This window comes from Polypterus senegalus, chromosome 5, assembly GCF_016835505.1.
Source record: "Polypterus senegalus isolate Bchr_013 chromosome 5, ASM1683550v1, whole genome shotgun sequence".
In the NCBI taxonomy this organism is placed as follows: Eukaryota; Metazoa; Chordata; class Cladistia; order Polypteriformes; family Polypteridae; genus Polypterus; species Polypterus senegalus.
In genome coordinates this window covers 5,879,529-5,940,476 of record NC_053158.1, presented here as the reverse complement: position 1 = coordinate 5,940,476, position 60,948 = coordinate 5,879,529, and the positions used below count along the sequence as shown (strand labels likewise).

Here is a 60,948-nt window from a genome sequence, read left to right as displayed (position 1 = left end):
TGGTATTTAAAGGTACAATAAATTGAGGGGGGTTTTATGTACTGACTTCCACAGATACATTTGGGAGACGGACATATGATATATTGAGGAAGGTTTTGTTTACCAACTTTCGCAAAATCAATTTCATTGGGTCGCAGGTACGATGAATAGAGAAGTGTATTGTTTACCGAATTCCACAGATAAATTTGGGAGACAGAGGTATGATAAATTGAGGAAGGTTTACAGATTAATTTTGTAGTTAGAAGTACAATGAATTTAGGAGATGTAGGTACAATGAATTGAGGAAGCTTTTGTTTACCGACTTCCACAGAAGAATTTTGTGGATCAGAGGTACAACAAATTGAAGAAGGTTTTGTATACCGACTTCCACAAAATCAAGTTCGTTGGGTCGCAGGTACAGTGAACTCCGTTGGGTCGGAGGTACGATGAATAGAGAAATGTATTGTTTACTGGATTCCACAGATAAATCTGGGAGACAGACATTTGATAAATTGAGGAAAGTTTTGTGTACCGACTTCCACGGACAAATTTGGTATTTAAAGGTACAATAAATTGAGGGGGTTTTATGTACCGACTTCCACATATACATTTGGGAGACGGGCATATGATATATTGAGGAAGGTTTTGTTTTTTTCATTGGGTCGCAGGTACGATGAATAGAGGAATGTATTGTTTACTGAATTCCACAGATAAATTTGCGAGACAGAGGTATATTAAATTGAGGAAGGTTTTGGGTACTAACTTCTACAGATTCACTTCAGTAGGTCGGAGGTATGATGCATAGAGGAAGGTTTTGTTTACTGAATTCCACTGATAAAATTTGGGAGATGATGGTATAATAAATTGAGAATTCCAACTTCCACAGATTAATTTTGCTGGGTTAGAAGTCTGGTGAATTTCTTTAGGCTGGAGGTACAATGAAGAGAGGAGCGTATTGTTTGCTGAATTCCACAGTAAAATTTAGGAGGCAGACATACGATAAATTGGGGAAGGTTTTGCTTACCGAGTTCACCAGATTACTTTTGTAGTCGGTGGTACAGTAATGGATTTGGGAGACGCAGGTACAATGAATTGAGGAAGGTTTTCTTTACCGATTTCCACAGATTCATTTTGTTGGGTCAGAGGTACGGTGAACAGAGGAACGTATTTGTATAATGAATTCCACACATAAATCTGGGAGACAGAGAGGTATGATAAATTGAGGAAGGTTTTGTGCGCCAATTTTCACAGCCCTGGTCTTCTCCTTTGTTTTTACGCACACATTTGGAAAGCAGACATGTGACATCAGAGACAAATGACAATTTAAATAGAAAAAAAAGCAAGAGTGCTTACTATAACTGCACTTAGCCTGACTGGAAGTGCAAATGCGGCCAACAGGACTCGGCACAGGCTGCTTTTTTGATAACAATCTTGTCTACCTTGACGCTTTTCTCTGAATTAACATCGTATCTTTTAAGATTTTTATATACGTATAGAATGTGGAATATTCAGTATTATATTACATAATACAGCAAAATTACTGCTAATAAACAAAAAGGGTAAAATGCATAAATAATTTAAAAGAAATCAACAGTTTACAATGATAAAACTACAAAATTGGAAAGCTCATGAAGTCTGGAATGAGGAAATCCTCTAATAGCCATGGTGTAGCCCCAACTTGAGCCTCCATAAGATAGAAACGTAATAAAGATAAATGATCAAAGACTACTAGACGGAGCAGAATGTCTAGAACAAGAGCTCCTCAGCCTTCGATACTGTGTGATCGGCTGTTGTAACTCAGATATTAAATCCACACAGCATAACCGGATATCATTTGAGAACAAAACCAAAGGGTATTTATTAAAGACCAACATCACAGCCACCAAATTTACAATAAACGTGTTTAATTTATTTGTGCAAATCTTTTAAATAATGCTCGATTATGGGATGTAGCCTCTGAAGCAGTCAAACGTTACAACCATGAGGTCATTAAGTTTGCAGATGACTGGCCGTTCGCACAGATCTTTAGAGACGCAGCAGTGCCGGCTGGCAGAACACGCACTGCGATTTCGTAGCTTTTAGCTGTAACAATCGGTCGATCCCATTCCCTTTTTATTTGGATTTTAACATTCCACTCGTTATTTTATTTGCCCTCAGATTTCTAAAACATTAGGTGGCTTCCCAGCACACCAGTTGCAGAGCACGGCTCTCAACATCGCCACGCAGCCCAAGCTAAAAATTACTGTGGGAAATGAGTTTACAAAAGACATTTACTGTTACAGTTAAAATCCCCAAAAAACAGAAAAATGAGTGTTTTTTCAAATTACAAACCCTACAAAAAAATCATTAATAAAGTTCGTAGACTTCTCTAATGTTGACATCTGGTAATCCAAAATGGGAAACTGTTCTTATGAAGCCCAGGCTGCAAGCTGCTCCATGTCTTCATCGACCTCCACTTTCTTTTTTGAAGCTGAGAAAGAAGAAAGGAGTTCATTTATTATTATATAAGTTTCATTGTAGTCCTGCAAACCATACAGTCAGAAAATCAGCATTCTCACGTAATAATTAGTGATGAGCAAAACTGACAAGATTCAATTCCCATACAGTATGGAGGGGACCGGACACCACTGTGGTGGCTCTGAGGCTAGGGGTCTGCACTGGTAATCGGAAGGTTGCCGGTCCGAATCCCGTAAATGCCAATTGGGACTCTGCTCTGTTGGGCCCTTAACCTGCAATTGCAGAGCGCTTTGAGTAGTGAGAAAATCATTAAATTTAAATTATTAAATCTCATTTTGCAGGCGATTCTGCACCGTGTGAAATGCGAAACTCACTAAAACGAGTTTTCTGGAGGTTTTAAAGGTTTCTTTTGGGGTGGAAAACAAAGAACGTGACTCCGTAAATCCTCTGTCACTTCCATGTTCTTGGGCGTTTTTTTTTTTTCCCCCACAGTTGCAGAATCTGTAGTACGCCGGTCAGATCAGTTTCATTTATTGCCCTCACTACCAACGTGAATTTACTGTCACGTAAAGGAGAATTTGGTGATGCCGTCAAAAACTCGCTTTCGAATTACGTTAGGATTCTGATGCAACGATGTTCGATCTGTCGAGACAATGTGAATTTAGCACAGCGTCTCTTTGTGCCTCTCTGGAAAATCTAAAATCGATTTTCCAATTTAAAAATTACAGTTTCCCTTGTGGAAAATGATGCGTTCGTTGTTTTTGCGTTGCGTAGCGCTTCTGGATGACAACGTCCCAGAAAAGATGGAACATTTTAGAGCAAGCAGTTTCCGAGGTATTGGAATAAGGGGTTTCCGTAGCATTTTTAGAAATCAGATCTTTGTGAGTTGACCGGGACATTGCAGTGCATGTAAACCCGCTAACTGCCATTTTGTGACTTTTATTGTGACGTGCCCCTCAATAATCCAGTTATATTATTCACAGAAGATCTGACTTCTAAATGCCATGTAAACCCTCATTCTGGTTAGAGATATCAGGTTATTGACCTCTGAGAATCCAGATTATCGGTGGTAGAATTCTCCACACACTGTATAACCCAATTATGTGGCCATATAAACCCTTAACCGGGTTACTGCTAAGGATTTTGTAGTTTGCACTTGTGCGTTTCTCATGCAGTTTCTTCAGACACCCTACCAGCAGCTGCAAGCAGAAGCGTCCACTGAATAAATTTCCAGAGGCAAATGTTTGAATAATTGCAATACGCTTTCTCCTGGATGAAATTATCTGTCTCAATATTTCAGAAATCATTAAACTTGTGTTGACAGGCTGACTGCATCGTGCTAAACTCAGTAACACAATCTTGAGAGCAGTAGGGTGACACGTTAAAAGAAACGTGCATCACACATACAGTAGTCCGATTAAAATATAAAATAACCCTAATGCAGCAGTTATGAAACTGTGGGGCACGCCGTCGAATAAATGAACAAGACATCAAAATTAATTTTTTACATTTTTATTTCAAATTTAAATTTGCAAGCATATAATCAGAATGAATGCATTATGACTCAAATTAAAATCAAACATTTCTAAGGCGTAGATCTAATGACTAATATGTGCCTGCTTTAAAGTACACAGCCTGTCCAGGTTTGGTTTGATATTCGAGATTTGACACTCTGACCTCCTTTTCTATTTGAAGTTTGTTTCTGTGACAAGTTGAAAATTACAGAACATTTAAAAAAAAATCTTAAATTCATACAGTATATTAAAAAAAATAGAAAAACAAACCACTTAAATCTATTTCTTAACCAACCTTTTTCTAAAACAAAGTACAGTGTTACAACTTTTTCATTAAGTCTACAACATGGAATCAACTATTTGGTGCACTGTATTAATCCCCGAGGAGAAGTTGTCTTTTATCATGACCTTTGAGGGGGTCAGAGCACAGGGTCAGCCACTGTATAGTTTTCTTTCAGGTTAAGGGTCTTGCTCCGGGACCCAAATGGAGCAGAATCCTCTTTGGCAGTAATGGGATTTGAACCTGTGATCTTCCAAATACCCGAGCAAATCCTTAGCCTCAGAGCAACCACTCCCAGGCTAAGTGACATAGACATGGACACAGACAGACAGACAGACTTTAGTACTAGGATAGTAGGCAGGATTAGACAGACAGACTTACTTTAATATTAGTATAGTAGGCAGGATTAGACAGACAGATAGATTTACTTTAATATTAGTATAGTAGGCAGGATTAGACAGACAGACAGACTTACTTTAATATTAGTATAGTAGGCAGGATTAGACAGACAGATAGATTTACTTTAATATTAGTATAGTAGGCAGGATTAGACAGACAGACAGACTTACTTTAATATTAGTATAGTAGGCAGGATTAGACAGACAGACTTACTTTAATATTAGTATAGTAGGCAGGATTAGACAGACAGATTTACTTTAATATTAGTATAGTAGGCAGGATTAGACAGATAGATAGACAGAATGACAGAACCCTAACCCCTTTGGCAGTAATGGGATTTGAACCTGCAATCTTCCAAATACCCAAGCAGATCCTTAGCCCCAGAGCAACCACTCCCAGGCTAAGTGACATAGACATGGACACACATGGCCAACATACGTTTAATATCCTCAGTCCTGAGACACAAGCGTGCTAAGAGACTCGGTGGAATGGGCACAGACAGGTACTTCAACACCACCCCTTACAGTTTTACTCAGACCCATTACACCCTCTGAGATGGCAGAGTCATGCCTGTACTTTCTTGTGAATCTTAAATAAAGACTCTGTGCCCTTTTGTCTTCTAAAGCTGATCTTACCAGGCCGAGACGGCAAAGATGACGATGGGACATTAGGCAATCCTCCAGCTGTGACCAAGTGCCGATCCAGGTCCTCCTGCTCAAGATCCTCAAGCTCAGCCAACAGCTCATCCTAGGTGAATATGGGAGAGCAAGAAATAAAAATTACTGAGGAGTGGCATTTTAACCAACTCTGTAATATTTGGGGTTTACTGTTTAGGTCCAGCAGTATAATTGATAGAAGAAAAAAAGACAAAGCTGAAAGTCTAATGCACACGTCTTTTTGTTAGTGCTGTGCTATGTAAAAGCTTATTTTGGCGTACTGAACACACGTAGACATGTCAAAGCTGAAACATTGTGTGACACACTCGGTGGTGGGCTGGCACCCTGCCTGGGATTTGTTCCTGCCTTGTGCCCTGTGTTGACTGGGATTGACTCCAGCAGACCCCCGTGACCCTGTGTTAGGATATAGCAGGTTGGATAATAAATGGATGGATGGATAAATGTATTTGGAAGTTAGAATTTACGGGTAATTATCAACTCGGACTGGAATTTTAAATCAAGTTACCAGGACAGCATTTTTTCACTTAAGGAATATAGGAAACGTTAGACCCCTTATAACTTTGCAAGATGGTGAAAAATTAGTTGACGCTTTTGTTCTTAGTCAACTAGATTACTGTAATGCACGCCTTTCAGGACCACGCAAAAAAGACATCAATCGATTACAACGAGTGCAGAATGGAGCTGCCAGAATCTTAACTAGGTAAAGAAAATATGAGCACATCACACCAGTCTAAGCGTCACTACACTGGTTATCGGTGCCATTTACAATTGACCTTAAAATACTGTTTATGGATCAGAAAGCCTTCAATAATCTACTCCATCCTGTATCTCAGAATGACTCTCACCTTACACCCCAAATCATAACCTTAGATCTTCAAATGAGTGTCTGCTTAGAATTCCAAGAGCTAAACTTAAAAAAAGTGGTGAGGTGGTCCTAAAATCTGTGTATATATATATATATATATATATATATATATATATATATATATATATATATATATATAGATATATATAGAGATATATAGAGATACATACAAACTGCTCACAAAAATTAAAGGAACACTTTAAAGAACCACATTAGATACATCAGATCTCAATATGAAGTTGGATATCTATACAAATAACGACAGGGCAATGTCTTAGGAACAAAAGGATGCCAAGTCTTTTAATGGAAATAAAAGTTTTCTGCCTACAGAGGGCTCAATTGTGTAGACACCCTAAAATCAGAGTGAAATGAAGATGTGGCAGGCTAGTCCATTTTTCAAAAACTTAATTTCTGCTACTCAAAATGCTTTTCAGTATCTTGTGTGGCCCCCACGAGCTTGTATGCATGCTTGACAATGTCGGGGCATGCTCCTAATGAGACGACGGATGGTGTCTTGTGGCATTTCCTCCCAGATCTGTATGAGGGCATCCCTGAGCTGTTGTACAGTCTGAGGAGCAACCTGCGGCCTAATGGACCGAAACATAATGTCCCACAGATGTTCTATTGGGTTTAAGTAAGGGATTGTGAAGGCCATTCAATTGTTTCAATTCCTTCATCCTCCAGGTACTGCCTGCATACTCTTGCCACATGAGGCCGGGCATTGTCGTGCATTAGGAGGAAACCAGGACCTACTGCACCAGCGTAGGGTCTGACAATGGGTCCAAGGATTTCATCCTGATACCTAATGGCAGTCAAGATGCCGTTGTCTAGCCTGTAGAGGTCTGTGAGTCGCTCCATGGATATGCCTCCAAGATCATCACTGACCCACCACCAAACCAGTCATGCTAAACGATGTTACAGGCAGCATAATATTCTCCACGGCTTCTCCTGACCCTTTAACGTCTTTCACATATACTCAGGGTGAACCTGCTCTCATCTGTGAAAAGCACAGGACGCCAGTGGTGGACCTGCCAATTCTGGTATTCTATGGCAAATGCCAATTGAGCTCCCTGCTGGGCAGTGAGCACAGGGCCCATTAGAGGACATGGGGCCCTCAGGTCACCCTCATGAAGTCTGTTTCTGATTGTTTGGTCAGAGACATTCACACCAGTGGCCTGCTGGAGGTCATTTTGTAGGGCTCTGGCAGTGCTCATCCTGTTCCTCCTTGCCCAAAGGAGCAGATACTGGTCCTGCTGATGGGTTATGGACCTTCTATGGCCCTCTCCAGCTCTCCTAGAGTAACTGCTTGTCTCCTAGAATCTCCTCCATGCCCTTGAGACTGTGCAGGGAGACACAGCAAACCTTCTGGCAGTGACACGTATTGATGTGCCATCCTGGAGAAGTTGGACTACCTGTGCAACCTCTGTAGGGTCCAGGTATCGCCTCATGCTACCAGTAGTGACACTGACTGTAGCCAAATGCAAAACTAGTGAAGAAACAGTCAGAAAAGATGAGGAGGGAAAAATGTCAGTGGCCTCCACCTGTTAAACCATTCCTGTTTTGGGGGTCATCTCATTGTTGCCCCTCTAGTGCATCTGTTGTTAATTTTATTAACACCACAGCAGCTGAAACTGATTAACAACCCCCTCTGCTACTTAACTGACCAGATTAATATCCCATAAGTTTCATTGACTTTATGCTATACTCTGATTAACAAGTGTTCCTTTAATTCTTTTGAGCAGTATATATATATATATATATATATATATATATATATATATATATATATATATATGTATATGTATATGTATATGTATATGTATATGTATATGTGTGTGTGTGTGTATATATCTGTGTATATATATATCTATATATATATATCTAGGGGGCAACAGCAGGCTCAATGATATTCTGTGTCTCTCAGCCAAAGCAAACAGAAAAGATATCGATGGGTGATGCAGCCGGACTGCTGTGTCTGTGTATAGCAGAGTGGCAGATCACGCTACAATAGATAACTGTGCCGTTCCAGTTTCAAGCTGAATAAAGCTGGTTTTGCTAAAGTACTGAGAGTCAGCCTCGTGTTTTGGGGTACAAGACAGGGACTTATAGTGCAACCCCAATCTTTTATGATTCGCTTCTGTGTCACTTCACTGCGGCGCTATGAGCCTGTTTTTGCCCTGCCCCAGCAACAGACAAACAATCTTCCACAGACGCTGCAATCGCACTTCGGGAAACTGTATTATCGCAAGGAAATGTTGACAAAAATTCTCGTCAGCATAACTTGTAGGCAGGAGGAGATTAAAATTAATGCGAAATAAGTTATTGAAATGATTGCGAACGCCTGGGCGCAAGTTAAAGAAAGCAATATAGTAACAAATACAGAATCTCATTATAACGAAATATTTTTTACGTCCCTGGGAGTTCATTGTATATATATATTGCAGAGTGCAACTTCATAAAGCAAATACTGAAATAAACACTAGAAATAAAGAAAAATTAACAATATGTGACCAGTGCTGCGAAACCCTGGGATGCTTGGGGTGTTTAGGGGGGTGAAACTGACCTAACCATTTCTGAGCCTGAGGGGAAAAATCTGTTGTTCTATCCATTTTTTTCGCTGTATATTAATCCATAACGCCTGCCTGATGGAAGAAGTTCCATCGGTATAGATTGGTAATGATTTTCTTGGACCGTTTCATTTCTCTGGAATAATCCATGGCTACTGAATAGTAAACTAAGGGTGGATTTTACTTTATGCCAAACATGAAACCAATTCAAGAGATAAAAGCAGAGAAGAAGAAGAAGAAAAAAAATGACCTCATCAAACTCTTCTCCAAATCCTGCAGGTCTGGAAATGGCGTCTGAAATTTCTTGTGCGATTTCCTGCTGCTCGGTGATGTCCTGCATTAGTGAATCGATTTTGTCCAAGTCCCTGGAATGATAAGATACTGGCTATGGCTTTTAAAAGAACGGGAAACAAAGGAGTGCTTACCAGCCTTACCCACAGTGCCATGTTGCCTACTTACATGTTTTCATGGGCAGATTTGATGGCTTTGGCAGCGTAGCTCATATTCTTCAAGACTTCTGTATTTGTATTGGCGTTCTCAAGAGCTTCCCTCTGGAACTCGATGGTCGATAAGGTCCCATCAATTTGGGACAGCTGCTGCTCAAATCTCTTCTTCCTCTTCAGTGCCTGAAGGGCAGCTAAGAAAACATTTCAAATTTTAGTAAAGCATCCTTATGAAATAAATTTCGAAAGACGACCCACTCATCCATACAAAAGGAACATTCAGTTTTTACAGACGTGGACAAAGTTGTTGATCCCCTTACAGCTCATTGAAAAAGTGCCGTCTGCTTCCTGAAAATTAATAAAATGAAAAGCCATCATCCCCTGTGTACCTGCCTGCCTCTGACATGTCATCGAGTAAAGCAAAGCAAGCGAGACAAGAGATCGAGATTTGCTTATTCTACAACTAGCCATCCCCTGGGGGCTCCACCCACATAGTAGTGAAACAGGACAGCGATGAGGACCCCGCCCGGCTCCTGACGTCACGCTTCCCCCTCCCATCAGTCCGGAACCTCTGTCTCGGATTAGTGCGAATATATCGCTCCTGCAAGCGAACTCTGATTCTTAGTGCGATGAGAGAAGTCTCAAAATGAAAGCAAATTATAGAAAAAAGAAAAACCCGATCTAAATCTGTTAAGTAGTTCACTCATGAAAAGTGAACAGACATACAGACAGACAAACATTGGATTTTTTTTTATTTTATATATATATACACACGTGGACAAAATTGTTGGTACCCTTCAGTCAATGAAAGAAAAACTCAAAATGGTCACAGAAATAACTTTAATCTGACAAAAGTAATAATAAATAAAAATTCTATGAAATTTAACCAATGAAAGTCAGACATTGATTTTCAACCATGCTTCAACAGAATTATTTTAAAAAATAAACTCATGAAACAGGCCTGGACAAAATGATGGTACCCCTAACTTAATACTTTGTTGCACAACCTTTTGAGGCAATCACTGCAATCAAACGATTCCTGTAACTGTCAATGAGACTTCTGCACTTCTCAGCAGGTATTTTGGCCCACTCCTCATGAGCAAACTGCTCCAGTTGTCTCAGGTTTGAAGGGTGCCTTTTCCAGACGGCATGTTTCAGCTCTTTCCAAAGATGCTCAATAGGATTGAGGTCAGGGCTCATAGAAGGCCACTTTAGAATAGTCCAATGTTTTCCTCTTAGCCATTCTTGGGTGTTTTTAGCTGTGTGTTTTGGGTCATTGTCCTGTTGCAAGACCCATGACCTGCGACTGAGACCAAGCTTTCTGACACTGGCCAGCACATTTCTCTCTAGAATCCCTTGATAGTCTTGAGATTTCATTGTACCCTGCACAGATTCAAGACACCCTGTGCCAGATGCAGCAAAGCAGCCCCAGAACATAACAGAGCCTCCTCCATGTTTCACAGAAGGGACAGTGTTCTTTTCTTGATATGCTTCATTTTTCCGTCTGTGAACATAGAGCTGATGTGCCTTGGCAAAAAGTTCAATTTTTGTCTCATCTGTCCATAGGACATTCTCCCAGAATCTTTGTGGCTTGTCCACATGTAGTTTGGCAAATTCCAGTCTGGCTTTTTTATGATTTGTTTTCAACAATGGTGTCCTCCTTGGTCGTCTCCCATGAAGTCCACTTTGGCTCAAACAACGATGGATGGTGCGATCTGACACTGATGTTCCTTGAGCTTGAAGTTCACCTTGGATCTCTTTAGAAGTTTTTCTGGGCTCTTTTGTTACCATTCGTATTATCCGTCTCTTTGATTTGTCATCAATTTTCCTCCTGCGGCCACGTCCAGGAGGTTGGCTACAGTCCCATGGATCTTAAATTTCTGAATAATATGTGCAACTGTAGTCACAGGAACATCAAGCTGCTTCGAGATGGTCTTATAGCCTTTACCTTTGACATGCTTGTCTATAATTTTCTTTCTAATCTCCTGAGACAACTCTTTCCTTCGCTTCCTCTGGTCCATGTTGAGTGTGGTACACACCATGTCACCAAACAACACAGTGACTACCTGGAGCCCTATATATAGGTCCACTGACTGATTACAAGATTGTAGACACCTGTGATGCTAATTAGTGGACACACCTTGGATTAACATGTCCCTTTGGTCACATTATTTTCAGTCATTTTTGTCCAGGCCTGTTTCATGAGTTTATTTTTTTAAATAATTCTGTTGAAGCATGGTTGAAAATCAATGTCTGACTTTCATTGGTTAAATTTCATAGAATTTTTATTTATTATTACTTTTGTCAGATTAAAGTTATTTCTGTGACCATTTTGAGTTTTTCTTTCATTGACTGAAGGGTACCAACAATTTTGTCCACGTGTTATATAGATATAGATAAAGATAGATATAGATATAGTGATTTTTGTGAGGAACGGGTCAAAAAAAAAAAATCCTGGACCATGGACTACCTGACCAACAGACAGCAATTTGTGAAACCGAGGGACTGTGTGTTATAAATGGTGGTGTGTAACACTGGAGCACCTCAGCATACTGTCCTGTCTCCTTTCCTGTTCACCCTCCACACAGCACACTTCCAGCACAACACCAGAGCTTGTCATCTACAGGATGCTTTAATAATGGAGACGAGTCAAGTAATGCAGGTAGTACCTACCACCTTCAACTCAACATCAGCAAGACCAAAGAGCTGGTGATGGACTTCTGAAATGCCAAAGAGCCTCTGAGACCAGTCAGGGTGGGTACTTGGAAGTGGTGCAGAGCTACAAGTGCCAGCAAACCGGACTGGTCTGACAACACAAGACGGGCCAAAGCAGACTGGACGTCAAGAAGAGGCTCAGAGCTCCTGATGTGTGCAGTAAGCCAGTGTGGTGTTCTATGCTGTAGTCTCCAGGGGGAATCAAATGGAGCTCAAAAGCAGCACAATGAACACACTTATCAGGAAAGCCTTCTCCATCATAGGCCGATTCCTGGACACAATGGAAAACAGAATGGTGGTAAAATTGGATGCCATCATGAAAGATCTCCTCCAGGAGGCGCTCTCTCTCTCTCTCTCAGCACACTTCTAGCCACAGCAGGCTCATTCCACCATGGTGTGCTAAGAAGCACCTCTGTGGGTCTTTTTCTGCTCACTGCTATCAGGCAATTCAAAGCATGTGGAGTAATCTTTAAGTTCACTTTGAAAGATGTGCACAGTTTTTATTTATCGATCGGTTAATCGATTGTATTATGTGACCTGTGAGTCCGTATCCTCGTTTTATTATGTTTCTTCATCTATGTATCTGAAGTTCTCTTTCAGATTAATAAATGTAATTTAATCTAATCTAAATGCAAACCAAAGTGTTTGAATTGTTTGTTGTCCAGTGTTATTTGTTGAAAGAGTTTAGCATTTCACTACCCCGTTTAATTCTAGACAGTTGATTCAGTTCATCTGGACATTGTTCTTTTCCAGTTAGATACGTTTCATCAGTCATCCAAGTGACTTCCTCAGTCTCAGTTGACTGCAGGTTTCTCCAACCTTATAAACAGTACCTTGACCTAATGACCGAACTAAAACCATTGACTAACAATGGGCCGTGTGATCAATGATGTGATCTTTGACTCTCACTATCCACTAAAAATGGCAAAATATGTGCCATCAGGACTCTACAACACAGAGCAAACACCATACCCACAGACACAGCGGCCAGGGAAGCAGATGAATGTCATATCAAAAAGGTCCTGAGAAAGTGTGGTTATCCCAGCTGTACTTTTGTCAAAGCATGGAAGACACCTAAAGAATATTCTAAGCAATCCAGGAGAGAGGAGGGACAACCGCTGCCTGAAGGAAAAACCTTTGGTAATCCCTTATGTGTCAGGAGTATCGGAACAGCGGAGACGCATTTTTTCAAAACAACACGGGCCTCGTGTATAACGCCGTGCGTAGAACTCGCACTATAACATGACGTAAGCACAAAGGCCAAAATGTGCTTACGCACAGAAAAATCCAGATGCAGGAATCTGTGCAGTCGCCAACTTCCACATTCTTCTGCTACATAAATCCCGGTCAGCATCAAAAGTAACGCTCGTGCATGCGCCTGCTGTCTCGCCCCAATTCCTCCTCTTTGAATTTGCAAATCAATATAGAGAAGAGCCAAGCAAAATGACACCTTTTATTGGCTAACTAAAAAGATTATAATATACAAGCTTTCGAGGCAACTCAGGCCCCTAACCTGACATCTTGCCTGAAGAAGGGGCCTGAGTTGCCTCGAAAGCTTGTATATTGTAATCTTTTTAGTTAGCCAGTAAAAGGTGTCATTTTGCTTGGCTCTTCTCTACATTCATAATGGCTAACACGGTACAAGACCCTAGTACTACAAATCAATATAAATCGGCCTTAAGCTCAGCCTTCAGTGAAAAGACAATGGGAAAAGCACGGGGGAAACTATAAGAATTTCAGCGAATACCAAATGGAGGCAAAGGAAAAACGTACTACAGTGAACCCTCGTTTATCACGGTTAATCCGTTCCAGACTCTACCGTGATAAATGAATTTTCGCAAAGTAGGATTCTTTATTTATAAATCGAATATTTTCGCAGTTAGAGTATAGAAAACCTGTTTACGACCTTCTAAATACGTTTTTTTAACATTATTAGAGCCCTCTAGACATGAAATAACACCCTTTAGTCACCATTACACTCGTATAACCCAACATATTAGACAAAATAAGAGAAAATAAGACATATTAGACGTTACAAATATCATATTATTACTAGGCACACTCGCCTTTTAAGGCGACCGACTTTTATCCTCAATTTTTGTGCGCTCCATGTGTACATCAGACATGTAAGTGTAGGGAATGAGAACATCAAAGTGCCCATTCATAACATCTCCCGAAAACCTACGTTTTTATCCCCTCAAGTGCCTGTCCAAAGTCGCATACAATGTCAGCCCGAATCTGTACCGCTAAAGACGGAGTTTCATGCACTAAATAAGCTATAGATGAGAATAAGCAAGCACCATCTCCCCTGATATTTACTACGCGGTGAGGCATTTGTACTCCATCAACATTCATTATTTCCAGAGACATCATTTTGTCTATTTTTCCAGCGCATCGCGCACAAAAGCAAGGGAACGATGAGAGCAGCAGAACTCTGCTCACATCGCATCGCTTCATGCCTCAAGCCGCAAGTAGTAAGTCTGTAATAAGCGGAATACCGCTACGCTTTGCACTCACGGGACGGAAGGACAATCCCGAACGCTTTTATAAAGTAGATTATTGTACTGTACATTTAATTGCACACAACCACTAACTTATGAAGGCACGACCTCAGTAGGAGAGTCTTCAGGTGGTGCAGTATCTTCAGCAGGTGCGTCGTTGTCTTCAGTGAAGAAGTACTAGGAGTAGGCAGTGGGTGTCTGGGTGCGCGACTGATGAACATCTTGATAGGTAGTTGCTGGCGCTGGCTTTTCATATGCGTGAGGAGGCTTTTGTAGGGTATTGCCATCTTGAATCATATCCAAGAGTTTCACCTTCTCCTGGATAGTAAGCATCTTCCTCCGGCGCTTAGTTTTATTGTCAGAAGGCTTAGAAAAAGCAGCACGTTTAGGAGCCATCGTGGGGCTTAGATAAAAGTTCTTAGAAAGCGCATGCGTAGTGACGTAAGCGTGTATCAGAAAAAAATCGCGATAGAGTGAAGCCGCAAAAGTCGAAGCGTGATATAGCGAGGGATCACTGTATTTGTTCAAATAAACCGTGGTATAATCAACAAAAGGAAGTTGATCGAGTGACATAGTGTGTTGGAGAAACTTGAAGGCTCACGTTCACAAAGTCGCACAGTGCCAAAATAAAAAAGAAGTTGTCAGATATCAAAGTCGCCGTAAAAAGGCGAGTCGTAGCCCACCGTCTGTATGTCACATGAAAGCTTATTAGGGTACAGAGGAAAAAAAAAAGGCACACAGTGGGGAAAAAGCACAAAATGTCAACTTTAATCTCGAAATTTCCACTTTAATCACGTAGTTGATTTTGTCATTAAAGTAGAACAGTAGTAGTAAACTTCATCTTAAAACCAGTTTCTCAAATCACATCGTAATTAAAGTAGCACGTTAAATGCTTTGTTTTGTATTTGATCTTCTACTCGTATGTGATCTGTGTGTGTGAATCACTACTTGCTTCTTAAACCGGCTCTCTTTCTCCAACTGGACACAGAGTCCATTACATTCGTGATATTACAGCTCTCTAAATAACTAAAATACTGAGATGTATACGTGATATCATTTTTCTGATGATAGGAGTTAAAGCACGTTATTAAACATGAGTTTCATGCCGCAGTGATTGTGCGCGACCTTCGATGAAATCATTTATTGCAGCAGTACTCGGGGGCGGCTCTAGGCAAAGAAAGAATCGGTGGCCCCTTCACCCGCCAATGTCAATATGGTATCTTATGCACGGTGGATGGCCACGTCCATTGCGGACACTTCAAAGCCGCCTCGTGCTCATGACACAAGCGTTCAACTTTTGCCGAAATTTGCCGCTGCGTTTTTAGCTGTGTCGTTATTTTGTCTTTCTGTTTTATATTCAATATATATTGGGTTGGCGGCCCTGTGCAGGTGCACAGTTTGCACATGCTTAAGGCCACCCCTGCAGTCCTGTCTCTTTCAAATGTATTAACCTCCAATTCCTGTCCTTCCTTTTCTTTCTCCAAGTAACCGATCACTACACAATCAGATCTGTAATAAACGTTAAGCCATCTGTAAGCTTATAACGTCAATTCTTCAAAACTTTTAAGGAACATAGAAATATCTTCCTAGTACGTGTTTAATTATTCTATCCTTCACGCCAGTCCCAGTGAAGCATACAGTGCGAGGCAGGAACAATCGTGAGTGGAGCACCAGATCCTTGCTAGCGTAGCAACACTGTGTCCTTTAATTATTAACAATATAGATTATTTAAATTAAGTTAAAGTTTTATGTGTATAATATAATAAACATATTTTGCTGCATTTCATCTTAAAACTGATATTGTCATCATATGTAAATTCGTGCTTTATAAAGTGGCTCAGGTTGTGTAATATTATAACTAGTGCAAGTTTCCAGTGAGGTGATTGTACTTATAAGTACTTGATGGACTGACTGAGTGCGTTTACAGCTCTTGGGATGAAACTGTTTCTGATCCGCGAGGTCCGTACAGGGAAGGTTTGAAGCATTTGGCATATGAGAGCAGTTCAAATAGACTGTGTGCATGGCTGAGGCAGCGTGTGCTTGATGCTGTATACCGATAATTCTCTTTCCGATCAGCTGCTCCGAGTGGTGCAGTGAGAGTAATATGGAAAAAGATGACCCGCTGTGGCAACCCCTAACGGGAGCAAGAAGAAGAAGAAGAAGATGCAGTGAGAGTAACAACGCTAAAGCAGCTATGGTATTTAGAATAGTTTAACCATTCTGTGGACTATTATATTGTAAAAGGATAACCACACAGGAACAGTAGCACTGCTTTGACGCTGGGTGCCGCCAGTCTGCAAAACCGAGCAGAGAACTTGCGTGCGACAGGGTATGAGGTACCGTGGAAAAGTGTGTGGCTTTACACTAAGTTTAGGTTTTATACATCGCGATTTGAGCGTGGAAATATTACTGTGCATACGCACCGTTTATACATGAGGCCCCAGGTCTCAGTGGCTTTCAAACCCCAAATAACAATACAGCAAAAATTGGTTCACACCAAGGATCAGGTGCCCCGGCACAGACAGAGTAATATAGTTTATGCAGTTAAGTGTCAAGAGGATTGCCATGAATCATACATCAGGGAAACCAAATAACCACTGGCGAAGTGGATGGCACAACACAGAAGAGCTACCTCGTTAGGTCAGGACCCCGCAGTCTATTTACATCTACTGGACAGTGGTCACTCTTTCAGTGATGAAGATGTGCACATCCTGGACTGGGAGGAACGCTGGTTTGAGTGAAGAGTCAAGGAGGTCATTTACATGAAAAAGGAACGACCATCTCTGAACCGAGGAGGGGGCCTAAGGGTACACCTATAAATACCTGGGAGTGCAGTTGGATGATAAATTGGACTGGACTGCCAATACTGATGGTCTGTGTAAGAGAGGACAGAGCCAACTATACTTCCTTAGAAGACTGGCGTCCTTCAACATCTGCTATAAGATGCTGCAGATGTTCTATCAGACGGTTGTGGCGAGCGCCCTCTTCTACACGGTGGTGTGCTGGGGAGGCAGCATAAAGAAGAGGGACGCCTCACGCCTGGACAAACTGGTGAGGAAGGCAGGCTCTATTGTAGGCACAGAGCTGGACAGTTTGACATCCGTGGCAGAGCGACGGGCGCTGAGCAAACTCCTGTCCATCATGGAGAATCCACTGCATCCACTGAACAGGATCATCTCCAGACAGAGGAGCAGCTTCAGAGACAGACAGACTGCTGTCACCGTCCTGCTCACTGACAGACTGAGGAGACCCCACACTATGCGACTCTTCAGTTCCACCGGGGGGGTAAACTTTAACATTATAGAAAGTTATTGTCTGTTATACCTGCATTGTTATCACTCTTTAATTTAATATTGTTCTTTATCAGTATGCTGCTGCTGGAATGTGTGAATTTCCCCTTGGGATTAATAAAGTATCTATCTACTGTAACACGTGCTATATAGTGCCCGAACCAGCACAGACTACGCAGAGGCACGTGTAAACCACACCGGCTTTTTATTTTATTCTTCAGCTGTGGGACACGCCTTCCCCGAGCCCCACAGGCCCAACACAGTCCCAAAACCACTTAATCGTCAGCACAACAACCCTTGTTCCTTGCACCACCACTCCTCCCAGGCAACCTCGTCCTCTTCCTCCCGAGTCTGGCTATTGAGTGGTAAAGGCTGGCCCGTTTTATAGCCCACCCGGAAGTGTTCCAGGTGCTTGACCACCTGGTCCCAATTGCACCTCCGGGTGGGGCTGATGATTCGTCCAGCTGGGTACTTGAGTCCCGGCAGAACCCCCTAGCGGCCATCCCAGCTCCCAACCAGGCTGTGGAAGACTCCATCTCCCATGGAGCCAGGTGGGAGGCTGGGGAATCGTCGTCGGCCCGGGAGGCTGCCACCAAGCGTCCCGGAGGAGGTATTGAGCTGTCCAAAGTTGCTCCCCCGGAACATATGTAGCAGGGGCTTCCCGGCCAGGCATGGAACCCAGCCGTCCATCACACTACATACAAACCGGCATCCCAGCTGCTATAAACGCCACTCTCTTACCTGGCCAGGACACTTTGATAACAGAAGAACATGATAACGGAAGGCCACATAATGAGTGATATCTCCTTTATATACCAGGAGGCGGAGGTGGAAGGATGCAACAGTGGCTACACCAGGAGTGGCATCCTAACAAAAGCCAGCAGCCGTACCACCTGCACTTCAGAAGAGATCATCCACCTGAAGCTAAGACTCTTCAGGCCCGTCCAAATACCTGGATAGGAGACCATCTAGGAAAAGCTTGGGTTGTTGCTGATGGAAGAGGTGTTGGTGAGGCCAGCAGAGGGCGCTTATCCTGTGGTCTGTGTATGAATCCCAATGCCCCTGTGCAGTGACGGGGGACACTGTGCTGTATAAATGGCACCGTCCGTCAGATGAGATGTAAAACCGAGGTCATAAAATGTCCCTGGGCATCCTTAGTAAAGAGTAGGGTGTTATCCCGATGTCCTGGCTAAATTTCCCACCACGGCCTGGTCATTCTGGCCTCCTAATCATCCACTGTCTCTAACTGGCTAATTGTCTCTCACCCCTAAGAGCTAATGTGTGGTGGGCATTCTGCCGTACGAATGGCTGCCGTCATATCATCTAGGGAGATGCTGCAGATTAGTGGTGGTTGAAGTCAGCACAGCTCTTTCTCTTTTTCTTCAGCTCCACTCCACTAGGAGATGGCAGCCACGAGAGCCTTGAGTCTGTGTGCACCGGTCTCTCCCTTGATCTATCACCATCTTACAATGTGGTGACTGCAGCCATTCCCCCACTCTCTGTGAATGATACTCATGGCCATTGATCAATGGACAATTTGCATATCATTGGTCACACAGCCCATTGTTAATCAATGGTGTTTGGTCGGTCATTAGGCTAAGGTACTGTTTATAAGGTTGGAGAAACCTGCAGTCAAGCGAGACTGAGGAAGTCACTTGGATGAGCGATGAAACGTATGCCCCTGGAAAAGAACTACTGTATGTCTAGATCAGGGGTTTCAAACTCCAGGCCTGGGGGGCCGCAGTGGCTGCAGATTTTCATTCTAACCCTTTTCCTAATCAGCGAGCAGTTTTCACTGCTAATTCACTCCTTCATTTTAATAGCCCTGTTTCGGAGGATTCAGTCCTCTGAATTGATTTCTTTCTTCATTAAATGACAGCCAAACAGAAGTGAAATGTGAAACAAGCCAACAGATGACCAGCTAAACTGGGATTTCAAGCTCCAACCAATCTCTTCATAAGAAGCTGATTCTTGCTGTTAATTAAACCTCATTACTTAATTCCATGGCTTGTTGCTGCTCTCATCCTGCCACTGCAGACATTTCCAAAACTGTTGATTTTTCTGTTTTTTCTAAGAACGTCGTCATAATGTTTTGGTGACCTGAGAGATCAACCTTACTGAGACCTTCACCTTTCTTTATTTTGAGATATTATGTGATGGGCACAGGTGAGCTGGTCATGTGGTGCCTTGTTTTGTGTCTCATTATTGTTTGGCTGCTAATTAAGGAAAAAAAGAGACAACTAAGGGGCCTGAGTCAAGCTAATTAAAACTAAGGCAAAAGAAATTAATTTAGCAGCCAAAACTGGCCACTAATGAGGAAGATGGTTAGAATGAAATCCTGCAGCCACTGCGGCCCTCCAGGACTGGAGTTCGACACCCGTGGTCTAGATGAACTGAATCAACTTTCTACAATTTCCTTACCTGGATTACTGAGCATGCATCGAGACACTACCCCATTAATAACAGTCAAAAAACGACTGGCCTGACAGGACATCTTCTAGCCTTGGACTATTTTGCACTCTGTAATTTCTATCTGAGAATATTTCATATTTTTAAAGAGGAGATTCAGAAAAAGGGAAAAGCAGGAAAACTTACAGCACGCCACATCACAGATGAAGAGAAAAAAGACAGAAGTGGTCTCGGTTTGCACAGCAGACAGTAAAACCTCGAGAAGGGCCGACATATGCTTGTCTGTTCAGGAACTATGAAAGGGAAAAAAAAAGTATGGAAAAAAAGAAAAGGAGAAATATTAACAAACTTTTAACTTCAGATCCGAATATTTTTTTAACCAACGTTTTACCCGTTTGGGGTCACAGGGGGGCCCATATTCTACCCAGGTGAAGGGAGGCACCATCCTTAGAGGATCAACACACTAACATTGAAACAATTTAGAGCAGCGGCTGGATAAACGATCTTGGGCTGCTGCTTTGCATTCTGGGAGAGCACCTTACAAAGTAACCTGTGATGGCGGTTCCCGAGAACACTCTGACCAGCGAGAGGAGACCATTCAATCCATCAAGCCTGTTTGTTTAGCTAATAACTAAGCAGGGAGAAGGGAGTTACAGGACATGAAATAAAGACGACTAAAAGAACTATGGAAAGAAATGCTGGAGTTTGTTGGAACTTTATCTTGAACGCTTTTAATTAATTCCTCAAAATTTGCTGTTCCCATCTTAAAGTCAAAGGGAGCTGAGGTCTACCGCAGCATTGAAAATTGGCATCAACCAGCAAATAAGACCCCCAGTCAGTTATAGAGCACATACTGGGCCAATTAACCAAAGACTTACGGGCTTTGGCATGTGTGGAAGTTGAAGTATAGAGAATGGACATGGAGAGAACACAGAAACACCACACATAAGGTGATCCACTCTTATTAGATGTTCAAGTGTACATTAGAGCACTCGAGACGAGAACAGGCCATTCAGCCCAATAAACCTTGCCAGTCCTCTCCACTTATTTCTTCCAAATAAACATCAAGTCGAGTTTTGAAAGTCCCTAACGTCTTACTGTCTACCACACTACTTGGTCGCTTATTCCAAGTGTTTATCGTTCTTTGTGTGAAGAAAAACTTCCTAATGTTTGTGCGAAATTTCCCCTTCACAAGTTTCTAACTGTGTCCCCGTGTTCTTGATGAACTCGTTTTAAAGTCACCGTCTCGATCCACTGGACTAATTCCCTTCACCATTTTAAACCCTTCAGTCAGGTCTCCTCTTCATCTCCTTTTAAATCTTTCCTCACAACTCGTCCCCTGTAGCCCCCCGTAATCAGCCTAGTCGCTCTTCTCTGGACCTTTTCTTGTGCTGTTATGTCCTTTTTGTAGCCTGGAGACCCAAACTGCACCCAGGACTCCAGATGAGGCCTCACCAGTGTGTTATAAAGCCTGAGCAGAACCTCCTGTGACTTGTACTCCACACATCAAGGCAATATACAGTACAGTATAGCCTGACATACTCCATCTTAATGGCTTCTGAACACTGTCTGTCAGTTGATAGGTGTTATATTCACTGTAACTCCTAAGTCCTTCTCTTAGGGCGTACTTTCGATTTTCAGACCTCCCATTGTGTATTCAGCCCAAACAAGATCTAAACTTAACACACGTGATGGGTTCAGCTCTTTTAATCTTTCCTCATAACTCATCCATCCCCTGTAGCCCGTAATCAGCCCAGTCGTTCTTCTCTGGACCTTCTCTTCTGCTGTTATGTCCTTTTTTGTACCCTGGAGACCAAAACTGCACTCAGTACTCCAGATGAGGCCTCACCAGTGTGTTATAAAGCTTCAGCAGAACCTCCTGTGACTTGTACTCCTCACATCAAGGCGCTATATAACCTGACATTCTGTTAGTATTCATAATGGTGTGGACCACTAGGGGGCGTACCAGCCACCCTACCCGACACAGACAGGCAGACACAAGTTGTCACTCAGCACACACGTTTATTTACAGTTGGGGAGCACTTTAGTCAACACAGTAGCACAGTACAAGGACCCGACACTCACTGGATGTCATTTGTTGATCGCGCCATTCTATACCACCCTGTGAGAAAATGCCAGGAGGGCAGCAGAAACCGCCTTGCCTGGCATCAGCAATCCTCCCAGGTCCGTGTTGGCTTAGATCCTGCAACTTGCCCATTCAAAAAGTTCAATACTAAAACCTCTTGACCCTTCTGCAGGTGATCTGGATGGAGTTGGGGGGTCACATGACTGGTCATGAGGAGCTCTTTTTACTTTAATGATCAAGTGGACACCGAGTGCGGCATCAAGCTGAATGTATCATGAAGAGTTTAAACCAGCGTTAAGAACGGACGTAACCATCATTCAGTTTAACTGCACCCTGTGATTTGCTCAGGACGGCTGAAACCAAAGTGGCAATCTTGTGGTTTAAAACAAAATGACCAGGCCATGAGGTCACAGTGCAAGTCTGTAATAATAAACATAATTACAGTTGGGTGGCACAGTGGTTAACGCTGTCGACGTAGAATGCTATATCTGGTGACGATTCCCTGTGTAGTCATCCCATGCTTGGAGATTCCAGGTGCATTCCATGTCAGTGTGAGTTTTAACCTTTTAAATGCAGTCTCAGCCAGCGAGAAACGTGCCAGGGGTTGGACAAACAAAAACCAGAGGCTGAGAGGCGCTCCATCCCCTCATACATTAGGGGGCAGTGGAGGAGTCGGTGGTACCATAAATTGAGGAGTCAGAGTCGTAGATCTTGGGCACCGACTGCACAGTCCGAGTGGCGCCCATCAAAACAAACCCTAAAGGGCCCTTCTGTGAGAAGAGGTTCATGGCGAAGTGCGTTTTGAAATACAGTGATCCCTCGCTTTACTGCGCTTCAACTTTCACGGCTTCACTCCATCACAGATTTTAAATGTAAGCATATCTAAATATATATCACGGATTTTTTGCTGGTTCGCAGACAATTGGTCTTTTAATTTATGGTACAAGCTTCCTCAGTTGGTTTGCCCAGTTGATTTCATACAAGGGACGCTATTGGCGGATGGCTGAGAAGCTACCCAATCAGAGCACGTACAGTGGGATGCAAAAGTTTGGGCAACCTTGTTAGTAGTCATTATTTTCCTGTATAAATCGTTGGTTGTTACGATAACAAATGTCAGTTAAATATATCATATAGGAGACACACACAGTGATATTTGAGAAGTGAAATGAAGTTTATTGGATTTACAGAAAGTGTGCAATAATTGTTCAAACAAAATCAGGCAGGTGTATAAATTTGGGCACCACAACAAAGAAATGAAATCAATATTTAGTAGATCCGCCTTTTGCAGAAATTCCAGCCTCTCAACGCTTCCTGTAGGTTCCAATGAGAGTCTGGATTGTGGCTGAAGGTATTTTGGACCATTCCTCTTCACAAAACATCTCGAGTTCATTCAGGTTTGATGGCTTCCGAGCATGGACAGCTCTCTTTAACTCCCACCACAGATTTTCAATTCTATTCAGGTCTGGGGACTGAGATGGCCATTCCAGAACGTTGTACTTGTTCCTCTGCATGAATGCCTTAGTGGATTTTGAGCAGTGTTTCGGCTCGTTGTCTTGTTGAAAGATCCAGCCCCGGCGCAGCTTCAGCTTTGTCACTGATTCCTGGACATTGGTCTCCAGAATCTGCTGATACTGAGTGGAATCCATGCGTCCCTCAACTTTGACAAGATTCCCAGTCCCTGCACTGGCCACACAGCCCCACAGCATGATGGAACCACCACCACATTTTACTGTAGGTAGCAGGTGTTTTCTTGGAATGCTGTGTTCTTTTTCCTCCATGCATAACGTCCCTTGTTATGCCCAAATAACTCCATTTTAGTTTCATCAGTCCACAGCACCTTATTCCAAAATGAAGCTGGCTTGTCCAAATGTGCTTGAGCAGACCTCAAGCGGCTCTGTTTGTGCTTCCTCTTCATCACTCTCGCATACAGCATCTCCTTGTGTAAAGTGCGCCGAATGGTTGAACAATGCACAGTGACTCCATCTGCTGCAAGATGATGTTGTAGGTCTTTGGTGCTGGTCTGTGGGTTGACTCTGACTGTTCTCACCATTCGTCGCTTCTGTCTCTCCGAAATCTTTCTTGGTCTGCCACTTCGAGCCTTAACTTGAACTGAGCCTGTGGTCTTCCATTTCCTCAATATGTTCCTAACTGTGGAAACAGACAGCTTCAATCTCTGGGACAGCTTTCTGTATCCTTCCCCTAAACCATGATGGTGAACAATCTTTGTCTTCAAGTCATTTGAGAGTTGTTTTGTGACCCCCATGTTGCTACTCTTCAGAGAAAATTAAAGGAGGAGGGAAACTTACAATGGACCCCCTTAAATACTCGGATTCACCTGTGTATGTAGGTCAGGGGTCACTGAGCTTACCAAGCCAATTGGAGTTCCAATAATTAGTTCTAAAAGTTTGGGAATCAATAAAATGACAACGGTGCCCAAATTTATGCACCTGCCTGATTTTGTTTGAACAATTATTACACACTTTCTGTAAATCCAATAAACTTCATTTCACTTCTCAAATATCACTGTGTGTGTCTCCTATATGATATATTTAACTGACATTTTTGATCGTAACAACCAACGATTTATACAGGAAAATAATGACTATTAACAAGGTCGAACAAACTTTTGCATCCCACTGTACGTATATTTCACTCAATGACATGCAAATCAATTTATAACTTTTATTTAATGTGTTTTTTTTTATATTTTTGGTTGGATTCTGTCTCACTCCATTAAATTGAAACATACCATAAAAATCAGAGACTGTTCATTTCTTTTTGAGTAAGCAAACTTACCAATTCAGCAGGTGATCAAATACTTATTCCCCCTCTGTATTTTACTTTCTTATTTTAATTAGACTGTAAGGACTAATAAAAAAAAACAGCTCAGGGACATTTTCTATAAGTTTCATTTTATATTTTTTATTTTAGTGCCATTGCAGAACTGAGAGGTAATTAACACCGACACCCCTGCCATGTAATTTAACTTTCCAAAAGAAAGGAAAAGCAGGTGGGACCGGGCGCGTCTTCACTTCTGAGAGGTGAGGGTTTCTTTTCTTTCATTTTTTCCCCCTCCCATATAGCGTTACATTTTCTTTATAGTTTAATATTTAAAAGTACATAACTTGTATTACAAATGCTTAGGCCCTTTCTGAATTTTATGGTACAGCCAGAGAAATAAACTAATAGGAGAGGGGGGACAAATGACTGTGTGGCTCCATCTTACATAATGAAATGAATCACAACATTAGAGGGGGGCCGCCTGAGACAGAGGAGATGGAAGATGAAGATGAAGAGGAAGAGCCGCGCCAGAGGATCCTGTTCACTGGTGGACTGCTGAACGCCCAGGTGCCATGCTTGGACCCCCCTGCACATTCGGTTTCTCATTTCTTCTGTCCCCAGCAATGCACTTTTTCTCCTACTTACATATCTTTGTTAGTTTATTATTTAATTCCCCTTGGGATTAATAAAGTATCTATCCATCTATCTAGTTAATCACGTTCTAATTTATTCTCATCTATCATTTCTAGCACGTCATGTTTTAATGATGTTTCTCTTTTGTTTTTCTTCTTTGACATCTCGCCTGAAGAAGGGGCCGGAGTTGCCTTGAAAGCCAGCGTATTGTAATCTTTTTAGTTAGCCAATAAGAGGGGTCATTTTGCTTGACTTCTCCCTTCTTTGTCATTCGTAAGGCACTTGGAGCCACATGCACTGCGTGAAAACACGCTACAGAAATCAGGATGGCTGTGGCGTAACAGCAAAACCAGCCCGTTGCCCATCAGCTGATGTCTCCAAACTCCTCTCAGACTCCACAAAGCACTTCAACGCCACTACATCTCCACTGCACAGACGGGTTCTGCTGGTTTTTCCTCCCACGCCATACGCTAAATTAACAGGATGGCCGTCTCAATGCAAATGAAAGTCGAGATGCCATTCACAAACAATGAGGCAGCTCTAAAATTCACTTCCTGGGGGAAAATGGAGAAGAAGATGTGCTGTGCTCTATTCTCAAACACCTTATACCAATTTATGGTCAGACCTGAAGCTGTGGGCAGATTAACCTAAAGTGGGATGCCAGTCTGCCACTCCATCACACAGGCTCACTTCTCGTTTCTGGGCCAGTTTTCAATTCACAAATCTACAGACGTGACACATAAACACGAGACTGACAGAGTGCCGTTCCTGTCTGGTGGGTCTCTCATTTCTCAAAGTATTCTGTGCCCCTATAAATTGTGTTCAGGTGCCTCCCGTTTGCTTTAATTCTCCTTGAGGTGTGTCAAGAACGTGACTGCAGTCCACCGGTGGCCAACTGAATGAATCGTGCGTCGTTTAGAAAGGCCCACGTATACCTGTGTATAGGAGGTCCCACAATTCAGGACAAAAACAGGTCAGGTCAGGTTGGGGAAGCCTGCACTGGTACAGTGCATTGCGGCACCCACCACACAACAAAATAGCACAGGATCCTGGTTGGCAAGGGGCAGAGACATGGTCCAGTGCCACCTTTCTGGAAATAAACCCTCTATCTGTCACAGCCGGGTGTTATGTGGGCGTCCCCTTGGCCTGGTCCAGCCTATCAGGTCCTTAACAATGAAGATCATCCTCGGGTAATAGTGCCACAAAGCCACAGTACCGTAACTGCTGCTTCCTCACAATGCAGGTCCTGGGCCTCACTTGGGACTTCATGAGCAACACAAAGTCAAACCAACGGTACCCAAGGATTTTCCGGAGAGACACACATGAAGGGGTCCAATCTTCATCTCAGGTCACTGGATAGTGTCCATGTCTCACAAACAGGAAGCACCAGGACAAAAACCAAGCCATTAAATTCAAGGAACTTTCTGTAGACCTCTGCAATCAAACTGAGGTGAGGCACAAATCAGGATGAGGGATAAAAACTTAGGAGCACAGTGGCCTCAATAATTGCAAAATGGAAGACATTTGGAAGCACCAGGGGACTCATGCATAACGCCGTGCGTAGAATTCGCACTATAACATGACGAAAGCACAAAGGCCGAAATCCAGAAAAATCCAGATGCAGGAATCTGTGCGTACTCCAACTTCCACGTTCTTCCGCTACATAAATCCCAGTCAGCATCAAAAGTAACGCTCGTGTACGCGCCTGCTGTCCCACCCCAAGTCCTCCCAGAATTACGCCTCTTTGAATACACAAATCAATAAAATCGCCCTTAAGCTCAGCCTTCTGTGAAATGACAATGGAAAAAGCACGGGGGAAAATAGAAGAATTTCAGCGAATACCAAGTGGAGGCAAAGGAAAAACGTACGTGGTATAATCAACAAAAGGAAGTTGATCGAGTGACATAGCGTGTTCGGAGAAACTTGAAAGCTCACGTTCACAAAGTCACACAGTGCCGGAAATAAAAAAGAAGTCACATATCAAAGTCGCCGTGAAAAGGCAAGTCGTAGCCCACCGTCTGAGCTTATTAGGCTACAGACAAACAAAAAAATAGGCACACAGTGGGAAAAAAAGTACAAAATGTCAACTTTAATCTCGAAATTTCTACTTTAATCACATAGTTTGTTTTGTCCTTAAACTAGAATATCATAAACTTCATCTTTAAATCGTTTAATTCACTAGTTTCTCAATCCCATCATAACTAAAGTAGCACGTTAAATGCTTTGTTTTGTATTTGATCTTCTATGTGCTCTATGTGTGTGAATCACTACGTACTTCTGTTCTTTCTCTTCCTCCGACAGGACACAGAATCCATTACACTTGTGATATTACAGCGCTCTGAATAATTAAAATACTGAGATGTACAGTGGTGTGAAAAACTATTTGCCCCCTTCCTGATTTCTTATTCTTTTGCATGTTTGTCACACAAAATGTTTCTGATCATCAAACACATTTAACCATTAGTCAAATATAACACAAGTAAACACAAAATGCAGTTTTTAAATGATGGTTTTATTATTTAGGGAGAAAAAATCCAAACCTACATGGCCCTGTGTGAAAAAGTAATTGCCCCCTGAACCTAATAACTGGTTGGGCCACCCTTAGCAGCAATAACTGCAATCAAGCGTTTGCGAGAACTTGCAATGAGTCTTTTACAGCTCTGGAGGAGTTTTGGCCCACTCATCTTTACAGAATTGTTGTAATTCAGCTTTATTTGAGGGTTTTCTAGCATGAACCGCCATTTTAAGGTCATGCCATAGCATCTCAATTGGATTCAGGTCAGGACTTTGACTAGGCCACTCCAAAGTCTTCATTTTGTTTTTCTTCGGCCATTCAGAGGTGGATTTGCTGGTGTGTTTTGGGTCATTGTCCTGTTGCAGCACCCAAGATCGCTTCAGCCTGAGTTGACGAACAGATGACAGGACATTCTCCTTCAGGATTTTTTAGTTGACAGTAGAATTCATGGTTCCATCTATTACAGCAAGCCTTCCAGGTCCTGAAGCAGCAAAACAACCCCAGACCATCACACTACCACCACCATATTTTACTGTTGGTATGATGTTCTTTTCTGAAATGCTGCGTTCCTTTTACGCCAGATGTAACGGACATTTGCCTTCCAAAAGTTCAACTTTTGTCTTATCAGTCCACAAGGTATTTTCCCAAAAGTCTTGGCAATCATTGAGATGTTTCTTAGCAAAATTGAGATGAGCCCTAATGTTCTTTTGCTTAACAGTGGTTTGCGTCTTGGAAATCTGCCATGCAGGCCGTTTTGCCCAGTCTCTTTCTTATGGTGGAGTCGTGAACACTGACCTTAATTGAGGCAAGTGAGGCCTGCAGTTCTTTAGACGTTGTCCTGGGGTCTTTTGTGACCTCTCGGATGAGTCGTCTCTGCGCTCTTGGGGTAATTTTGGTCGGCCGGCCACTCCTGGGAAGGTTCACCACTGTTCCATGTTTTTGCCATTTGTGGATAATGGCTCTCACTGTGGTTCGCTGGAGTCCCAAAGCTTTAGAAATGGCTTTATAACCTTTACCAGACTGATAGATCTCAATTACTTCTGTTCTCATTTGTTCCTGAATTTCTTTGGATCTTGGCATGATGTCTAGCTTTTGAGGAGCTTTTGGTCTACTTCTCTGTGTCAGGCAGCTCCTATTGAAGTGATTTCTTGATTGAAACAGGTGTGGCAGTAATCAGAAAATTGAACTCAGGTGTGATACACCACAGTTAGGTTCTTTGTTAACAAGGGGGCAATTACTTTTTCACACAGGGCCATGTAGGTTTGGATTTTTTTTTCTCCCTATATAATAAAAACCATCATTTAAAAACTGCATTTTGTGTTTACTTGTGTTATATTTGACTAATGGTTAAATGTGTTTGATGATCAGAAACATTTTGTGTGACAAACATGCAAAAGAATAAGAAATCAGGAAGGAGGCAAATAGTTTTTCACACCACTGTATACGTGATATCATTTTCATGATGACTGGAATGAAAGCATGTTATTAAACTTGAGAACACGATGGCGCAGTGATTGTTCATGTCTCACATAAGATGCTGCTGCGCCGTGCGCGACCTTCGATGAAATAATTTATTGCAGCATTCCTGTCTCTTTCAAACGTACTAACCTCCAATTCCTGGCCTTCCTTTTCTTTCCCCAAATACTCAATCGCCACACAATCAGCTCTGTAATAGACGTTAAGCCATCTGTAAGCTTACAACGACGATTCTTCAAAACTTTTAAGGAACATTGAAATATCTTCATAGTACGTGTTTAATTATTCTATCCGTCTATCCTTCCAGTGTCGCGCCAGCCTCAGCAAATACACAGAGCAAGGCAGGAACAATACGTGAACTTGCTAGCGCTGTGGCATCGTGTCCTCACATGTTTAATTATTAACAATACAGATTATTTAAATGAAGTTAAAGTTTTATCTGTATAATAGAATCAACACTAGACATTAACCCTGTTACAATAACGGGCGCTAGAACAGTAGGGCATAAACATTAGGAACAGTCGATATTAAATGGCAAGGGACCTTGTATGTGGCTGTAATATACGTCACTGTATTGTGTGCCTTTAATTTTCTCTCGCAGTAATACTGGTTTGTATTTCTGTAAAATGCCTGTAATTTTGTCTGACGGTAATACAGTGGAACCTCGGTTCACGACCGTAACTCGTTCCAAAACTCTGGTCGTAACCCGATTTGGTCGTGAACCAACGTAATTTCCCCCTTAAGATTGTATGTAAATACAATTAATCCGTTCCAGACCGTATTAACTGTATGTAAATATATATTTTTTTAAGTTTTTAAGCACAAATATAGTTAATTATACCATTGAATGCACAGCGTAATAGTAAACTAAATGTAAAAACACTGAATAACACTAAGAAAACCTTGAACAACAGAGAAAACTAACACTGCAAGAGTTCACGCTATAGTCTTACGACTTAATCAACAACCAAGAAAAGTAACACTGCAACAATGCACGAGCGCGCCTGTCTGTGTGTGTGTGTGTGTGTGTGTCTGTCTGTGTGTCTCTCGCCTGTGTGTGTGTCTGTCTGTCTTGTACGCGCCTGTGTGTGTGTGTGTGTGTGTGTGTGTGTCTGTCTGTCTGTCTGTCTGTCTGTCTGTCTGTCTGTCTCGCGTGTGTGTGTGTCTGTGTCTGTCTATTAAAGAGGATAATTTGCTACATTTCATCTTATAAATGATATCGTCCTCATATGTAAATACGCGCTTCATAAAGTGGCTCAGGTTGTGTGATATTATAACTGTAGTGTAGGTTTCCAGTGAGGTGATTGGACTTATAAGTACTGACAGTTCTACAAGGAGCACTTGATGGACTGATCGATTGTTTAAAGTTCTTGGGATGAAACTGTTTCTGAACCGCGAGGTCCGTACAGGAAAGGCTTTAAAACGTTTTGCCGTGGCTGAGGCAGCGGGTGCTTGATGCTGTATACCGATAATTCTCTTTCCGATCAGCTGCTGCTGTGATTCACACTCAGATACAGTGATAGAAATACTCTGAGTGGTGCAGTGAGAGTAATATGGAAAAAGATGATCCGCTGTGGCAACTCCTAACGGGAGGAGCTGAAAGAAGAAGAAGAAGAAGAAGAAGTGAGAGTAACAACGCTAAAGCAGTTATGGTATTTAGAATACTATGGCTATTCCCTGGACCATTATATTATATTGTTACATGTTAATTACAATCAGATGCGTTACACGAATAAATAATATGCGGTTAGTTTCAGTGTATTTATAAAGCCGCGTCAGGGACGTAGATCTGAAAAACAATGATAAGCCACACAGGAACAGTAGCACTGCTTTGACGCTGGGTGACGCCAGACTGCTGTCTGAAATCCAACTTAAGAAAGACAGACAGACAGACAGACAGTCCTGCTTATTTTCAGGCCACAGTCTTCAAGGAGCCACAAGTTCAATTAATGAGCAAGACCAACAACGGCTGAGCAATTTGAGGCACACAAAATGAAACCAAGACATGCCTCAAGTACAACAACACAGGGTGGGAGATGGGAGGAGGAGGAAGAGGAGGTAGAGGAGTGCATTTCCGATTGAAGGAAATCCTGAGGTGGGCTGGGCAGCCAGCAGCGAGACTCTGGCAGTTAACTCTTTGTTGTCTTTCAGAGTTGTCTAAAACTAAAGGCAGACAGCATCACAAGAAACGACTACTGATGTCAATGTCTTCACAACTGCCAAGGCGCCTCCTACTATTGTCATCGTCCCCCTAAAGCCCGTGTCATGTACGGCCACTCTTTCCCCCGGTGATTCTCATGTCTCACGACCCCCCTACTTTGGGAACCACTGCCTTAGAGGACAGACTGCCTCGCTTAGCAGCTCTTGCTAAAGTTTACATTGCGTTGCCGATCTCTTCTGTTGATGTGGAACGTTCGTTCTCAGAATAAGGATCGGTGTTGTCACCAATGCGTTATTCTCTGTCACAAGAAAACCTACGAGCTTACTGTGCCGTTTTCTTCAACAATAAATAAACAATAACGTAAGAAACATTATTCGATCGTCTGTTGAGAATAATATCATGCCTACATATGTTTCAGCATCGTTTGCCTAAAGCAAATCTGTGGATTAAAATGTGCGGATGTGAACGCTTTGATATACGCTTTGATTAGTATTATGAATTATGATTGATTAATATTAGGGATTAAGAATAAAAAAAATTGCATTTATTTTGCTTGGGTTACGAATTAGTCTTATGGAGTTCTGGTACTGCATTTGCCGCGGCGTAAATTTAAAAAAACATGCCGCGGAATTTACCATTTCTTGCCGCGGTAAATCGTGGGCCCTAGTCCACATTAATGACAGGTTTGATTGGTTTGAACATGTGCAGAGGAGAGATGCCGAGTATATTTGGAGAAGGGTACTAAGGATAGAGCTGCCAGGGAAGAGGAGAAGAGGAAGACCTAACAGAAGGTTTATGGATGTGCTGAGAGAGAACGTGATGGGTGTGGCAGAGCAAGATGACGAAGACAAGAAAATATGGAAGAAGATGATCCGCTGTGGCGACTCCTAACTGGAGCAGCTGAAAGAAGAAGATTAATGACAGGTTTGAGTGGTCTCACAACACAGAGGAACTAGAGAAGACGGGCCAGAGCAGACTCTTCTTTCTTAGGAGACGGTGTTTCTTTAATTGTGAGAAGTGACCTCCATCACATCTTCTACAACTCGGTGACGGCCGTGCTGGTGACGTCACTTCAAGAGAGGACCACCAAGTCAACAAAACTAATTAAAAGAGTAGGCTCAGTTATGGGACACACGCTGGATTCCCTTGCAGGTCATAGAGGAGCAGAGAATTAAAACAAAGCCGAGTTCCATTATGAACAAAGCTGCACATCCTCCTCTCTGTGACACTGAGGACTTTCAGCCAACGAGTTATTCAGCAGACGTGTGTGACGATATGTGAGTGTTTATACCAACAAGAACACCACGTCTGTGTAGCACCTCACTGGGACTGGCACTGCCAAGGCAGAACTTTCCTTTCTTGTAAATCGTATTGCTTTATACCAGGGGACCCCAACTCCAGTCCTGGGGGCCGCAGTGGTTGCAGGTTTTCATTCTAACCCTTTTCTTAATGAGTGACCTGTTTTGGCTGCTAACTCACTTCTTTTGATTTGCTCTTGAAGACTCAGACCTCTTAATTGTTTCTTTTTCCTTAATTAGCAGTCAAACAATAATGAGATACAAAAGGAGCCGAAACACGACCAGCTAACCTGCATCCATCACACGATGTCTGAAAATAAAGAAAGGTGAAGGTCTCAGGAATGTCGATGTGCTCAGGTCCACAAAACATTTTATCAGTGAAAAGAGAAAATCAACAATTTTGGAAATTGGTGCTAATGTACCACGAGAGCAGCAACCAGCCACGAAATTAAAGAACGAGTTTAAAGAACGACAAGAATCAGCATCTCATTAAGCAACTAAATTGGTTGGAGTTTGTGGCCCTGACTTAGTTGGTCTTCTGTTGGCTCCCTCACGTCACATTTCATTTTTGTATGGCTGCCATTTAAGGAAAGAAATGAAGCAATTCAGAGGAACGGTGAAGAAATTCAGGGGAACAAATTTAAAAAAACAAGTCCATCAAAATGAATTCAAAAGACGTTAATTAGCAGCTAAAACAGGTCACTCATTAAGAAAAGGGAGAGAATGAAAACCTGCAGCCACTACGGCCCTCCAGGACCCTTTATTTTATACCTATACATGTGACATCCATGGGACACATTGTGTGTGTGTGTGCGTGTCTTGCATGTTGACGCACACACAGGTTCATGCCTTTTAGTGAGGACTTATCCGTTATTGGCTTAGAACCCATTTTGGTGCTCAAGTCAAAATGTCAGCCGCCATACCACTAGCGCTCCAGAACAGGTCAACCAGCCTGAGCCTGTGCAGATCCAACAAATATTTGGATGGAAGACCATCTAGGAAAAGCTTGGGTTGCTGCTGGAAGAAGTGTGTGTGTGAGGCCAAGGGGTGCTTACCCTGCTGTCTGTGTGTGGATCCCAGTGCCCCCAGTGCAGTGATGGGCACACTGTGCTGTAAAAATGGTAATGTCCTTCAGATGAGACGTAAAACCTTTGTGATCATTAAGGAAACTCTGGACATCTTTTGACAGGCATGTCCACCACTACCTGGTCATTCTGACCGCCTTATCATCCACTGAATCTAATTGGCTGACCATCTCTCACTAATATGTGGTGGGCGTACTGGCACAAAGAATGGCTGCCATCACATCATCAAGTGATGTAAAGTGCTCTGAGTAGGTGTCATATAAATATCATTTATTTATTAGTATAACATTTTAGTTCTGATATTCTTAGAAATCGCCTTTGTCAATGGGTGGGCCTCTCAGGCAGGGTCTTAAAATTGGTTTGAAACCTACCTGGCAGGTAGAAAATTCTTTGTAAGTTGTGGTAATTATACTTCAAAGAGCCCTGATATTCTATATGGTGGTCCACAAGGCTCTATCCTGGGTCCGCTGCTATTTTCAATTTACATGCTTCCATCAGGTCAGATTATCTCAGGGCACAACGTGAGCTACCACAGCTATGCTGATGACACACAGCTGTACTTATCAATAGCACCTGATGACCCCGACTCTCTTGATTCACTAACACAATGTCTTACTGGTATTTCTGAATGGATGAATAGTAATTTTCTCAAGCTAAATAAAGAAAAAACTGAAATCTTAGTGATTGGTAATAATGGATGCAATGAGGTTATTAGAAATAAACTTGATGAATTAGGATTAAAAGTCGTGATGGAGGTAAAGAATTTAGGGGTAACTATTGACTCTGACCTGAATTTTAAATCGCATATTCATCAGACCACTAGGACAGCATTTTTTCACTTAAGAAACATAGCAAAAGTTAGACCTCTTATATCATTGAAAGATGCTGAGAAATTAGTTCACGCGTTTGTTTTCAGTCGACTAGATTACTGTAACACGCTCCTCTCAGGACCACCCAAAAAAGACATCAATCAGTTACAACGAGTGAAGAATGGAGCTGCTAGAATCCTAACTAGGAAAAGAAAATCTGAGCACATTTCTCCAGTTTTGATGTCACTACACTGGTTACCTGTGTAATTCAGAATTGACTTTAAAATTCTGCTTATGGTTTATAAAGCCTTAAATAATCTCGCTCCATCGTATATATCGGAATGCCTGACACATGATATTACAAATCGTAACCTTTGATCTTCAAATGAGTGTCTCCTTATAATTCCAAAAGCTAAACTTAAAAGAAGTGGTGAGGCGGGCAGGCGGCCTTCTGCTGTTATGCACCTCAAATCTGGAATAGCCTGCCAATAGGAATTCGCCAGGCTGATACAGTAGAGCACTTTAAAACACTGCTGAAAACACATTACTTTAACATGGCCTTCTCATAACTTCATTTTAGTTTAATCCTGATACTCTGTATGTTCAATTAATTATCATTATTATTCATGGTGGCTCCAAAATCTGTACTGACCCCTACTCTCTCTTCTGTTTCTTTTCCCGGTTTTCTGTGGTGGTGATCTGCGCCCCACCACCTGATTAAAGCACCGTGATGTCCCTACATTGATGGATTAAAGGCCAGAAGTCCACGTGGCCGTCATCATCAAGTCCTTCCACGTGAACCCTGAATACAATGAGGACTGATCATTTATGTTAGGTAGAGGGGGGCTGGCTGGGTGGTCCCGTGGCCTCAGAACCCCTGCAGATTTTATTTTTTCTCCAGCCATCTGGAGTTTTTTTTTGTTTTTTCTGTCCTCCCTGCCCATCGGACCTTACTCTTATTCGATGTTAATGAGTTTTGTCTTATTTTAATTTCTTTCTTCATTATGTGAAGCACTTTGAGCTCCATCAATTGTATGAAAATGTGCTATAGAAATAAATGTTGTGGTTGTTGTGGATCCAACGCTAATGCAGACACACATACATACAAACAAACAAACCCCCCAACTGATCACATCTCTTTGAAATGTGCTAAGAAATGAGCGTGAAAATATACAAGAATAAATAAAGAAGGTCCAGACTGAGGACCAGAATGACTTGGGGCAGCAAGTGGACAACACAACTATGCCACTTAAAAAGTTAAGATGAAAGAGGATGAAGGCTTTAAAAAAAAAAAAAAAAAAGCGCTTAACAACCACCAAATAATCTGAGACTGCAAAATAAAATAAAACCGTAATCTTGTGGTTTGTGTCTGTCAAACCTTGAAGCCACAGGCCACAGAAAGGCGCGCCTTCAAAATGTCTTCGCGTTCACGGCCCTGTAGTTTGTGAATTAAATGAGTTGGCATCCTGCGACATTAACAAGAAATGACATCAGCTCAAAATCCTAATTGAAAGGCACTATATACCAGACAGACAGTCAGACAGAGAGAATTTTATTTTGTCTCCAGGGAGAAATTTGCCAATTACAGACGCTCTTTAAAAAGAATGCCATTAACAGGCACTTGGACTTGAACTGGTATATGCAGACTTAAAAAGAAGAACAGCTAAATAATAGCAAATACCTCATGACCAACACCTTCTGAACCCCACCTCATTACTCAACCCTCCACATATACAAACATAGGCATATATATAGATATATACAGTAGATATACACACTGATAGACAGACAGACAGACATGAAAGGCACTATATCATAAATAGATACAAGGGGTGAGTGGTGGCTATGAGGCTAAGGATCTGCGCTGGCATCCAGAAGGTTGCCGGTTCGAATCCCCGTCACTGCCAAAAGCGATCCTACTCTGCTGGGCCCTTGAGCAAGGGTTAGGGTTAGGGTTGCTCCAGGGGTGCTCTGACCCCAAGGGGTATGTGAAAACCAAGTAATTGCCTTCGGCATTAATAAAGTATAATAAAAATAAATAAATAAATAACCATTGCTCCGTGTATATTGCCTTACTCTTTGGATTGCCACAAAGCAACCTGCGAGATTAGAGAAAGCTTGAGAAGACATCGTGAGAGGAAACGATCATCTCGTTTTCACGACACTGACTGTGAACGGACAGAAACAGAAATGCTCCTACACCACCACATAATTACGATTCGGATAGTGATTCCAAGTAGGCCACTCCTATCGAATCAATATCCAAGGGTTTTCTTTTGTAATTTTTTTTCCCTTATAAAAATCATAATGCTGTGCGACGAAAGGCCCAGTTCATGACTGGCAGCCGCATTTAAACAGGGAGCCCTTCACAGACAACTTTAACATGTGCAACATAGTTGGGCGCACATGGCTATTATATATATATATATATATATATATATATATATATATATATATATAAATATCTGGTAGGTAACCACCCATGCAATCAGATCATGATTCAGACTACGAATGCAATGAATGGAATTACTCCGATCTCCAGGCAGTCAAACAAAAATTAATCACACGCCATGACATAGCGTAAAGGGGCTTCGTCTCTGACACTGACGTCCGATCCCTGCGAGTGGTGCAGTGGAGAGTGTACGCCTGATGAGCCCAAATAAGGGCGAAACATGTGTCGCGTACACTTTGCATTATATGACAGTAAACGATGTAACATTCTATGATCTGCTTCTTGAGATTATATATATATTTATATAAATAGAGAGAGACAGAGATGTGACAGGCACTATATGATAGATAGATAGATAGATAGATAGATAGATAGATAGATAGATAGATAGATAGATAGATAGATAGATAGATAGATAGATAGATAGATAGTCAGTCTGGTAGGGCTGGGGTGGTCTCTGTGGCTGCAGTTTTTGACCAAGTTCACAATCAGCGAGTCATTTTTTCCTCGGATTCATCTCATGCCTTAATTTGCTAGTTTTTTTTTTTTTTTTTTTTTGTTATGCGTTTACAGAAGATCAGTAGTCTGAGATTCAGCGTACATCTGTAAAAAATTGTAGAATTGTGTATTTTTCCTGTAGTTTTATGTTTTGAACTTTCCACACTTCAACTGTTCTGTGGAGTTTGCTCCCTCAATCGTATCTGAATAATGAGAGTTAACATAGAGCCGAGCAGACAGCCACCTGGGTGTGACGATGCAGGTTTCTGCTCCACGCTCCCATCTCCCTTTTGGGAGCCACTGAACCCGACACTGTTGGTAATGTCACCGGGTGAGGTGGACAATGAAGACATCACAATGAAAAAGGGGAAGGTGCAAAGTGCTTTATTAAAAACAACAAAACCAACTCAGTGTCCAAAACAGTGCAGTCAAGTCAAGTTGTGGAGCCTGCACTGGTACGGCACGTTGCCGCACCCACCACACGATGAAACAGCTCGGGATCCCGGTTGGCAACCCCCACAGGCAGACCCTCACCTATTCTGTTTCTCTTCTCAGTACTCAAATGTGGCACTTGATGCCAATGCCCACCTGCCAAGTTGTCCTGCTTGCCTAACGTAAAGTCATCTCTGATGGAGGATCGCAGGAATCACTGGGTAGAGGGGTCCTAACATCGGATTGGACGGCCCTGCACTGACTCAGCTGTAGAATGGCCAATAGGGGGAGGCAGCTTAATGGCCGAGGTTTCCAGGGCTCTGAACAAATCCAAATCCTACTATGGGATATCATCTACTGTACTTGTAATATTTTTATTTTTATACTGTATTGAGGATTTGTTCTGTTCTGTGTATTGTATTGTATTGACCCCCTTTTTCTTTTGACACCCACTGCACGCCCAACCTACCTGGAAAGGGGTCTCTCTTTGAACTGCCTTTCCTGAGGTTTCTTCCATTTTTTCCCTACAAGGGTTTTTTTTGGGAGTTTTTCCTTGTCTTCTTAGAGAGTCAAGGCTGGGGGACCATTAAGAGGAAGAGCCTGTTAAAGCTCATTGAGGCACTTCTTGTGTGATTTTGGGCTAAACAAAAATAATTTGTATTGTATTGTATTGTATAGATAAGGACAAAAGGCATTATATGATAGATGGACAGACAGAGATGAAAGGCAAGGTCCAACCTGTGAACGCTGCAATCAAGATCCAAATTAACATCATTCTGGACAAAACTTTTTAAGTCACAATCCCTCCTAATCCACTAACAGATGTGTTTGGTGTTCTTCCAGATGGGCTTAAAGTGGAGAAAGACAAACAAACTGTGATTGCCTTCACTACACTACACTGTTGGCACACACACTTATTTTGCTAAACTGGATAGATATAGAAATAGATGACAGACAGAGACAAGAGACACTATATGAAAGATATATAGACAGAAAGAGACAAAAGGCACTATATTATAGACAGATGACAAACAGGGACAAAAGACATATTATAGATATATAGACAGAAAGGAGACGAAAGGCACAATATTATAGACAGATGGCAAACAGAGACAAAAGACACTATATAATAGATATACAGATAAAGATGAAAGGCACTATATGAAAGATATATAGACAAGAAATTAAAGGTGCTATATTATAGATATATAGACAGAAGGAGATGAAAGGCACTATATGAAAGATATATAGACAGAAAGAGACGAAAGGCATGATATTATAGACAGATGGCAAACAGAGACAAAAGACACTATATGATAGATATACAGATAAAGATGAAAGGCACTATTATAGATATACAGACAGATAAAGACAAAAGATATTATATGATAGATAGTAATTTTTCCCCAAACTCTCTTTTAAACGTGGCTTTTAAGATCTTCATCACAATCAAGGCTTTTATTCTGCTTTTCTAAGAGTTCTGGTTATTTAACCCATTATTTACTAACGGACATCTTAGCTGGTCTGATGCTTAAGTTCTTGCACTCTTCAAGCATTCAGTGTCATTTGCTGGGTGTTTGCTCTGCTCATTGTTAGCTGTAGCTGTCATTATCAAGATACAATTAAGGGAAAGAATTACAGTACACAGAAATAAAGACAAAAACTACGGAAAGTAACATGAAAAGGTTAATAATTTAAAACTTAACGCATAATTTTATAAATATAACACCTCTGTCATTTTCTGAATGCAGAATAAGGGAGAAAAAAAAAGCTTGTGAAGTGATTCACTGATTATGAAGGTGGTTGTAACAAAAGCCTGCCACTACATGGGGTCCCCCACTCACTAACCAGCATGGGGGGCAGAAGAATATTGTTTCTAAGATTAAAATAAAAACACCTCGTCACTCACAGAGAAGTTTCGCTACGCGCCGTCACGCGACCAAACATTCCACGACGTCAACAGGTGTGTGTCGCGCAGGTAAGACACCGCGATGAGGCGAATGGCGGATATAATTTGACCTTTCGCTATTACTGTATGTACATCAGAGGTCGACGGGCGCTCGCCTTCGGGGAGTCGGCTGCACTCACCTCGCTTGTTCTTCGTGCCGTGCTTCTTGGCGGTCGTCAGCTCCTGTTCGATCCTCTTCTCCAGGTACTCCTGCTTCTTCGTCAACATTTCCTCCGTTTCCCGCAGCTTGTGGATCGCTTCCTGAGGAGTCGGCCCGTGCTTTTTCGAGGAATTCGAACTCCCCTTGAAAAACTTTGAAATCTTGCTCATTTTTCTCCTCTTTTTTTTTTTTTTGTTGTCCACAGGCAGTAAACACAAAGCAGCACTCGGCGTTTCGCTCGGTAGAGTCAAGAAGCAGCAGACTGGCGATCCAGCGACTGAGGAGGTGGCGTCAGGTGTCGGGTTCCGCAAAAAGGAAATACCAGGCTTCGGTGCTGCCTGTCACGTGGGCGTGGTCAGCCATCCGCGTCACCAGTTGAACCACGCCTCCAAACTACCGCCCCATCTAGCGTCTCCCCGTTCTGCAGGCAGCACAGCGCACTTCTGTGAACACACAGTACTGTACAAAAGTCTTAGGCGCTTGTGAACAAAATTATTATTTTTTTAAATGATCTTTATTAATCAAATAGCAATAAATTAATATATAACAGGTTACATATAAAACCAATATTTTACAGGCTGCTGTATCAGAGGATAAAAAAAATCCTTACTTATATTAATTAGAAAAAAAAAAAAAAACTTTTCCATTCTTCCAATTAACAAACCCCTTGAACCCGTATCAAACAATCACTTAAAAAGTCCCAAATCATAACTTCAACATATATATTATGATGTTACACTGTTTGATTAGTTCAACTATTTTACATCATCCAAAAAAAACAAGAACAAATAAAGAAAACTTAAATAATGTCTCATACATTCATTTTTAGTTCTCCATCATCAATTGAACAAAGCATCCCTTGTCATGAACAGTTTTTATTAATAAAAGGTACTTGTGTGTTATAACCCCGCCACAGGCACAGGTAAGAGAAAAACTTCATCGTTTTAATATTCGTTTATTTAGAAAACAAAACAAGAATACATAAAATTAGATTTTTAATTACTTTTGAAACATGACTTCTGTCTCAAAGTTTCTAATGTCATTCACTATAACATTGAAAGGGTCATCGCCGTTGAGCGAAGCGCTATCTGGATTGAGTGGTGGAGTTATAACACACAAGTACTCAATAAAATCCATAGAATGCGCAGTAAACTGATGGGGTGTATCAATGAGGGGGCTGAGACAGAGGAGAGGAGTCAGGCGGAGAAGTTTATTTCTTGGTGCAAAGAGAACTGTCTACATCTTAACATCATCCAAACCAAGGAACTGATGATTGACTTTCACCACACCAAAGAGCTTCTGTTACTATTCAAGTAGTGGATTTAGAGGTGGTGCATCAATAACAAGTCGGACTGGTCTCCAGAACACAAAGGAACTATAGAAGAAAGGGAAGAGCAGGCTCTTCTTCCTCTTCCTTTAATGTGGGAAGTGACATCCTTCACCTCTTTTACAGCTTTGTGATGACCAATGCAATGTTCTATGATGTGGTGTGCTGGGCTGGTAACGTATTTTAAAGACAGAGAGGTTGGGGGCATACAGTGAGAGCGCGTTGTCACACATGGATTGCGAACCAAGTGCAGTAGGTGACACCTCAGCACCATACTGGAGCAGTGGGAGGTGGCTAGAGTGCCATACCTGCCACCAACCCCCTGAGTTCCCCCTGTAAGTTGGAGGGCCTGCTCACAGATTAATGTCATTAGAACTTTAGACCACTCTAGACGAGAACAGGCCATTCAGCTCAATAGAGCTCGCCAGTCCTCTCCACTTATTTCCTCCAAGAAAACATCAAGTTGAGTTTTGAAAGTCCCTAAAGTCTTACTGTCCTCCACACTACTTGGTCGTTTATTCCAAGTGTCTATCATTCTTTGTGTAAAGAAAAACTTCCTAATGTTTGTGTGAAATTTACACTTCACAAGTTTCCAACTGTGTCCCCGTGTTCTTGAGGAACTCATTTTAAAATAATAGTCTCGATCCACTGGACTAATTCACTTCATCATTTTAAACACTTCAGTCAGGTCTCCTCTTATTCTCTGTAAAGGCTCAGCTCTTGTAATCTTTCCTCATAACTCATCCCCTGTAGCCCTGAATCAGCCTTGTTGCTCATCTCTGGACCTTTTCTTGTGCTGTCATGTCCATTTTGTAGCCTGGAGACCAAAACTGCACCCAGGACTCCAGATGAGGCCTCACCAGGGTGTTATAAAGCTTGGGCAGAACCTCCTGTGACTTGTACTCCACACATCAAGGTGCTATATAACCTGACATTCTGTGAACCTTCTTAATGGCTTCTGAACACTGTCAGGAAGTCGATAGCTTAGAGTCCACTATGACTCCTAAATCCTCCTCATAATGTGGACACTCGATTTTCCAACTGCCCATTGTGTATTCAAACCTAACATTTTTACTTCCTATGTGTAATTCTTTACATTTACTGACATTAAACTTCATTATCCACAAATCTGCCCAAGCCTGTGTGCTATCCAAGTCCTTCTGTGATGAGATATCATATTTCAAATTATCTGCTAATCCACCTATCTTGGTATCATCTGCAATCTTAACCAGCTTGTTATTTAAATTCCTATCTAAATCATTTATTTATATTAAAAATAGCAGCGGCCCTGCACTGACCCCTGCTGGTCACCACTCTTAACATCGGCCAATTCTGATGAGGTTCCTCGTACCATCACCCTCTGCTTCCTGTGTCTGAGCCAATTCTACACCCATCTAAAAACATCACCCTGAACTGCCACTTCTTTTAATTTGATGCCTAACCTCTCATGTGGCACCTCATCAAATGCTTTCTGAAATTCATCTGCTCTACTCTGGTTGTATGCTTTTGTTGCCTCCTCAAAGAATTCCAGCCTGTTAGTAAAACACAATCTCCCTCTTCTGACCCCATGCTGACTGTTTCAAATAACTCCTGTACTTGTCATGTGTTGCTCAAACTTATCCTTAATAATTCCTTCCATTAATTTTCCTGTGATGTATGTTAAGCTTACTGGCCTATAGTTGTGTGGATCTGCCCTCTCACCTATTATATATACAGTAATAGGGTGATATTTGCCTTTTTCCAGTCCTTTGGAATCTCTCCAGTGCACGTTGACTTCCTAAAAATACATGTCAAGGGTTTATATCTGCACTTGCTAGCCTCCTTAAGAACTCGAGGATACATAAATATTATCTGGTCCTGGTGATTTGTTTGATTTTATCTTATTTAATCTGAGCAGCACCCAGGACTGAGTAATTGCAGGTTAAGGGTCTTGCTCAAGGGCCCAATGGAGTGGAGTCACTTCTGGTGTTTACAGGATTCAAACCGGCAACCTTTCGATTGCTAGTGCAGATATGTAGCCTCAGAGCCTGATCTGCCCTGACTCCGCAGTGTTCTATGCTTGTGGTTTGCTGGGCTGGTAACATCACTTCAAGACAGCCCCACCGAATCAATAAGCAAATTAAAAGGGCAGACTCAGTTATAAGACACCTCATGGATGGAGAGAATGAAAAGGAGGGAGTGAAGACAAAACTGAGCACCATTATGAACAACGCTGCACATCCTCTCCGTGACACAACAACACTGAGGACTTCCAACAAAATCATTCAGCAGAAGTGTGTCAAGAAATGCGACTGGGGCTCCTTTATACTAACAGTAATACACCTGTATAGCGCCTTACTGGGACTGGAACTGCCAGGATATTTTTTTCTTTGTAGTCATTCTGAACTGTTCTCAGATGAGTGTGTGTCTATCTATCTATCTATCTATCTATCTATCTATCTATCTATCTATCTATCTATCTATCTATCTATCTATCTATCTATCTATCTTTCATCATATAGTGTCTTATCTATCTATCTATCTATCTATCTATCTATCTATCTATAGTATCTATCTATCTATCTATCTATCTATCTATCTATCTATCTATCTATCTATCTATCTATCTATCTATCTCTCTATCTCTCTGTCCGTTTGCCTCTTGATTGGTGTGGTCTGGGGTGGGCGTGTCTGTGTTTTCGTCGACGGCGTGTGCGTGTTGTGAGTATCTCTCTCTTTCTTTTTGTTTGTTTGTTTTAGTTTTACGAATACTTTTCAGTTTTAAAGAGGACGCGATAGCGGCTTTGCCGCTATGGCGGCGTCTAAAGTGATACGAGATGGCTTATCTCCAGATAGTTTTTCAGGTCTTTCCAGAAGGCACGCCGTAAGGTTGCTTGTTGATCCGGCGGTCTCGGTGGAGGCCTGCGTTATGGAGGTCAGTAGGGTGGTGGGGTGTAAGAATGTGCGGTCAGCCTCACGTATGAATAAAGCTGTAGTAATTTTGTGGACGATGAAGCGCTGGTGCCCCGACTGGTCGAGCAGGGTGTTGTGCTTAATGGCGCTGATCTCCGTGTTGCCGCTGTCGACTCCTGCTCGTAAGGTTATCATTTCCAATGTACCTCCTTTCTTGAGTAATGAAATCTTGCAGCGCGAACTGCGCAGATATGGTGAAGTGATGTCTGCCATTACTATGATTCCACTGGGCTGCAGATCCCCTGATTTAAAGCATGTCGTGTCTTTTCGGCGACAGCTTTATATGATTTTAAAAAACGCAAATGATGAACTTAACGTGGCCTTAAAGTTCCGAGTGGAGGTGTGGATTACGTGGTGTTTGTGAGTTCAGAATCAATGAAATGTTTCAGTTGTGGTAGAGCAGGCCATAAAGCGATTGACTGCAAAAGAGAGAATGTTTATTTAAGTGATGAAGAAAGTAGAGAGAGTGAGCCAGAGTCTGAAGAGGAGGAGGAGGAGGAGTTTGAAGAAGGTGAGCTGACTGATAGTGTGAGTGAATTAGATGAGAAGGAAACCGAGGAGCAACTGGAGCCTGCTGACAAAGGTGATGCTGCAATAGACACTAAAAAAGAGCAAGACAAAAATAACAAAGGTGTGCTGGCTGAGGCTGGTGATACACCTGTAGATGAGCCCAGTGTCCCAGGTGAAGGAGCCTCCGTCCTTATAGAAGGGCACAGCTGAGACTGAGGAGGCCCTCGCTGGTCAGGCTGCAGAAGTCTGCAGTAATGAGAATGTCACCCTGCTTCAGGATGAAGGGGGCTGTAATGATACAGCAAGAGATGATCCGTCTCCAAGTGGTGCAACACTGCCCACTAATAGTGAGACAAATGTAGTCATGCCTAATGTAGTTACTACTGAGGGCAATCTTGAGTTGGACCTGGGCACTGAACAAAATGCAAGCAGCAGCAGCAGTAGGAAGGAAGTCAAAGGTGTAAGGAGAGCAGCAGTGAGTGAGGCAGACAAGATGGATGTGAGTGTGGAGTCGAGTGAGTGTAAGGAGACCTCACAAATCACCACTAGGAAAAGAAAGGAAGCAGTGGAGTCCACCACAGGCACAAAAAAGATTTTAATGTCAGACAATCGGTCCAAAAACAAATGGTATCAGTTAAAAGAAGGATATTGCAGATAGTGGTGAAGGTGTGGAGGGTGAAGAGAGAATACCTCCGACATTTCTGATAACACCTTCTCAGTGTTTGGTTTGGAGCCTAAAGGGGGTTACAGCACTAAGAGCATCAGAAAGTTCTTGGAATATTTAGAGGGAAAGAGGGGTGTTCAAGTGCAGGATTATTTTCCAGACCTTGAACTCTTTTGAGCTCAGCAAAAATATAAAGCGCAATGCAGCTAATTTAGGGTTGGACCAAAAGGAGACCACCAGGTTAAAAATGTAATGAGCAGAGCGCAAGATCCTTCAAAATAAGTCCTGATGGATACTGCAGTCATGAAAGTGAATCTCTTGGTTTCTGGTGTGTTTTGTGTTTCTTTTGTGTTGTACCTATGGCTGAGTTACACGTGGGTACCCTAAATGTCAATGGCTGTCGAGATAATTTAAAGAGGACCTTGGTCTGTGATTTTTTAAAACAAAAGCACTTGGATGTGAGTTTTCTACAAGAGACCCACTCAGATCCACAGAGTCAGGCTGCCTGGGTGCAGGACTGGGGAGGGACAGGCTTTTTCAGTCATGGCACCAGTGTGAGCGCAGGGGTGGCGGTGCTGATTAGTAAAACCTCCTTGTTAAAAATCACAAAGGTGACTGAGGTTATGGCTGGCAGACTTTTAGTTGTGAAGGCAGAGGAGGGCCCCCACTCGTTGGTTTTTATTAATGTTTATGCCCCCAATAACGGCACTGCCAGGGTGGATTTTTTTGAATTATTAAGGAAGGTTTTGGATGAATTTACAAATAATGAGATCGTCGTGCTGGGGGGGGATTTTAATTGTACAGAGGACTGGTTTATGGATAGAAATGGGGCCGAGCCGCACTTGGGGTCAGTTAAGAAACTCAAGGAAATCGCCGAGACCTACGACTTGGTCGATGTGTGGCGCTCTCACTTTCCAGCTGACAGACAGTTCACGTGGCTCAAAGGGAGCAGAGGGCACCTCTCGTTTGCTCGCTTAGATCGCTTTTACAGTTCAAAACGGCACCTCAATTTATTAACTAACACTCTCATCACTCCTGTCGCTTTTTCCGATCACTCTCTGGTTTCTGTTACTTTTCTCCTCCCATCTCCACAAAAATATAAATCTTACTGGCACTTCAACACAACTCTCCTTCAGGACAATCACTTTGTGGAATGTTTTAATTTCTTCTGGAAGCAGTGGAGTTCCACCAAACTGCAGTTCGATCCCTGAGACAGTGGTGGGACGTGTCCAAGGTGCAGATTCGTCAGTTCTGTCAACAGTACACTGAACACGTCACCAAGGCCTGTATTTTAAAAATGAAGAAACTCGAGGAGGAGATCACCGAGATCCATCAGACTCTGCTAAATGGCTACTCTGAAGATCTGCTGAACAACCTGAGCACAAAGAAAACAACACTACGGGATTTATTGGAACTTCGAGCTCACGGAGCTTTAATACGTTCTCGATTTCAAAAACTTAACCACCTCGATGCACCTACAAAATTTTTCTTTGCTTTGGAAAAGAAGGAAGCCCAAGGAAAAGTTATTCATGTCCTCCAAAAAGACACTGGAGAAGAGCTGAGAGAGCCTGAGGACATCCGGGACTTTGCTGTGTCTTTTTACGAGACTTTGTTTTCAAAGGAGCGCTCAGTTTCTCTTCTTCAGCCACTTTGCTACAAGGACTGCCTCACATTTCTGATGATTTAGCCGAGTTTATGGACAATGACCTCACTTTTCAAGAACTCACAATTGCACTCGAGGGTCTAAATACTGGGAAGACGCCGGGAATTGACGGCTTACCGTTGAATTTATAAACATTTTTGGCGTTATTAGGTTTGACTTCTTCGAGGTGGTACAGGACAGTTTGCAAGCAGGGAGCTTCCGGTCAGCTGTCGCCGAGCTGTAGTCACGTTGCTACCTAAGAAAGGCAACCTCTGCCTTCTGAAGAACTGGCGGCCCGTGAGCTTACTCTGCTCAGATTATAAAATCATCTCGAAGGGATTAGCGACGAGGCTGAGAAAAGTGATGGGCAGCATCATCAACCCCTACCAGTCCTACTGCGCACCGGACAGACAAATCCACGACAATATATTTGTGCTGAGGGACATCATTTCTGCATCGAAAGCTTCAATATCGATGTTGGCGTTCTGTCGTTAGATCAAGAAAAGGCTTTTGATCGGGTCGATCACAAATATTTATTTACAACTTTAAGAGCGTTTGGTTTTGGTTTACATTTTATAAGGTATATCAAACTGTTGTATTCCAACGTGTTTGGAGTACTTAAAATCAATGGGGTGTTAAGCCGCCATTCGCTGTGACCAGGGGGATTCGTCAGGGGTGTCCTTTGTCAGGGATGTTATATGCCATCTCCATTGAACCTTTTCTTAGGCAGCTTGATAAACACCTACAGGGATTCACAATTCCGCTGTCTAAAAATTTAACGTTTAAATTTCTGGCCTATGCAGATGACGTCGTGGTGTTTGTGGATTCTGATGCAGACGTCTCCGCTGTATGTAAATGTTTAACACTTTTTGAAGGAGCATCTTCTGCTAAAGTTAACTGGGAGAAGGGGAATGCATATTTATCAGGGGACTGGGCACATCGTCCTCCACCAGTCTTGCCATCAGGGCTGGGCTGGAGTAGGAAAGCTTTCCGTTATCTCGGGGTTGTGCTGGGTGGTGAGGATACTGAAAAGGACAACTGGGAGGGCTTTTTACAACAGATTGACTTGAGGTTAAAGAAATGGCAGTGGATTGCACCTAAACTCTCTTTTAGAGGAAGAGTTCTCATTATTAACAATCTCGTGGCCTCCATGCTGTGGCACAGACTGAGGAGTGTTGACCCGCCAGCAGGCCTCTTACACTCCATACAGAAATTATTAGTTGACTTTTTTGGAATGGCATGCACTGGCTCAAGAAAGGACTCATCAGTTTACCGGTGGAGGAAGGAGGACAAGGGCTGATTGATGTCTGCTGCAAGGCCGCTAGTTTCAGGTTGATGGTCTTACAACGCCTGTTTTTTTCTTTGGAACCATTAATTTGGAAAAAACTGGCTCTTTCATTTTTCCATAAGATTGAAAATTTGAGTTTTGATGTGCAGTTATTGCTAATGGACTTGAGCAGGTTTGATCTCACTCCGTTACCCAAATTTTATAAGGGAGTTTTACGTACTTGGAGTTCCTTTCTTCAGAGAGTGCCATCCAAATCACCTTCGCTTTCAATGAACCCCTCATTTTAATTCTTTATTCACATGTCCACTACTTTTTAAAATTAGTTTTGTAAAGACTTTGATTAAAAGTGGAATTGTGGTTTGTTCTCAATTATTGGAGGAAGACAACAAGAGTTTTAAAGATTCAACTGTGTTGGCTTCAAGGATGGGCATACGATCAATAAGAACGGTCAATTATTTACTGTCCTTTATGGCAAAAGACCTCATTAGGCTTAGAGAAAATCAGGGGAACTCGACTTCAGTACATCCAAAGATGGAGGAGGAGGAGGAGGAGGACTGTTTTTCTGATCTGGAGGTGGAACCTAAATTAGACATGAATGGTGTGAGGGAGGACTCGATTTTAAGGTTTGATAGACAAAAAAATGTTTTTTTCGATCTTTAACTAAAAAAGATATGTATGTGTACTGCATTAAAGTTTTTCATTTTCCAAATCTAAAAAACACCATCATGACGCCCTGGACTGAAAAATTAAATGTAAAGGCGGAGGTCAGCCAGCATGGAGAGAATTTTATAAACCACCTAATAATAAGAGAGCAGGCGATTTCCAATGGAGAATCACACGGGTCATCGCTACTAATGTGTTTTTAAGTAAAATTCAAAGTGATGTGAGCGATAAATGTGCCTTCTGTGGGGAGAGAGAGACTGTATATCATTTATTCTTGTATTGTACGAGACTGCAAACTCTGTTTATGTACTTTCAAAAAATATGTGAAAAATTTAATGTTTCTTTTGATGATCAGAAATTTATTTGGGGCATGAAATACAACAAAAAATCAAAATCAAAACTTCAACTTTTAAATTATTTATTTGGGCAGGCAAAATTATCCATTTTAAAAAGCCGTAATAATAAACAGAGTAGTTTGTTACCAGATGATGTACTGTTTATTTTCAAATTTTATGTAATTTCAAGAATTAGGCTGGAATTTACTTATTATAAAACAATGTGTAATATTGAAGAATTTGAAAAGTGTGGGGAGTGAAGGGGGTGCTGTGCTCTATTGAGGAGGGGCAACTAAAAATTAATTTGGAATAACAAAGAAGAATAGCGGGTGAGCGATTGTTATGTTAAACATTAGAAGGATTAGACAGAGTACTGAATACTAAATACAGACTTGTGGACTTAACTTAATGTGTGGGGACCGGGGAGTAGTGGAGGAGTAAAAAAAAAATAACTGGGAATGAAAAGTATTGGTAGGCATCAACAATATGTTTTAATGTGCGGAGTAGGAGGAGTGTAAAGGGGGAGTAGTGGTGGGCTTTGTATTATAATGAATTGTTAAACTTTTTGATTATATTATTTATTGTTAATGTTCAAAGTAGGAGGAGTGTAAAGGGGAAGTATCTGGTATCTATCTATATATCTACTATTTTGTTTTATCTTGAATATTGGGATTGTTTGTCTTATGACTGTATATTTTGTATCTATGTTCAAAATAAAGGTCTATTTTAAAAATCTATCTAAAATTATATATCTATCTATCTATCTATCTATCTATCTATCTATCTATCTATCTATCTATCTATCTATCTATCTATCTATCTATCTATTATAAAGTGCCTTTCATATCTATCTATCTATCTATCTATCTATCTATCTATCTATCTATCTATCTATCTATCTATCTATCTATCTATCTATCTATCTATCATGTACACTGTAGTGCCTTTCCCATCTTATCTGTGTCGGAGTTTTAAATTACGAAGCCACGACCTAAAGTTCCAAATTCATTCCTACTTTTCGCCACTAGGTGGGAGTAGAGCCTCACAAAGTTGACCTACAGCTGGCACGTCAAGCTGGCGTTTTGCTTCACCACAAAGTGCTGCCCAGGTTTCGTTTGAAAGCCCCAGCTGTTATTAATATTAGTGACATATTAGCTGTTGTCACTTAGAGTTTATTAAAAATAAGTGTGATGCGTAAAAAAATATTCAACAATACAGTATATCATGGTCTCAGTTTGTATCTGTATATTATGTTTCAATGATGCTTTAAAACTGCCCTCATACTGGGAGACTTTATTTGACGAACTGAAAATGCATACAGTACATATGTTTTAAGTAAATTTATAAATCACATTGTGATGATGATAACCATGACTGGCAGTCTATGAAATAAATATATGCTTTAACTAGTTATTTATCAGAATTAAAAAAAAATTAAACAGACTTTAATCCATTTTGCCACGTATAAAGCTTTATGAATTGGAATTTTTCATCAAAGTGGTGTGATTAGGTGCACTCTGCTAGTTTTTAATTTTCATAATATTCAACCTATATTCAATAAGATGCTGCAGATGTTCTATCAGACGGTTGTGGCAAGCGCCCTCTTCTATGCGGTGGTGTGCTGGGGAGGCAGCATAAAGAAGAGGGACGTCTCACGCCTGGACACACTGGTGAGGAAGACAGGCTCTATTGTAGGCACAGAGCTGGACAGTCCGACATCTGTGGCAGAGCGACGGGCGCTGAGCAGACTCCTGCCAATCATGGAGAATCCACTGCATCCACTGAACAGGATCATCTCCAGACAGAGGAGCAGCTTCAGCGACAGAATGTCGTCACCGTCCTGCTCCACTGACAGACTGAGGAGACCCCACACTATGCGACTCTTCAGTTCCACCCGGGGGGGTAAACGTTAACGTTATACAAAGTTTTTGTCTGTCTGTATACATGCATTTTTATGACTCTTTAATTTAATATTGTTCTTTATCAGTATGCTGCTGCTGGAGTATGAGAATTTCCCTTTGGGATTAATAAAGTATCTATCTATCTATCTATCTATCTATCTATCTATCTATCTATCTATCTATCTATCTATCTATCTATCTATCTATCTAACACTACATTTAGTGCTGCTTTGTCAGTGTAGCCACTAGAGGGCGTCTCTCAGCCCCAAACCCGTGACACATTATGTGTATCAACGTAATACAAGGTTGTGAGCAGGCACACCCACCACATGAGGCACCACCCGGATTGGGTCCCGAATTCAGCGGGTGACACCTCAGCAGCACACTGGAACATTCCAAGTTTATTTTTTTAATTTGTTTTTAATAAATTAACTAAAACAGCAGTTTTCCAGTCTCGATGCAGTGCCTTCAAAGTTCAATGTCTTGTTACCATCAACTCTGACCTCGACGGCTGACGACGAATTGTAAGCTGCTGCCGATCTCCTCTTTGAACGATATAGCGCCGACATTTCACCGGCATTTTGTGCTCAATTGTTGTCATTTCGTGCGTGTTTTCAATCGTTCCTGTCAGCCAAGTCGACTGTTTTCAAAGTAGCTGAACTGTTGCTGATAGGTCACTGTGCACCGTCGTCTACTTCCAGTGACGTTTGCACAGCGTACGTGTTACTGCCGACTACGCCAATGACTGTTGCTGCGTGTGAACGATCGTCCTCCAAGTTAATACTCATCAAAAATGACCTCAGAAACGCCACATAGCAAGTCAGACTGTGGCCTGGCTGGGCTCTCAATCGAAAACGAGCGCGTCGGACAACTTGACGTGTCAAGTGTTGTTGAGACTTTTGCCCAACAGACGACACACAAGCGAGTATTTTAAGGTACCCGCTAACGGGAGCAGCCGAAAGAAGAAGAAGGAGGTGAAGTGATATCAGAAAGAAAGTGATTTGTAACTTGTCAGTCAGTTCCATTTTTGTAAGCTTTTGCAGTTTAATTAATCCGTCATCTGTTTTATTGTGTACCTTAGTGTGGCTTACTGCGCATTAGTGTAGACTGTGAGCGTCACCACTTTATGACGTCCATTTTCTCAGCACTTGTTTAAAACGGGTCAACGGTGTCTTGTATCCTGCCAGCCGGTGTTGTCATTTTAATGTGTCACAAATTGAAATGGCTTCATTTTATAGCACAGAGCAGTTTCTATGTTCTAGCTTACAGTACATTTGACTCACATTTTATATAATATTTATATACGACTGCAACTACCCACACATCCCACATTCCATCCATCTATTATCCTAACATTAGTCCTAACTACAGGGTCACGAGGGTCTGCTAGAGCCAATCCTAGCCAACACAGGGCGTAAGGCAGGAAACAAACCCCAGGCAGGGCGCCAGCCCACCACAGGGCACGCACACCCACACCAAGCACACCCACGGGACAATTTAAGACCACCAATGCTCCTAACCTGCATGTCTTTGGACTGTGGGAGGAAACCCACGCAGACACACATGGGGCGAACATGCAAACTCCACACAGGGAGGACCTGGGAAGCGAACCCGGGTTTCCTAACTGCGAGGCAGCAGCGCTACCCACTGCGCCACCGTGCCGCCCTGTCACATTCCATTCTCACAATTTATTTCATTTTTATTACAGCTGCTGATGCCCCGGGTACTCTTTTTGATCTTTAATGGCCACATTGAGTCCAAACCTCAGTTTCTAAAGAGATGTGATCAGTTGGGGTTTTTTGTATCTATCTATTCATGTGAAGGAGTGGCGGCTCTGAGGCTAGGGATCTACTCTCTCAATCAGAAGGTTGCCGGTTCAAATCCCGTAAATGCCAAAAAGTGACTCTGCCCTGTTGGGCCTTTGAGCAAGGCCTTTAACCTGCAATTTCTGAGCGCTTTGAGTAGTGAGAAAAGCGCTATAGAAATGCAAAGAATTATTATTATTTTTATGTGTGTCTGCATTAGTGTTGGATCGGAACTAAAATTTTATACTAATAAATAAATGTCATTTATATAGCACCTTTCTCTCTACTCAAGGTACTTAGCGTAAACAGAGAGGAGCCACCACTGATGTGAGGCAGCCACCTTGATGATGTGACGGCAGCCGTTCTTTGTGCCAGTATGCCCACCACACATTAGCTGTTGGGTGGTGAAGGGGTGAGAGATGGTCAGCCAATTAGATTCAGGGGATGATAAGGGGCTCAGAATGACCAGGCCATGGTGGACATTGGGATAAACGCTACGCATTTCAAAAGATGGCCAAGTGTTCCTTAATGACCACAGAGAGTCCAAACTTCAGTTTTTTATGTCATCCGAAGGACGGCGCCATTTTTATAGCACTGTGTCCCCATCACGCCACTAGGGGGACATTGGGATCCACACTCAGACCACCGGGTAAGTGCCTGCCTGCTGGCTTCACCAACACCTCTTTCAGCAGAACCCTAAGCTTTTTCTAGATGGTTTCACTTCCAAGTACTGTCTGGGTCTGAACAGGCTTACCTTCAGGTGGAAGACATCTTCTGTGTTGCTTGTTGCTCGTTCCCAAGTGCTTGTTGATGTGGTAAACTAAAGCATTGAACTGTAACCTTTGGGCTCCTTTAATGGGCTCCTTGGGCTCCTTTGAGCTGGTCCACCGGTGTAGGAGCTCCGTCCGGGGTAGCAGTGCCTTGGGGTTTATAGGGTGTTGGACCAGAATTGGCGGAGTCAGTTACCCTCACTGGGCGACTTCTTAGCACTGTGGAGAGAAAGGGGGACAGTGCCCCCTGTTGATTCAGGGTGGTGTTATATACAGCCATATGAAAACGTTTGCGATCCCCCCTCTCAGCCTACGTAATAACGGACTCTCGTTTCAACAAAAAAGATGACAGTGGTATGTCTTTCATTTCCTAGGAGTACTGCGGTGTTTTCTGAACAAAGATTTTTAGTGACGCAGTATTTAGTTGTAAGGAATTAAATCAAATTTGAAAAACTGGCTGTGCACAAATGTGGGTCCCCTTGTCATTGTGCTGATTTGAATGCCTGTCACTGCTCAATGCTGATTACTTGTTGGATGAGCTCGTCAAGCCTTGAACTTCATAGACAGGAGTGTCCAATCATGAGTGGTCAAAGGTATTTAAGGTGGTCAATTACAAGTTGTGCTTCCTTCCCTTTGACTCTCCTCTGAAGAGTGACAGACAGCATGGGATCCTCAAAGCAACTCTCCAAAGATCTGAAAACAAAGATTGTTGAGTCTCCTGGTTTAGGTGAAGGCTACAAAAAGCCATCTCAGAGGTTTAAACTGTCAGTTTCAACTGTGAGGAATGGAATCAGGAAATGGAAGGCCACAGGCACAGTTGATGTTAAACCAACACAGCAGGTCTGGCAGGCCAAGAAAAATACAGGAGCGGCATATGAAGAGGCAGGATTGTGAGAATGGTGACAGACAACCCACAGATCACCTCCAAAGACCTGTAAGAACATCTCGCTGCAGATGGTGTATCTGTACATCGTTCTACAATTCAGCGCAATTTGCACAAAGAACATCTGTATGGCAGGGTGAAGAGAAAGAAGCCCTTTCTGCACTCACGTCACAAACAGAGTCGCTTGTTGTATCAAATGCTGAGATTCATTTGGGAACAAAGTGCTTTGGACTGATGAGACAAAAATGGAGATTTCTGGTCACAACAAAAGCGCTTTGCATGGCGGAAAAAGAACACCACATTCCACGACAAACAGCTGCTACCTCCTGTCAAATGTGGTGGAGGTCCCATCATGCTGTGAGGCTGTGTGGCTAGTTCACGGACTGGGGCCCTTGTTAAAGTCGAGGGTCAGATGAATTCAACCCAATATCAACAAATTCTTCAGGATAATGTTCAAGCATCAGTCACAAAGTTGAAGTTACGCAGGTGTTGGATATACCAACAAGACAATGACCCAAAACACAGTTGGAAATCTACAAAGGCATTCATGCAGAGGGAGAAGTACAATGTTCTGGAATGGCCGTCACAGTCCCCTGACTTGAATATCATCGAAAATCTATGGGATGATTTGAAGCAGGCTGTCCATCACATTGAACTGAACTGGAGAGATTTGGTATGAAGAACGGTGAGAAATACCTCCATCCAGAATCCAGACACTCATCACAGGCTATAGGAGGACAGCGTCTGGAGGCTCAAAGGAGCAAAAGGAGGCTCAACTAAGTATTGATGTCATATCTCTGTTGTGGTGCCCACATTTATGCACTTTTCTAATTTTGTTATGATACATATTGCATATTTTCTGCTAATCCAATAAATTTAATGTCACTGCTGAAATCCTACTGTGTCCATAAGGCACGTCAGATATTAAAAGGAAGTTGCTACTCTGAAAGCTCAGCCAATGAGAAACAAAAAGAATTAAGAGGGGTTCCCAAACTTTTTCATATGACTGTACCTCAGATGGACCAGGGAGGTGATCCTCCAACCTGCATGTGTGACACAAGGTAAGGCCGCTATGCTCACTAGTCAGTGCGCTGGAGGGTGGTGGCATTATAAATGTTGATTAGCACTTGAAAGTAAGAATTTCTCTGTTCACATGAAAATAAGGACCCTATAAATCAATATAAGTTCTAGCACTGTGTCACTAATCAGGGTGCTGGAAATGTGGGTGACATGTGAATGACAAGCAGAACCCTTTAAACCTCTGTGTAATTTTTTTTTGCAGCAGGTATATTGACTTGCTCAGTGTCAGGCCAGAAGACAGTCAGTCAGAGAGGATGAAGCAGCACCCTTGTGCTTCTTACGAAATTCCATTCTTAGCCGCTAGATGGCGACATTACCTTTTCTTAGAGTGATGTTTCACTACACCAACTCTGTAATGACAGCCAGTATGGGTGACCAGCAGGGGACGCTCACAACCTTCACACAAACCTACAGAACCGGTCTTGAAACGGAGAAAAGCCGTAAATCATCTGGGGATACATTTGCTTTAATGGGTCTTCTAACATCTTAATTTGGTTCTTCTTCAGCTTTAGGTTTGCAGTAGGGACAACCTGAATGTATGTATTATTCATTTACTAATAATTAACAAGAACATAGCAGAGGTTATGTTTAGTTTTAAACGTTAAAAAGTCTGAAGTTGAATAAGCACCCCCCCATTTGGGTGTTATGGACACTAGAGGGCACTGTGGCTCCTCGAACCCAACACAACAGACACAGGGCACAAGTTAAAAGCACAAAACTATAATTTTCCCCAAAGCATTTCCCACCACCACAGCCACAAGTAAACAACCCGCACAGCACAGAATTATTCTTCTTTCACTTCTCTTTCTCCTCCACTCCTCCCAGCAAGCTTCGTTCACCTTCCACCCAACTGGCTGGTTCTGTCCTCTTATATTGACCAACCCGGAAGTGATTCTGCTCTTCTCTTCACGTCAATATGCCGTTTTCCTTTTCTTTTTGATGTGTCAGTACCCACGTTTTATTAATAATTTATGAGATTTGCCTTAGGGTGCCCCATAGATTTATCCTCCCTTGTCTTGTTTGTTACAGTGGTGTAGTTGGCAGGATTTCCCAAACGTTTCTAGGGATGGAGCAACAGGAGGAGTTTAGACAATTGGCGTAATGTCTCTGCTATTATTGGCTCCTGACAGGAAGAGGTGGATCCAGGGAGGCCATGATGTCAGCAATGTCGTGGTCGTATATCTTCCAGTGTGCAGAGAAAAGCCCTCAGCTGACAGCGCCATTTGAATCCATAAACTGTCACATCTGTCACACAGATTTGTGGAGAGGCCAGACAGTTTGGAAAATGTCATCGCTCACACACCAGACTAATCAGAGCACACGTTTTTCTGGGATGTGCGAGGACACCAAACACCGACAAAAATGTGTAAACTTCAAAGGATGGAAGACCTGGACCAGCATTTGAAAACCAAGGACTTAACCTCCTGCTGTTATTTTATTAATCCTTGGACTCTTAAGTAGGCTGGCATCTCGAGACCTGACTGTCTGCCTTTACCATGGACATCAAGTCTCTGTAGGAGCCATTTCTCACAGTGAAGGCCTCATCACCCCTCAGACAGGCGTTCAATAGACGTCCAGTCCAGGATCATCCCATGAACCCCCTCAACAGACCTGAAGAAAATTTCAATGCCTTTTCTTTTGAAACTTTGCTCAGGAGGTCGGTGAGGTTGCAGTGGCTACTGGAATGGGACCTAGCTATGCCAACATCTTCACTACGTTTCGTTTTCTTCCGCTTAGGCTTTGTTTCGGACCTAAACAAAAGAAATATCGATAAGTGGGCCTCTTCTTGCTCCAGAAGCCAACTACAGGAATTCATTTGTGATTTTACATGTTTTCATCCCTCGCTTAGGATCCAGTGACCTGAGGCGAATTCTGGACTCCTTCAGTGCTGCCTCTCTTATATTGGCCAACCCGGAAGTGCTTCTGCTCTTCTCTTCACATCGATACGCCATTTTCCTTTTCTTTTTGACACGTCAGTACCCACGTTTTATTTATAATACATGGGGTTGGCCTTTGGGTGTCCCAAAGATTTATCCTCCCTTGTCTTGTTTGTTACAGTGGTGTAGTAGGCAGGATTTCACAAACGTTGCTAGGGATGGAGCAACAGGAGGAGCTTAGCCAATAAGTGGAATGTCTCTGCTATTATTGGCTCTTGACAGGAAGAGGTTGATCCAGAGAGGCCATGATGTCAGCATTGTCGTGGTCATCAATCTTCTCGTCTACAGAGAGAGAAGAGGAAAGCCCTCAGCTGACAGCACCCTCTGGCTTCCTGGCAGTAAATTACAACCATCTGAGTCCATAAACTGCCACATCTGTCACACAGATTTGTCGAGAGGCCAGACAGTTTAGAAAATGTCATCGCTCTCACACCAGACTAACCAGAGCACACGTCTTTCTGGGATGTGGGAGGACACCAAACACTGACAAAAATGTGTAAACGTCAAAGGATGGAAGACCTGGACCAGCATTTGAAAGCCAAGGACTTAACCTCCTGCTGTTATTTTATTAATCCTTGGACTCTTAAGTAGGTTGGCATCTCGAGACCTGACTGTCTGCCTTTACCATGGACATCAAGTCTCTGTAGGAGCCATTTCTCACAGTGAAGGCCTCATCACCCCGAGACAGGCGTTCAACAGACGTCCAGTCCATGATCATCCCATGAACCCCCTCAACAGACCTGAAGAAACTTTCAATGCCTTTTCTTTTGAAACTTTGCTCAGAAGGTCGGTGGGGTTGCAGTGGCCACTGGAATGGGACCTAGCTATGCCAGCATCTTCACTACGTTTCGTTTCTTCCCACCTAGGCTTTGTATCGGACCTAAACCAAAGACATATTGATGATCGTGCCTCTTGTTGCTCCAGAAGCCAACTACAGGAATTCTGTTATGATTTTACACGTTTTCATCCCTCTCTTAGAATCCAGTGCCCTGAGGTGAAGACTGGACTCCTTCAGTACTGTGTCTCTTATATTGGCCAACCTGGAAGTGCTTCTGCTCTTCTGTCCAGGTGGTCTGCAGGGTTAGGTGGAAACCTCATGCCACATGGCTCTTCTGCTTCCAGAGCACCCCCTGGTGGCCCTCACGGTACCCAACAGGGCTGAGATATAGAACACCAAGTTCCATAGTACCCTGTGTGGGATTCTGGGGCACCACTGCAATCCAGGGGAGCTGCCAACTAGCGTTCTGTGGGGAGGTGGTGCCCTAAAGCAGTCACCTTCCCCCATCCTTTCATCTCTTGGGCATCCCGGCCATGTTTATAACAAATGGAATGACTTACTTCAAAGGGTTGAAGTAAAGGACCACATTACTTATTCCCAATGTATTGGTGTCCAAACTTCATAGCCAGGGATTAAGCTCTACAGTTTCCTGCTGGATTCTGGATTCCCTTACCAAGCCCCCTCATAATGTCAGGTTAGAAAAGTAGGCATCATCCATTGTCACCCTGAACACTGGTATCCCACAGGGATTTATACTGAGCTCTTTACTCTGTGCCCTCTCTTCATCCATGAGTGTCTGCTTACCCACCCAACAAAGCCCACCGTGAAGTTCACAGACGACACAACAGTCATTGGCTTGATCACCAAAAATAATGAGGCGAGGCACTTGAAGCCCTGGGGCTCTGCCCACAATCTCATCCTTAATGCAGAGAAGACCCTGAGAGATTCTTTAAGAACAAAAAGCTGTCCCTAGTCCATTACTCACTAATGGTAAAGCTGTGGAGAGGATCTCCAATTTCAAATACTTGGGGGTGAACATTTCTTGGGCCACACACACTCGTCAATGACCATCAAAAAAGCACAGCAATGACCTTTTCTCCCTTAGTGTGGCTGACCCAGGAAACGTCTTGTGAACCTCTATTGATGAGCTGTGGAGAGGGTACTGGCGTATTACATCACAGACTGGTCCTTCATTGCACAAGATGGTCATCAAAACTGCCCAGAACTTCACTGGCACACAGTTTATGAAAATTGAGGACATTTACCTGTCCAGATGTCAAAGCAAGACCTCCAGTGTCATTGGAGAACCCAGCCACCCAGCACATCATTTCTTTACACTGCTCCCTTCTGGGAAACGATACAGGACTATCCATGCGTGCACCATAAATCCAAAAAACAGCTTTTTTCCCAGAGCTGTTAAACTACTGAATACTTTATACACTGTGGCGAGTGGCTAGGGGTGCTACCCAGCCGGGACACCCAGGAGGATCGGAGGAGGGCTTACGCCTCCTCCAGACCACATGGGGTTGACCGCTCTGGTGGCTTTGGGGACCACGGGAAAAGAGCTTAGAAGCTCAACCACCAGAGGGCACCCCAATGCCGGAGGAGCCCTGGCCCTCAGCACTTCTGCCACAACTGGAAGTGCTAGGGGGGAAGAAGACCAGAGACCCCTGGAGTGCTTCCGGATGCGCAGCCGGTACTTCCGCCACACTGAGAAGTGCCGGCAGAAGATTATCGGGAGGCACCTGGAGCACATCTGGGTGGGGATAAAAGGGGCCGCCTCCCTCCATTCGGAGGCTGGAGTCGGGAGGACGAGAGATGAGGTCTTGGTGGAGAGGAGTGGAGGCGGCCTGAAGAGTAAAAGAGGCATTGTGAGGCCTGGACTTTTGGGGAGTTGTTTGGGGGTTGTCTGCACTGTTGTATATATTAGTTGTTTCATAAACGTGTCGTGGGTGAATTAATGATGTCCGCCTGTCTGTGTCC

General features: G+C 42.5%; 1 protein-coding gene across 1 annotated transcript; it reads right to left on the bottom strand.

The window, feature by feature from the left end:
• Positions 1 to 644: 644 nt before the first annotated feature.
• Positions 645 to 40,759, bottom strand: LOC120530125 (charged multivesicular body protein 4b-like). Its single transcript, XM_039754307.1, has 5 exons — positions 40,411 to 40,759; positions 9,198 to 9,375; positions 8,989 to 9,103; positions 5,265 to 5,376; positions 645 to 2,449 (listed from the first exon to the last, which is right to left on the bottom strand). The coding sequence occupies exons 1-5, from the start codon at positions 40,598 to 40,600 to the stop codon at positions 2,388 to 2,390; spliced, it is 657 nt and encodes a 218-aa protein (XP_039610241.1). The 5' UTR covers positions 40,601 to 40,759; the 3' UTR covers positions 645 to 2,387.
• Between the last annotated feature and the right edge of the window lie 20,189 nt (positions 40,760 to 60,948).

Bases quoted from the DNA above. Each gene is read 5' to 3' on its own strand.
- LOC120530125 (XM_039754307.1), bottom strand. From the start codon at position 40,600: ATGAGCAAGATTTCAAAGTTTTTCAAGGGGAGTTCGAATTCCTCGAAA. The intron at 9,376-40,410 runs GTGAGTGCAGCC...ATGTTTTCTTAG, and splicing joins CGGCACGAAGAACAAGCGAG to CTGCCCTTCAGGCACTGAAG. The intron at 5,377-8,988 runs GTCATTTTTTTT...ATATTCACCTAG, and splicing joins TTGGAGAAGAGTTTGATGAG to GATGAGCTGTTGGCTGAGCT.